This window comes from Muntiacus reevesi, unplaced genomic scaffold, assembly GCF_963930625.1.
Source record: "Muntiacus reevesi unplaced genomic scaffold, mMunRee1.1 SCAFFOLD_148, whole genome shotgun sequence".
Lineage (NCBI taxonomy): Eukaryota > Metazoa > Chordata > Mammalia > Artiodactyla > Cervidae > Muntiacus > Muntiacus reevesi.
In genome coordinates this window covers 6,515-78,603 of record NW_027078038.1, presented here as the reverse complement: position 1 = coordinate 78,603, position 72,089 = coordinate 6,515, and the positions used below count along the sequence as shown (strand labels likewise).

General features: G+C 38.4%; 2 long non-coding RNA genes across 2 annotated transcripts in view; both read left to right on the top strand.

The window, feature by feature from the left end:
• LOC136155432 (uncharacterized) overlaps window positions 1-2,643 on the top strand; it is an 18,362-nt gene extending 15,719 nt beyond the window's left edge. Inside the window, exon 2 of the long non-coding RNA XR_010660818.1 lies at window positions 1-2,643. This exon is cut by the window's left edge and continues 943 nt beyond it. This is a non-coding gene — a long non-coding RNA (uncharacterized lncRNA).
• Window positions 2,644-16,221: 13,578 nt separating this feature from the next.
• Window positions 16,222-47,006, top strand: LOC136155434 (uncharacterized). The gene is made up of 5 exons (XR_010660820.1): window positions 16,222-16,301; window positions 31,915-31,993; window positions 37,760-38,056; window positions 39,901-40,031; window positions 46,911-47,006. It is a non-coding gene; the product is annotated as an uncharacterized lncRNA (long non-coding RNA).
• Window positions 47,007-72,089: the final 25,083 nt, after the last annotated feature.

Below are 72,089 nucleotides of genomic sequence, written 5' to 3'. Positions count from 1 at the left end.
ATCAACAAAACTGTTACCTCCTTCTCTTTTAAAAAAATCCTTCTTGCTACGTGTTTTTTCTGCGCCTTGGCCATTTTACCATCTGGGTTTCTGACCCTCTTCTTCCTGTCTGCTTACTACTCTTATTCCTTATTCATTTATTATTCTCTTCTATTTCTTTTTCCATGCATTTTGAGGTCTCTCTTATTCTTCAAGCTTCTGTGTATTACTGAACTATTGAGCTGCTCCTCTTTTGCCTTTTTATTCACTATCAAAGCAGTTTAGCCTTTTACTCATTTGAACCTTTCTTTCTTTTTCTCTCTCTCTTTCTCTTCTATGCATAAATCTTTTCTACTGTGTTGCCTATTTCTGTGGCAGTAGCAATGACAGATCTCCAAGATACCGATCTCAGATCCTTCATAAAGAAATATTTTTTTCTATAGACTATAAAGAAGCATTTTTTTTTCTCACTGCAAACCATGAAAACAACTGTGAATCAATTACCTACTAGGTTAAAAAAGCGTAGCTTGATATTTTAACACTGATCAGCATAATGTATCTAAAATTATTGTTCATGACACGTGGTTTTAAAAGTTTAAAGATACAAAATTTAAATTCCCCAGCAAGACTAATGGTTTATCTGCTTCAGAAGTATATTTTGTAGAGAATTCTTCCTAGCACACCTATCTGAATGTCTCTTGTGCAGAATTCTGAGTCCCTTTTTCAAGTTTTTTATTTTTATAAACTACTTGAGCAAATTGAAACTTCATTTTGGTGAAACATTTTAACATACCTTTAGATCTATCTCCATGGATGGAAATGCTGAAATGTGGAATGTCTCTCAGAGTAACACTATAAGGCAGATCCTTAAGTTTCTGCAATGGAATACCAGGTTGGCCTCTTAGGAATGAGGTCATGAATATACATCATGAATATTAGTATTTAAGATATGTCTGAATTCAACCATGAATTGATTACTGCTCAGTGAGTGTTTTTACAGACATCCTTGCAAAGCCATCCACATATTTCTTCAGGATTTAGTGTATGGTATCATAGCAGTTATGCCCTTATACTGAAGTTATTTATGTATCTCCTTTCAAGAAACTTTTTGAAAAAAAAGAAGCAGCAGCAGCTTTATAGTACTAACAGAAAACCATGCTCTGTTTATTTTGTCTTAAAATACTGATGTGTGAATGAAGACACTTGGAAACATTGGAACTTACTACATTGGATTAAAGTTAATCCGAAACAATGGTTATTTTTCAAAAAAATAGCTTTTTAGACTTTGTAATACATCATATGATCTTGTATTATGTTTGCTGATCGTTCCTGTGTAATGTGTCCACCCTGTGGATGGCAAGGTGTGTCTCTTTCAACTACATTATTTCAGGATTTCTGAAATTTATACAGTAGTGCCATCTAGTGGCAAAAGAGAATACTGCTTTGTTATTGATTACATGTCATTGATAGTATAAAAATATTCTGTGTGTGTGTGACAGTCAGGGAAATATGTGTACAGCAGTTAAGGAAATGTGAGCATTGACTGTATTTGAGAATATTAAGAAAATGTTTATTTTGTAGTTCTAATGATGGCATTGTGGTTGTGTTTAGGAAGAATCCGTTTTTAAATATACATGTAGAATTTTTTTAGAGAAGAAACAGTATGATGACTGAGATTTGTTTTTCAAATAAATTTGGGTTGAGGGGGAATGGACGAAGTGGTTATAAGCATAGATGAAAGAAGCCCATGAGTTGATAATGTTTGAACTAACATGAGGATACATAGGAGTTCATTACATTATTCTCTACATTTATGGATATACTTGATGCTTCTGTGATTAAAATAAACTGCAGATTTTGTGGGATTTAGAATAAGAATGCAGCAATTATAGCTAAACTTAAGGGAAATTATATAGTATACTTCTTACTCCAGGGCAGGAAGTCAATGTGATTTACTTTAAAATGCTGAGCATCGCAGCATGATAAATATGGTGAAAAATTAAGTTAGTTGCACGGTCGTATCCGACTCTCTGTGACTCCATGGACTGCACCTGTCCCGCTCCTCTGTCCATGGAATTCTTCAGGCAGGAGGACTGGATTGGTTGCCATTTTCTTCTCCAAAATATGGTGAAGTATGAAGCATTTAAATTGAAAGATGGCATGGTGTAGAAAAATATATCTAGGTAAAATATTAACCAACCATTTATATCTCTTGTATTTTAGCAAAATGAAGTATTTATAAATTGTTTTAACTATAAAACCATGTATATGGAGAGTATCTTGTATTTTCAGAGTGTAAGAAAAAAATGAGAAGTAAAAATTCAAATTGGCACAGTTCATAATTTATTTTGAAGATTTAATTACCAAGTATACTTTTATCTAGTAATAAAAAATATCAGTAACTGTGACATAGTGAGGAAAACAGAAGTGGATCAAGTTGAAAACTCCCTTGAAATGACACAGTTACTCATTCATATTTTCTATTCACTTATATGACCACAGTATATTTGTCTGTAATAATTAATTCTCTCATGTTTCTAAAATCTTAACTTTTTAAAAATAATGTTTGATTATATGATTAATTTTTTAAAACCAAACTTCCAGAATTTATAAATACAAATGAATATTCTCTCCTTTAAAATTACATATTTATTTTAAAAACTGTCATTTCTCAAAACATTTTTTGAAATATTTTGTTTGGAATTGCTTTGTAGTTGTGCTGCATCTTTTAAAACCTCTTTGAAATTAAGGACTTCTTTTTAGGCTGTATTCGGTATGCAACCCCAAGCAATTGATCAGCCCTACCGCAGCAATTAGAAAACACTGGATAAAAACAAAAACCATTCTTTTAAAGACATTGGAGAACTGTGAAATCATCAAGAACTATACTAACTAAAATTCCTAAGAGGAAAGAGTCCTTTCTAGATGAGCTGGGATCACCAGTAATTTTCTTCCCCAGGGGTATTTACTGATTCTGTAACACACCGATAATTAATCATTGGCACAGGCATTGAGACTCCACTGGAGGAAGGAAACCGTTGGGCAAAGACGTGGACATGTGCAAAGCATTGACATTTAGCAGGGCTCCAAGTGTATGACTAGTGTCTCACATTCTCTCCAAATGCATGGGGTGTTAGCTGAGTCTTGTTGGGGGGAAGATGCCCGGGAGGACTAGGAAGCAGATCATTAAGAGGCAGTGTCCTGCTAAAGCAGGTCTCAGCCTCAGTGTAAGAGAAGAGATACATTCAGAGAACTCAGCAAACCAAATCAGATGTGAAAGCGAAAGTCGTTCAGTCATGTCCAACCCTTTGCAACCCCATGGACTATCCAGTCCATGGAATTCTCCAGGCCAGAATACTGGAGTGGGTAACCTTTCCCTTCTCCAGGGGATCTTCCCAACCCAGGGATCGAACCCAGGTCTCCCACATTGCAGGCAGATTCTTCACCAACTGAGCTATTAGGGAATCTCATATGAATTTCACTTAAACTGCATCTGCAACCCATTTTCAGTTATTGGTTGAAGGAAATCAGACCCCAGTGGTGGAAAGGGCAAACTCTGTAAGGGAAACTCTAATCTCAAGTCTTTCCTGCTCTTGTATGTATAATGACTGGCATACGGTTAAAAGTTACAAGAAATACAAAGAAATAGGAAAATGACTGATAACCAACAGAACAAATAGTTAATAGAAGCAAATCCCAAGATGATCCACATGTTGTAAGCAAGTAACAGTCAAGGATTTTAACATAATTATTTTAAATGTTTTGATAAAAATGATGGATTAAGTGGATAAAGGGTCAGAAAATCTCAACAGAGAATTGGAACCTATAATTAAGAAGACTCAAACTTAAACCTTGCTGGTAGGAGTATAAAATGGCACAAACACTTTGAAAAACCACTCAGCAGTTTCTTTTAATCACTGTGACTCAGGGTTTAAACCTCCAGATATATATTCAAGAGAAGTGAGTACGTGTGTCCACCTGGAGATAAGTGCAAGAACGTACATAGTAGCATTCTTCACAATAGCCTCCAAACTGGCAACAACCCAAATGCCCATCAAAAGGATAAGGGATGTATCAGTGGAGATCTATTCATACAGTGGACAACTACACAGTATTAAATAACTGATACATACAACAGCATGGATGAGTGTCATAGAGATTTTGATGAGCAAAAACCACGAGACACAAAAGGCTGTATACTGTATAATTTCATTTATATGCAATTCACAAGGAGGCCAACTAACTGATAACAAAAATCAGAGTACTGATTACTTCTGGAGAATGAATACTGATTGATAAGGGGCAAAAGGGAACCTTCTGTGATACTGGAAATGTTTTGTGTCTTCCCTGGGTGGCAATTACATGGATACTTGGATTATATAAGAAATTTAAGATTGGCGTGCTTTTCACATGTATGTTCTGTCTCAGTAAAACAGAAAAGAAATGAGCTTAATTTTTATTATGGAATAGACACAAACTGTTCACAAGAAAATAGTAATGTAGTCATGCTGGGTGGTGTCATCTTGAGACAAAGTAACTGGATCTATAAATTAACTGCGTATTTTTGAGATTCATAACTCAGAATTTACAAGAATAATTTAAGAGAACACATTGGAATAAGTAGCTTTTCCAAGATAGATGCTTTGAAATTTTAATTTTCTAAACTTTATAAATTTCCATAATTTTATTTACTTTATGGTTATTGCTTTTATCAATAGACTTCTAGCCATATGCACAGAAACTTAAAACTTACAAGTTATGTATATTCACTGTCTTTAAAATTTAGGAAATACAGACAGAAAGAGATCAAGCTCACCCATTTAAAAACATTTTTTTAATGTTGGTAACCTTTGATAATGTGTATATTTTTCTCTCTGCATTTTATGCAAGCATGCATTCAATGGGATCATATTTTGCAGCATGCTTTTTAATTTAATATAGCTATCATTTCATGTCATTAAGTATTTTATAGTATTTTCACAGATGTATAATATGCCGTTGTTCGGCTAATGCCATAAATTTATTTAATCCTTTATTGTTGTACATCGCCTTTTCATTTCTGTTGTTGGTGTTATTTTAATTTTTCCTTCTTTTTAATATGTTTTTTAAAAACCAATAATGTGCCATTAATTTTCAAAAATTAAGTATATGTCCTATGACATATATACTATGACATATAATTTTCAAAAATTAAGTATATGTCCTATGACATATACAGGGATTTCTTTTAATTGTTGCTTTTGAATTCTTAAATGCTTGTACTTTTTCTGAAAACAGTATTTGTTTTGATAATATCTGTTGTTTTAAAATGAGGAAACCAAAAACAAAAATTGCTTGTAATCCCAACTTCTATAGAATACTCACTGTTAACACCTTGATGATAGGCTGTAGAGAAGGATCATCTATAAAGAAAGACCTGATCAGAGCTGTGCTTTAAAAGTCTTATTAATCTGTTAGTTCTATGCAAGGTAGGACCATTTAGGAGATTATTTTAGTAGTTTTGGTGGGGTCAATAGTCAGGATAATGACATAAAAATAGAGAAGAGATGGCTAATAAGAGATATTAAGCCTAGAATGCATACCACTGATAGTTCCTTGAGAAAGGTAGCTGTTGAATTGTGAGCCTGCGAATTGTAAGAAATAGGATAAGATTAAAAGATCTTTGAATTACAAGCTGCAGTGGATGGAAGGAGACCCAGGATCCTGAAAACTGCAGGTAGTTTTCAGTGGTAATTCTCAAACTTTGTGGAAGAGAATTGTGTCCTGATGTTTATAGTAATCTACACTCATTCAAGAAAGACATCCCTGTGCAAATTTATTTCCTATCCCACAGTTGTGATACACTGACACAATTTCTGACTATAAATAACAGTCACCTCCACGTTCCCACATCTACTTGTCTAAGCCTTTTAACTTCCAACATGGTCTTTATTTGAAGGTCAGATCATTAAGGTCACAGGCTATTTCTTATTGTTAACATAGGAATTCTTTTCTTAATGCTTCTAATGTCACTATCAAGGTAAACCACTGACATAGTCTTTACTATATTTACTCTTTTTGACAGATTTTCTTTTCAATCTATTTATGGATCCTTTTTCACATAGAGGAACACTGCCCATAGCTATAGGATTGTAACTGTTCAAATACATTGTTTTGCATTTGGAATCCTACTTGGCCAGCAAAGATTTTGCTGTGAACTAGAGTGGGATGCCTCAGAATATGTAAAATGTAAAAATATGTATAAATTATTGTTAAGGAATATACAGAAAAACTAGTAGAAAGTGAAAGTTTTTGACCTCCTCTGACAAAAATTTGTTGAGAGAAGGCTTTAGATGGGAAAGGAAGCAATGGACCAAAAGTCAGGAGACAGCATACAGTCACTTAACTGCTGAGTATAAATCAATGTAGTAGAATGTATATAAATTTAGTATATAACTGCTTGGTATTTATTGGGGTGTTAAATGTGTTAATTTGCTGTCTTTCATGGCCATGTTGGTACAAGCTTAGTTTTTCTGTCTTCAGCAAATCTTTTGAGTCTCAGTTGGTCTGTCTGAAAAATGAGAGTAATCCACCTTGTTATGTTATTTCAGAAGTTACAAATATCTTAACTATTCCGTGTATACTGTATGGAGACTATTTGTAATCACCATCACCACAAAGTATCACTGTTGTTGTTGGGCTGTAATTTATTATTTATAATTAGTAATAGGTAATATATGTAAAGTACTTTGCATTTTATATGTTTTCAGATAGATCTGAAATAACTTTTTTCCCCCAGCAGACCTAAATGCCAAGAAAGTTAAAATCATATCTTCAAAAAGTCATTTAGAATTTCGTCATATTGAGATACTGTGTTCTTTTTTACAGGAAGTACTTAAACAACTACAAGGAAGTATTGAAGATGAAGCAATGGCTTCTTCTGGACAGATTGATTTATTAGAGCGTCTTAAAGGTAAATTTTTAAAAAGTGTTTTAAAGTAATTTTTTTAAGCTCCAGTTGTCAGCTTTAGGTGTGTGTGTCCAAATACAGCTTCTCTTGATTAGAATGTTGGTGTTGGATTTTCTTAGCCTCATGCATTAGGATGTAATTTTTAAAGTACAAATACGTAAAAAGTCTATTTGCTTGTCATTTTTTCAGTTATAACATTTAACTGCCTTTAAATAAACTATTTTAGATACCTTTCTTGACAATTTTCAGCTCTTTCTAAAACGCATTGCTCTTTTGCCAGTCATTAAGTAGGCCTTTATTAAGCTTTATGCTATAGACTGGACCCATTGCTTCATTTGAAGGAGTCAGTGCCCTTCTTTGTTCCATTCAGAATAGAAGTGCTTTATCTTTGCACTTATATACACACAACACTGATTTTAAGCCATTTTAAATAGAATTTTAAAAGAATGTCTTTCTTGTTTTATCACTTAAAAATTCAAATGTCAAATCAGTAAGTTTTAATTGTAATTGAAGATGGGCAGAGAAATTACTTTTGGATCCCCAAATATATTATTACTTAGTAGGAATCTAAGAAAGCACATTCTGTCTAATTTTTCTTTAACATACTTTTTCCCCACCAGACTGACTCAAGCTATCTTGGAGGGAAAGTTTAGCTATTCTGTTCATAAATAATTGTTCATTCACTCATATACATTTGTGGCTTTCTCTGATAGAAATCTATAGTTGCAGGCCTCTAAACCAAAAGGTGAACACTTTTTATTTTTTAATGACCCAATATTTGTGTATATTGCAAGATGGTCACCACCACAAATGTACCCTTTCATAAGTGCTTTGACCTGGTGTTTTTTTTTTTTTTTTTTTTTTTTTTTCAGGACGTTTCTGTTTTAGAACCAGTAGTCAGTGAATTTTTCTGGTCATCAGCATTTGAGATAAGGATTTCTTCTGTCCCTGTATAGATCTGCTGCTCAATAACTGCAATAATTTAGTACTCCTGCATACTTTATGTGATATATATATAATGTATTTCAATTATAAAATGGTTTAAAATTTGAGGGCTAAATGTGAACCTAAGGTTTCATTATTAAAAGATAATATAATACATTAGCAATATTTTAGATCACTTAAAGCAGTTGTTTTATTAAAAACTTGTCTGTATTTTATTTAGAACTTAACTTAGATAGCAGTAATTTCCCTGGAGTGAAACTACGGTCCAAAAATGTCCCTCCATTCTTACGGAAGCCGAGAAGGATCTGTATCTAGTCGCTCAGGAGAGTGCAGTCCCGTTCCTATGGGTTCATTTCCATGAAGAGGGTTTGTAAATGGAAGCAGAGAAAATACCGGTTATTTAGAAGAACTTGAAAAAGAGAGGTAACATTTCTTCATTAAGTAGTAAACTTTTATGCTCCAATTTTTGCTAGATTTTGTCGTTTTGTGGCAATACAGAATAGGAGTTATGAAGCGTGTGTTGGAGGATCACAAGCAGCACTTAGAGAGCATTTTCCATTCATTGTCTCAGAGTGATGAATTACTGGGCGTCCTTACCTTACACCTGAAAACGTGAAGGAGGCAGCTTCTTGGGACTCCAGTGCTCAGATGCTCTGTACAGTGAATAATGTACGAATAGTATGCATAATCACAGTGGCTAAAATATGTAATGCGTTTTGATTGACTTTTTGGTTATCTTTTCAAATGAATTAAATGACTACCAGATTTAGTATAAGGTGACTGGTTTCCATTATTAAAGACCTATTTCAAGGAGTCACAAATGAAGCAATTTATCAGTTTTGGTTTCTTAAAAAAATGTTGCCTGATAGAGAATCAGTTCTCCTTTCTAAGAGCTAGTGTGTTAATTCTTTTCTTCTTGAAGTTAAAATCATCACACTACAAGTATCAGAATATATAGTTACCAAGCACTTGGTCAAGTATTTTTGTACGTCCTATGAGATTATAAATTCCTTTTGCATGATTAATACCATATTATATTGATATTCCTAAAAGTTCTATTAGACTTTCAAGAAATACTCAAATGTATAAATGTTAATTTGCATAAATGTCCAAATGTATAAATTCTCTGGGATCTTGGTCAAGTCTTTAAATTTTTGTGTCATTTCCTTCTGTAAAATAGGAATATCGTTCTACCTTGTGGAGTTATGAACAATGGATATTAACATATGGAAAATACCCAGCATATCTCATTGAGAGGCAAAAGACCTTTTACTACTTTCTCTCTGGTTTTAGATGTGTACATCTCTAAAAATAACAATAATCATGGGCCAGAAATAGTGTTAAGCTTTCTTTAATCTCTTGAGTTTCAGTGAATCTCTGTTTCATATCTTGAACCAGGACTCTTTCTGAGAGTCTAGGAAACAGTGTCCTGAAAAACCAGAAGCTAATTGGAGTGTACATTCTTCCATCGCTTTGTCCCCTTTGAACTCTGTCAAGAGGCATGTGAGCATGCCAGTTTTCCTAAGAACTTACTTTGCTTTATGTGATAAAGGCCTAATTTTATTCACAAAGAGTGTGTGTGTATGTAGTTGTCAATACCCTGTGTCCTCCTGGCTCCCACCGTTGTTTGAAGGTAGATTTAGCCCTTGTTTATGGGACAAAATCTGTGTTTTGCTCTTGTACTTGAATGATAGTTTGGCTAGGTCTAGGCTCAAACTCATTTTCCTTCTTTATAATCAGTGTCACTGATGAGAAATTGCATATCAGTCTTAATTCACGTTCCTTTGCAGGAAGTCATTTTTCTGAAGTTTTTAGAGTACCTTGATATGTGTTTTCTTGATTCATCATACTGGATACTACTCACTGTGCCCTTTTGATCTGGAAATTTATTTTCTTCAACTTTTGAAAATTCTGTTATTTCTTTGATGATTTTACCCCCTCTGTTTTTCTGTTCTTTCTTTCTAGACATCCCTTAAGTCAGAGAACTATCTCTGTATCTTTTTTTCCTTGTTCTCTGTATTACCTATAGATACAGTAAGTTTAAGTGACGTAAGTGTTAGAAAACACTCAAGCCAGAACTCAAGCCCAGATGCATACCCTTTTTTTTTTCTTAATTTATTTTTGTTTTTGACTGTGTTGGGTATTCCTTGCTGCACAGGTGCTTTCTCTAGTTGCAGAGAATGGGGTCTTGTTCTGCCACATGGGCTCTAGGGAGCACAGGCTTCAGTGGTTGTGACGCGTGGGCTTAGTTACCCTCTGGGCATGTGGGATCTTCCAGGACCAGGGGTCAGACCTGAGTCCCTGCGCTGGCAGGAGGATTCTTAACCGCTCTGCAGCCAGGGAAGCTCCATGACCTTTTTGAACCTCAGTTTTCCAGTTAAAAGATGTTGTGAGGATGAAATTAGATATTTTTTAAAAACTCCTTAGTACTTTTGTCTGATACACCCAAATAGTTATTGTCACATTAGCCAGTAATACTTTTTAACAAATATTTAAATGCCTGATACATGTGCCATGTTCTTCTAGATGATCCTGAGTTAGCTAGAGGACTAAGAAGACATGAAATTTATGTCAGATCAGTGTATTTATCTTCCTTGGTTCTTGTCTCATTGCAGCAAAAATTTGGAGCAATGGACCAAAAGGTATAGAACATCAGGCAAGTTACAGCTCAGTTCAGCTCAAGCGGACAGACCTTTTATTAGTAAGATACTCCCAAAGGAGCCCTCCTCATCTTCCCTGTGGATCCCTCTTGGTCCTCTTTTATGTGTCCAGTCTCCTCCTTTTGGACATGCCTGGTGCAGAGTAGGGCTTGTACCCGCCACCAATCAATGAGAGGAATGCAAATGGTCAAACATTCAAGGCCGATTGACAGTTTCAAGTTATATAACAGCAGGCTGTGTTGTTTATGCCTTCCCATGTGTCTTCGCCTAATGCCATCTTATAATTAGATGTAGAATATTCATGAGCCCTTAATGGTCCCCTAACTGCCTAAAGTTACTTGGAGAAGTCCCTATGGTGGTTTTCTGTCCACTGTGTGCCCAGGGCCCATGTGTTGAAAAGTCTCTGTGGTTATTTTGTAGCATCTGTGAGCTCTCATGGGTGTGTCTGGGATGGAGGTCAGAGATCAGTTTGCATCCCTTTCAGCCAGGCCTCCCCTTGTTTATGTCTAACTTCCTAGCTAACATTTACATTTTAAAGAAGACTGTTGACAGTCACTAAATACGCCTTCAATATGCTAAACAACAAAGACCCACCAGCTTCTGAGTCTGTGCCTTGTTTCAGTTTTGAGCCTTAAATACAGTGATTTGAGTTATAAGATCAGTTCCTATCAGTTAGCCACTTGTTACCATGTTGGCTCTTGACTTTGGCTTCCCAAGAGTATTTTGCCAGAGTTCAGTCTTAAAACTTGATAGCAACAACTTGGCCCTATTCTCCTTAACGTTTTTCTCACTCCAGTACCATCACTAAAATTAGCTTATTCATTTGAGCACTTTTAGCACCAGATCTTGATTAATTGATTAAATAGGCCAATTTATTGAAGATTAATCAGAAGAAATAGCATCTCCCTCTGTCCCTTGTTCCCTTGCCTTGGTCCTGGTGGGTCCTGCAGGTGCTCACCAGGGATCATTAAAAAAATAGGATCAGATCTCATGTTTTTGCTAGTGGTAATACCCAGCCTGTGGAAGGGGTTCAGGATTTCTGCACTGCTTTCTCCTGCTCCTGTTGTCAAAAATGGAAGGGAGAGGGCAGCTTCTCATTGGTCAGCACCTCTGCCCCAGGTTGGCACATCGTAACCAGGAGCTGGCTTCTTCCCATGAATTCCCCCACTACTGAGGTTGCCGCAGCAAAAAGTGAAGGCTTATTCTTATTTTTTAAGTTGCTTCTCAGTAAAGAATGGAAAGTTTAGCAAGAGTAGAACCTTCCACATACATGCATACTTATTCATCAAGAAAATACAATCAAATAGAATTTTAAAGTATTAATAACAGAGTCAGAGTGGGGAATGACTCGGTAAGAGTGAAGCCCAGAAGCTGTAATAAAAAATATCCTCATATTCAAGTGATTCACTGAGAAAATATATTTATAGCTGACAGAGTACTATCATTCTTAATACAGAAGAGGTCCTATAAATAAGAAAAAGTCACAGAAAAGGAAATAAAAATGGGTTTTAAACTTGGAAAAATGCTTACACTTACCTATACTAAAAGAAATCAAATTAAAACCATAGTGAAAAAAAAAAAAACAACAACAAACAAACCCATAGTGATAGGGAATTCCCTTTTGGTCCAGTGGTTAGGACTCCGCACTTCTAATGCCATGAGCTGGGGTTCCATCCATGGTCTGGAAACTAAGATCCCACAAGCTGTGCAGTGTGGCTGAAAACAAGGAAGTCCATAATGATATACCATTTTTTAAACCCTAGAAATGTAAAAGAATCTAAAAGGTTTGATGAAGCATTTATATTGTCAAAGGTGGCAGAAGCATAAATTGGTACAATATCTAGTAAGGACAGTAAGTTAAAAGTTTACATATCCTAGGAATTTGTCATCTACACATGCTTGCATATTTGTACAATGAAGTTATATATAAGTATATTCAATGAAGCACTGTTTATAATAGCAAAAGATTAGAAAGACCCTAAATGCCCTCTAACATAGAACCAGTTATTATTTATTCTTTTATGGATTCATAAATATCTTTGCAGCTAGCAAAAAACCACATAGGACCTTTTTATATTCTGGTACAAGAATGATCTCCAAGATAGACTTTTAAGTGGTAAAAAGTTATAAGACAGCACAGATAATAATATGCTATTATTTATGTTTTAAAATGTACATGTACATATGTACACATATATTCTTTCATTTTTATAGAATGTCTCTGGAAATAAATATAAGAGAATAATAGTGGTCGCTTAGGGAAGGAGTCACAAAAAAGGACATAGATCATATATACTTCTTGTACCTACTGATTTTTTCCTCTTAACCCTTTATTTTGCATTTATGTTTATATTGATCAGATACGGAGTATTGATATAGAATATTGATATAGGTTGTTATTGAGGACATCATCGATTGGGTTGTCAGAAATTATGTAACAAGTTCATCTTCAGATTTCAAGCCTAAGAAAATGTCTCTCTCCCTCAGAACAACCTCCTGTTACCACACAGTGATAATATATTTCTTTTTTTTTTTTTTTTTTTTTTTTTTAATATTATTTTATTAGTTGGAGGCCAATCACTTTACAACATTTGATAATATATTTCTTATTTTGACTAATAAGAAGCTGAAAGCTACGTGCAATAGTTCCCTATACTCTAAATTTATTTTTTGCATAATTACTGCTTTTCTTTGCTCCTTTATTATACTTTTTATTCTTATATTTGAGTTTTATTAAATCTATACTTTTAACTGTATACCAACATCAAATTCGCAGACTCTAAATGTGAAGAAAGCATTTGGTTGAAATGTAAATATTCTAGTAAGAATGGTTGCCATCTTATTTAGCTGAAAAAGTTTAAAACTTTTAATATTCAAATTTTAATGACTGTAATCTAAGTCCCACCTTCAGAAATCTAAAATTAGTAAAATTCTCACTTATTTATTATATTACTTTAAATAGAAAACATTACAGTTATAGCTTATGAGAGTTGCTGTTATGTGCTCCATATTAGCATTGTGTAAACTTAACTTTTTTTTGAAAAACAGATCATTGCTTCTTGCTGACCTTGACAAAGAAGAAAAGGAAAAAGACTGGTATTATGCTCAACTTCAGAATCTCACTAAAAGAACAGATAGCCTTCCTTTAACTGAAAATGTAAGTAACTTGACAAAATAACTTATTTTTATATCTGAAAGTGTATATAAGTTTATAACTATATAGTTATTTGTAAACTGTAATATGTTTTATCCAACTTCAACATAAATATATAGTCAATGAATTTTGTATGTAGAGATGATAAAACTAAAAGATTCAGGATTCAACTAGGTGTTTTATTATTTGACGTGTTGAATTACCAAAGATACTCTGTAGAAATGTTTATTACCGTCTGTCTGTTTTTTGAACTATATTACAGGACTTGTGCCAGATGGTTTTTGCAGTGAAGGTATCTTTGAGATAACCTGAGTCCTATTCTAGTTATTGTAAATGACAGTAGCTGTTGGCACAGATGTTAGAGCTTTTTGCAAGCACTAAAAGTTGTTTGTTTTGCTAATATAACTATGTAAAAAATAACTTAATTCCGTCAGCCTCTCCCTCCCCACCCAAGCTCTCCAAGTCAACTGTTCTATTCATGGGGTGACACGTATAAGAACATTTCTGAAATACATTAATAATTTTAAATAAGACTTTATTTTAACTGTTACCCATAAATTTTAAAACAATTTTTTAGAAATAGGCCAGTTAAAATTAATCTTCCACTCTTAGCTTAGATTTTTCATTTTCTAATAGTTTTGAGAGGACATTATAAAAGAAAAAGTAACAATGAAGGAAAAACCTTTTCCAGAACACGCAGTTAATCACATTCCTGCGTGGGTGGGCATTGTCTGGCGGGAGCTAGAACTAGAAACTTCAGTGGTCAGCCTCCTGAGCACAAACTTATCCAGGTTGTGAGAGGGAAAGAATCTCCCTTCCTGACAATGTCGTTAACATCATTTTGGGAGCTAAGGAGACACCACAAGTGAAAGAACAGTTCATAGAGAGTGTGGACGTATGAGGATTAGGAACTCAGTAGGGTTTGGAGGGATCGTTGCTCTTAATATTAAAGCACTGTTTTGCTTAACATTCACTTTGGTAATTAAAATGTACAGTATTTAGAGTCTAGCTGTCTGCATGCAGTTGTGTATGAAACAGTTCAAGAGCAATTGGTTAATACCTGAAACAAAGATCAGTTGTCAGCTCATTCCCATATTAATTTACCATATAGTCAGTCACATTTATTTAAGAGGATATGTAAGACATTATAGACCATTAGGCAACATTAGCAAATGTAAATTGCTTATATTTCATAAATATTTTTAAATTCACAAAATTTTTATTTTATATTGGGAAGGCAGGTTAAGAATGCTTTCATATAGAAATACTTATCAGGTTACCAGGCATTGCTTAAAACATCAAATATAAACCACGTTATTGTAATATAATGTGTCATCTTCAACCTTTTGCGCAAGGGATTTTTGGAAGTGGAGGACAAATAAGTGTAGTTATAACATGACTCACAGCATGGAGACTATTTCAACTGTGTTGCAACACATAATGTGGATATGCCTATAGGAACGCATCCTGCATATGTCGTCTGTATATTGCAAGGGGAAAGGGTGAAAGCTTCTCTAACTTAACCTGACAACACATTTTGGGATTCTTAGGCCTACAGAATGCTATTCTGAGTCAGACATTTCTGATCAGGGATCAGACCTTCACCCTTGACAGTGAGTGTGTGGAGTCCTAACCCCTGGACCTCCAGGGAATTGCCCACATGCAGCTTTTTATTGGACTTACAGAGCATGAAGAATCTACAGCACTTCCTTATTCCCTTCGTGGTCTGTTATAACTGTCACTCATTATTTTGTCCAGCTGTTCTTTTAGCCTTGGAGCATGTCTTTGTAAGTTTCTTTGCCTTCTCCTTTTTTCATTTTTTATACCTAGCAGTTACCACAACATCTGGAATTGTAGTTAAGAGGGCTAATAAAGTTTTGAATGCACTAACACCCACTCCATGAAGAAGTACTTTTTTTGGTTTGTTTCAACTTTGGTTCATATTTATATTTTTACCAAAAAGTTTGTGTTATCTTGCAACTTATTTTTATATAAAAGCTTTTCTTTATTCTGTCTTCTTTATTTTACATGTGGGAAAGTTCTCTCTATTTAGTCTCCATGTACATAAGAATCCTGAAGTGAGGTATAAACTTAAGGATGATGGACCTGATCCTTGATTTTTCTATTTTGTCCACATTAATATTCTAATTTTTAACAGTTCAAAGTAGTGCTTCTTCAGGGCAGAAGAATTGTAAGGTAACTGAAAATAGGCTTACCTTAACTAGATAAATATATATATTTTAAAGAGCTAGTACAATTTAATTAAAACTATTTGTGACTGTGGGGCAGTAAAAGTGTTTCAACTCTTCACTTCACATCAGAAAGCCAGGCTGAGCCTAGCAGTGATCATCAAGTTTTAGGACTTCTTAGAGTAAAAAATAACTTTCTTATGATAACTTATGTATTTGTTTATTCATTTTCTTTATGGATACTTATATGCTTTTTTATTTTTACTGATAAACACAAGATATTAACATTTCCATTTTACTTGTGGTTTTAGTTTTCCTTACAAACAGATATGACCAGAAGGCAGTTGGAATACGAGGCAAGGCAAATCAGAGTTGCAATGGAAGAACAACTAGGTAGTTGCCAGGATATGGAAAAACGAGCACAGGTAACATATTTATTATTAAACTCTGAAACAGTAGTAGCTAGATTTCTATGAAGAATCTAATGAATTACAGCTCTGTTAACTTTGGTCAAGTTTTATTCTTAAAGATTTTTTAAAGTCTATCTTTACTTTGGCACTAGTTCAAAATAAGAATAGTTTACTATGGCTGCTGGGAAGCATAACCAGTATTCACATAATTCTGCCTTCATATTTCAATTCTCGGATACTGTTCTGCTATGCCTTGGAATTATAAGAGGGAAGAAGAATTCAATTCTGGTCATCTTATTAGTTGCTAGCTAACTTCAGTTATCCTTTGAGATTTTTACTTCTGTGTTTGTGTAATGAAAAAAGGAAAGTCTCATTCGAGGAGAGAAACATATAAAAAGAACCTTGGGAAGAGAAACAAATTGAATGGAGAACATTCTCATGTTTCTACCCTCAACTATGTAAAGAAAGAATATTGGCATAAGAAAGGATTTCTTAAGACATTAGACTAATTATAAAGACTGGTAAAATTCTACTATTTTAAAATTAAGAATTTATCTTATATTAGGTACCTTAAAGAAAATGAAAAGGGGAAAAAGCATGTTTGGGAATTCCCTGTCTGTCCATTTGTTTGGACTCAGTGCTGTTACTGCCAGGCCCTGAGTTCAGTCTGTGGTCAGAGAACTAAGATCCCGCAAGCCAAAATGGCACGGCCAAAAGAAGAAAATAAAAAGGTGAAAAGATAAGTTACATATTGGGAGAAGGTATTTATCACCATATAAGTGGTATGGAATCAAGAATATATAATGAATTTCCAAAGATACTTTAAATTATATGATACAATTAATACAGATTTAGTATTTGTAACAGTTGGTGTTTTCATGAAATTATTTTAAAATACCAGGCAGATTTTGTTTGTTGATAGAAAAACTATGAGAAATTTTACTCTGGTTTATATGAATTTACGTTTTTAGAATGTGAATTTATGGAATACTGTATACATGTTTTTCTATATCTGTTAATGTGTTTGCTTTTAGAGGTTCTTAAGAAATGAGATGTTGATATGAAAATGTCTGTATTAATGTATAAATATAAATAAGTATATTCCAGACAGCTTACTCTAGAACAGGTTAACTTGAGTTCTTTCTTGGCCATTTTGTCCAGATATGTGCAGATGTATTCATTTTAATTTTGTTCTGGAATATAGTGTTCTTTTGCTAGTTAATATTCTAAGGAATTTTTAGTCCATATTTTACAAATACAGCAAACATTCATTTATTCTGGAAATATATTAAGCTTAGGGCTAAAGAGATATTGTACACAAAGCAAAAATGGAAGTATTTGCAGTACATATGAGGAGTTACTATCCCTAATATACAGGGAGCACCTACAAATCAATTGAAAACAAGACAACCAAAGAGGAAAATAATCAGAAGGTATGAGTAGTCCCATCACAAAAGTACAAGTGGTTAATAAATCATTGTTAAAATATACTTAAACGTCACTAGTTATCAGGGAAAAGTAACATACAATAATGTTGTTTTTTGTTTGTGGTGGTGGTTTCTTGTTTGGTTGGTTAATTTTCTGCCTATCAGGCTGGCAAAAGCTTTAAAGTTTAGTGTCATGTAATACTGGTGAGATTTTGAGAGATTGTAATATGAAGCATCGTTGTCTGCCTGTTGTAAGAATAAACTGGTACAGTCCTGAAGGACTCTGTAGCACTACCTGTCAAAGTTAAAATGTTTGTACCCTCTGACATAGTAATTCTGTAAGACTCTCAGAATATGTCCTCCAGGAATGTCGAGTTAAAGCAGCAAGAATATAAGTATGGATTTTATGCTATTCATCACAACACTGTAAGACAGAGAGAGAGAGACGATTGCAGTGTCCACCATTTGGGTAGTTATTAAATTATTACATTAGTAGTATGCAACTCTTACAAACACTAATAATTAGGTAATGGGAATAATGAAAATAATTGTCCATAGTAATTCTCTCCCTCATAACTCTGCTTGAGTGACTCAGCACGTAAGACTAGAATGGTCAGCTAACGAACATGAAAGTGAATTCCAAGAAGGCCTGAGGCCATGAGAAAAAAATGTGTTACCTCCTTTGCAAGGAAAAGATGGATAAAAATTCCAAGTAAAATAAAAATAGAGTGAAAGTTTTTTTTAAAAACAATCATGTACCAGAAACAGAAGCCAACATTATATTAGATTGAGAAAATAGAGAAATAATTAGATTATTACCTTTGCAGTCATTAACATGGTTTGCCGCTTGCTCTCATCACTATTACTTAACTTTGTTTGGAGGTTCCACTAATTCAGGTAGAAAGAAAACAAATTGTTTAACTACTGCACTATTTTCCAACTAGAAGGGAAGAGAGCAAATAATTGTCATTTGTAAACTACATTGTTGTCTACCTAGAAAAACCATGGTGAAGAGCCAAAAAGTTTTTCAGCTAATGAGAGAACTCAGTAGGGTGGCTGGAGTTAAGATACATTAGGGTTTCTCTATTAGCAATGACTACCATTTGGAAATGGAAATTGGGTAGAATGATCTCTTCATAATGACAGGAAATTTTAAAATACCAAACACAGACCACATGAAGAAAAATATAAAATTGCTAAAGGACACACTATGGGGCCCTAGAAGTAGAAAAGCCTGTGTGGCTCTCTGCATTGTATTTGTGTTATCTGGTTGCAGCGATGCCAGGGATATCACAGAAGAGGGGCCAACTAAGATTGTAAGGTCCTGCAGGGTATGGAGGAGTGAAGTGAGTAGTCAGACCACTCTTGCTGTCTGTACATCCTGTGAATGCCTGCTTCCCCTGCACCCTGCATACAAGCCTGACCTTCCCACACACTTGCCCCTGGCCCCAGCTATTGTCTGTGCTGATCACTGGGGCAGTGAAGGGCATTCCCCCTCTGTGGCTTTCCCTGGTAACTGATGAGCCAGCCTGACATCACTGTGTAACTGGCACTCTCCCCTTCCACCCAAGAGGGAAGCCTGCTGCGTGTCCTGCCTGCCATCCGTCACACATGGTAGGGTATCACTCCAGGACTTTGTTTCAGGTGTGTAAGATCCCCCTTCCATTAAACCACTGATGTCTCTGTTGCTAAAAATAAATAAGATCCCTGGGTGAGAAGATTTTAATATCCTAATAATGTCTTTCTTTAAAAAGTTGATATAGAAATATAATATGATTCTAGTCATAATCTTAATTTTTTTAGAGCCCGGAAAAATGATTTTTAAGTTTGTAAAGTAAGAATTTCCAAAAGTATTTAAGAAAATTATAGTGAGTGAGGATTTACCTTACCATTTGGTAAAATTTGCTGTAAAGGTGTTGCAGTAATCACAGTATGATATTAATAGCACAGGAATAGACGTAGGCAAATAGAACAGAATAGAGACTAGAAAAAGATGTAAGAAAATCTGGAATCTTTTAATGATAGAAGTTGCAAGTTTGGGGGGGGGGGGGGAATGGTAAATAACTCAGTGAGAACATAGATGATAACTGGGAACCTTTCTGGTGGTGGTTGTTTTTTAGTCACTAAGTCGTGTCCGATTCTTTCGTGACCCTGTGAACTGTAGGCCGTCAGCCTTCTCTGTCCATGGGATTTCTCAGGCAAGAATACTGGAATGGGTCGCCATTTCCTTCTCCAGGGGATCTTCCTGACCCAGGGATTGAACCCACATCTCCTTCATTGGCAGGCAGATTCTTTACCACTGAGCCACCAAGGAAGCCCTATCTAGTAGTAGAGAAATTAAATTAGATCCCTACCTCACATCTTGTACATGAAGAGTTACAGGTGAGTTAAATATCTAAATGTAAAAAATAAAATTAATAGAAGAAAATATAGGACAAGAGAGATCTTAATTAAGAATGGAAACTCAAAAGCAATAGGAGGGGACAGGATTTATTTTGTAAAATTTTAAAGCATTCATCCTGCAGGAAAAAAAAATACGGGAAACTATTTGTGACACATCAAGGGGGAAAGGTTTAATATCCCTGTACTGTAAGAATTCTACAAACTAAGAAGAAAAAGACAACTTTTTATATGGGCAGAGGATGTAATCATTCAGTTTATTGAAAAGAAAATGCAGATGACCAATAAAACACATACAAATGACTGTGGAACAGTTTTGGGGAAATTGAAACAAAATCCACTCTTGCCCATGCCTATTTGAATTAGTCTCTGCCTGTCTCCATTAACAGTTTGGTTATTTATTTATTTGTTTCTTTATTTGTTCAACACAAATTTGGGCTCATAGTATGGTGCTCCCTACTCTCCTCTATGCGTGTAAGAAAAGGTTGGATAAATGTACATCAGCTTATTCATAAGAGCTTTTTCTGGGAGTTGGGGATTGGTAGAACGAAAGTTACTTATCCTTCTGTGCTGCTGTAATGTTTTATAAATACATGGATGACATAGTTCTGTGTAGCTTTACCTGTTTTCTGCTTGACATATATTTAGGTGATTTATAATTTCTCACTGTTGAAACAACTCTGATAAACATACTTATCCATATCCTATAAATGTGCACAAAAGTTTTTCTAGGTCAAGAGTCTTTTTCTTAGAGGGCTGTATGGTAAGTAGCTTAGACTTTGTCAGCCATGTGGTCTGTTGCAACTACTCAACTCTGCCTTTGTAGCAAGAAAGCAACCATAGACAACAGTATATGAGCAAATGAGCATGACTGTGTTTCAGTAAAACATGATTCATAAACAGATGACTGGCAAGCCTTAACTTGCTGACCTCTGCTCTGGTACACATACCTGAAAGCATAATTGCTGGTCCTAAGGTAGGAGTGTTCTGAATAGTGTTGGCCAGATTGCCCTCAAAATGATTTTATCAGTTTGCGTTTCTCCCAGGAGTATATGAGAATTCTGTTTCCTTTGACTCTTGTTTTCTTTTTTTCCTTCAGAAATTGTGAGTCAAACTTTATAATTAACAATCAATGAGCATATGAAACATTATCTTGTCATTTAGTTTATACTTTCATGAGTGCTACTGAAGTTGAATATCTTTTCATATATGTATTAGACTTTTAAGATTTTCTTTTTGCTGTTTTTTTCATATTGTTAGATGTCTTATTCATTTATATTTGAGAGATATTTTAATATACTCTTAATACCCATCTGTTATACATGATGTATTTCACAACTGTTCCCTGCCAAATCTGTTACCTACTTTTGCTTAATGATAACAAAAAATTATTTTTTATTGTAATGCTAAATTAGTTATATTGTCGTATTTGTGCTTTCTTCAACCTATTTTTACATCTTTTCCTATCTTTAAATATACCCTATTTTTTTCTAGTAAGTCTAATGTTTTATTTTTCAATTAGATCGTTAATTCATCTCAGATTTGCTATTATATATGTTTTAGAGGTCAGTAAGTCAGTTCAGTTGCTCAGTGATGTCCGACTCTTTGCGACCCCATGAACCGCAGCACGCCAGGCCTCCCTGTCCATCACCAACTCCCGGAGTCCACCCAAACCCATGTCCATTGAGTCGGTGATGCCATCCAGCCATCTCATCCTCTGTCATCCCCTTCTCCTCCCGCCCTCATCTTTCCCAGCATCAGGGTCATTTCAAATGACTCATTTCTTCACATCAGGTGGCCAAAGTATTGGAGTTTCAGCTTCAATATCAGTCCTTCCAATGAATACACAGGACTGCTCTCCTTTAGGATGGACTGGTTGGATCTCCTTGCAGTCCAAGGGACTCTCAAGAGTCTTCTCCAGGGAGGTGGGAGAGGGGATCGGGATGGGGAATAAAAAAAAAAAAAAAGAGTCTTCTCTTTTGAACACCACAGTTCAAAAGCATCAATTCTTCGGCACTCAACTTTCTTTATAATCCAACAATCCATACATGACCATTGGAAAAACCATAGCCTTGACTAGACGGATGTTTGTTGGCAAAGTAATGTCTCTGCTTTTTAATATGCTGTCTAGGTTGGTCATAACTTTCCTTCTAAGGAGTAAGTGTCTTTTAATTTCATGGCTGCAATCACCATCTGCAGTGATTTTGGAGCCCAAAAAAATAAACTCAGCCACTGTTTCCCCAACTATTTTCCATGAAGTGATGGGACCAGTTGCCATGATCTTAAGTTTTCTGAATGTTAAGCTTTAAGCCAACTTTTTCACTGCCCTCTTTCACTTTCATCAAGAGGCTCTTTAGTTCTTCACTTTCTGCCATAAGGGTGCTGTCATCTGCATATCTGAGGTTATTGATATTTCTCCTGGCAGTCTTGATTCCAGCTTGTGCTTCATCCAGCCCAGCGTTTCTCATGATGTACTCTGCACATTAGTTAATTTTAGCATATGTGCTGCCAAAGCGAGCACTGCACTTTAGTTAAATAAGTAGGGTGACAATATACAGCCTTGACGTACTCCTTTTCCTATTTGGAACCAGTCTGTTGTTCCATGTTCAGTTCTAACTGTTGCTTCCTGACCTGTATACAGGTTTCTCAAGAGGCAGGTCAGGTGGTCTGGTATTCCCATCTCTTTCAGAATTTTCCTCAGTTTGTGGTGATCTACACAGTCAGAGGCTTTGGCATAGTCAATAAAGCAGAAATAGATGTTTTTCTGGAACTCTCTTGCTTTCTCGATGTTCCAGCGGATGTTGGCGATTTGATCTCTGGTTCCTCTGCCTTTTCTAAAACCAGCTTGAACATCTGGAAGTTCACAGTTTATGTAGTGTTGAAGCCTGGCTTGGAGAATTTTGAGCATTACTTTACCAACGTTTGAGATGAGTGCAATTGTGAGGTAGTTTGAGCATTCTTTGGCATTGCCTTTCTTTGGGATTGGAATGAAAACTGACCTTTTCCAGTCCGATGGCCACTGCTGAGTTTTCCAGATTTGCTGACATATTGAGTGCAGCACTTTCATAGCATCATCTTTTAGTTTTAGAGGTAGGAATCTAATTTTATGTATATATATATATAAACACTCATGCATATGATTTTTAAATGTGTGTATATAGTATATGTTATATGCAGTATAATTTCTATTCAATAATTATATAATTAGTGATATATACAGACATACAGATACACACAGATAGATATATATTTATGTTGTTAACAGAATTTTCCATTAACATTTATTGGATGCATCTCTGTTTCCCCATGGATTAGTAATGCTGTTTTTGGCATTTGAGAAGTTGTATTTGCTGAATATTTGTGAACTCTGTTCCATTAGTCTGTTTTAGCTTCTCTGGATACCACACTTGTTTTATTTGCTATAATTTTATTAATCTTAAGTCTTGTAGTATGAGTCCTACTTATTTACGTCTGTAAAAATGTGTTTATATTCTGTTTCATTACTCTTTTATTTGAAATTTAGTATCAGCTTATTTTCTTCAAGGAAAAACCTTATTGACTTTTGATTAGTTATACATTGAATTTATAAATTAATTTCAGGAGAATTTATATCTTTACAGTATGAAGATTGGATCTTGGTTGAAAGATTGGTCTCTGGATTCTAATTCCGTGTCACTTATCAGCACAGTGATCTTGTTTAAACTCTGCCTCAGTTTTCTCATTGGTAAAATGTAGAAAATGATTCCCTGTAAAAAATGTAAGGATTAAATGAGTTAATATGCATAAAACCCTTGGAGTTTAGCAAATTCCAAGTAAATATTAGGTACTGTTACTCGTTTTGTATCTCATTCATTTGGGTCTTATTTTATGCCCTTCAGAAAAGCTTTATAACATTCTTCATAAAACCCTTGTTGTTCAATTGTTAAGTCATGTCCAACTCTTTACAGCCTCATGGTCTACAGCATACCAGACTTCCCTGTCCTTCACTTTCTCCCACAGTTTGCTCAAATTCATGTCCAGTGAGTCTGTGATGCTATCCAAACATCTCATTCTCTGTAGTCCATATTCTTCATGATCCTCTTACACATCTTTTTTTTTTTTCATTTATTCCTAGATATCTTAGTTTTTGTTGCTATTGTGAATGGAATTTTCTCTAGTTTACATTACTAAATTTGATGTATCCAGGACTCTTCCTGAACTCTTTTGTTAGATTGTCTCAGTAGTTTAAGATTTTCTTGGATTTTTTCATTTAGATGTTAAATTGTCTCCAAGTAATGACAGTTTTGTCTTTTCCAGTCCTTTTTTCCCTCTTTGTATTATATAAGAAATGTAATACATCTTTGAATAAAGCAATGATAATTGGTCTTCTTCATCTCACCTTGGCTTTAAAGAGAATTCTGAAATTTCACGATTAAGTATGCTGTTTACTTAAGGTTTTTGATACCATTTATCACGTTAAGGAATTTACCTTCTATTCCTAATTTCTTGAGAGCTGTCCTGAATTCATACTGAACTATTCAGTTCACTTCTGTTCAGTGGCTCAGTTATGTCGGACTCTGCAACCCCATGGACTGCAGCACACCAGGCCTCCCTGTCCATCACCAGCTCCCGGAGTTTACTCAAGCTCATGTCCATTAAGTCAGTGTTGCCATCCAACCATCTCATCCTCTGCCGTCCCCTTCTCCTCCCGCCTTCAGTCTTTCCAGCATCAGGGTCTTTAAATGAGTCAGTTCTTCGCATCAGGTGGCCAAAGTCTTGGAGTTGAATCTTCAGCGTCAGTCCTTCCAATGAATATTCAGGACTGATTTCCTTTAGGATGGACTGGTTGGATCTCCTTGCAGTCCAAGGGACTCTCAAGAGTCTTCTCCAACACCACAGTTCAAAAGCATCTATGCTTCGGCACTCAGCTTTCTTTAAGTCCTACTCTCATATCCATGCATGACTACTGGAAAAGCCATAGCTTTGACTAGACGGGCCTTTGTTGGAAAAGTGATGTTTCTGCTTTTTAATGTGCTGTCTAGGTGGGTCATAAATTTTCTTCCAAGGAGCAAGCGTCTTTCCTTTCACGGCTGCAGTCACCATCTGCAGTGATTTTGGAGTCCCAAAAAATAAAGTCTGTCACTGTTTCCATTGTTTCCCCCATCTATTTGCCATGAAGTGATGGGACCAGATGCCATGATCTTAATTTTGATGTTGAGTTTAGAGCCAACTGTCTCGCTCTCCTCTTTCACTTTTATTAACAGGCTTTTTAGTTCTTCTTCACTTTGTGCCATAAGGGTGGTGTCATCTGCATATCTGAGGTTATTGATATTTCTCCCAGCAGTCTTGATTCCAGCTTGTGCTTCATCCAGCCCAGCATTTCTCATGATGTACACTGCACATTAGTTAAATAAGCAGGGTGACAATATACAGCCTTGACGTACTCCTTTTCCTATTTGGAACCAGTCTGTTGTTCCATGTCCAGTTCTAACTGTTGCTTCCTGACCTGTATACAGATTTCTCAAGAGGCAGATCAGGTGGTCTGGTATTCCCGTCTCTTTCAGAATTTTCCACAGTTTGTTGTGACCCACACAGTCAAAGGCTTTGGCATAGTCAATAAAGCAGAAATAAATGTTTTTTCTGGAACTCTCTTGCTTTTTCGATGAGTCAGCAGGCGTTGGCAATTTGATCTCTGGTTCCTCTGCCTTTTCTAAATCCAGTTTGAACATCTGGAAGTTCATGGTTCACATACTGTTGAAGTCTGGTTTGGAGAATTTTGAGCATTACCTTGCTAGCATGTGAGATGAGTGCAATTGTGTGGTAGTTTGAGCATTCTTCAGCATTGCCTTTCTTTGGGATTGGAATGAAAACTGACCCTTTCCAGTCCTGCAGTCATTGCTGAGTTTTCCAAATTTGCTACCATATTGAGTGCAACACTTGCATAGCATCGTCTTTGAGGATTTGAAATAGCTTAACTGGAATTCCATCACCTCCACTAGCTTTGTTCGTAATGATGCTTCCTAGGGCCCACTTGACTTCGCATTCCAGGATGTCTGCTCTAGGTGAGTGATCATATCATTTTGATCATCTGGTTTGTGAAGATCTTTTTGTACAGTTCTTCTGTGTATTCTTGCCACCTCTTCTTAATACATTCTGCCTCTGTTGGTCCATACCATTTCTGTCCTTTATTGTGCCCATCTTTGCATGAAATATTCCCTTGGTATCTCTAATTTTCTTGACGAAATCTCATCTTTCCCTTTCTGTTGTTTTCCTCTATTTCTTTGCATTGGTCACTAAGGAAGGCTTTCTTATCTCTCCTTGCTATTCATTGGAACTCTGCATTCAAATGAGTGTATCTTTCCTTTTCTCCTTTGCCTTTCACTTCTCTTCACAGCTATTTGTAAGGCCTTCTCAGACAACCATTTTGCCTTTTTGCATTTCTTTTTCTTGGGGATGGTCTTGCTCCCTGTCTCCTGTATAATGTCACGAACCTCCGTCCATAGTTCCTCAGGCAGTCTTGTCTATCAGATCTAATCTCTTGAATCTATTTCTCACTTCCACTGCATCGTCATAAGGGATTTGATTTAGGTCATATCTGATTGGTCTGGTAGTTTTTCCCTACTTACTTCAGTTTAAGTCTGAATTTGGCAATAAGGAGTTCATGATCTAAGCCACAGTCAGCTTCTGGTCTTGTTTTTGCTGACTCTATAGAGCTTCTCCATCTTTGGATGCAAAGAATATAATTAGTCTGATTTCAGTGTGGACCGTCTGGTGAAAACCATGTGTAGAGTCTTCTCTTGTGTTACTGGAAGAGGGTGTTTGCTATGACCAGTGTGTTCTCTTGGCAAAACTCTATTAGCCTTTGCCCTGCTTCATTCTGTACTCCAAGGCCAAGTTTGCCTGTTACTCCAGGTGTTTCTTGACTTCCTACTTTGCATTCTAGTCCCATGTAATGAAAAGGACATCTTTTTTTGGGTGTTAGTTCTAGAAGGTCTTGTAGGTCTTCACAGAACCGTTCAACTTCAGCTTCCTCAGCATTACCGGTCGGGGCACAAGCTTGGATTACCATGATACTGAATGGTTTGCCTTGGAAATGAACAGAGATCATTCTGTCATTTTTGAGACTGCACCCAAGCATTTCGAGTGCTTTTGTTGACTTATGACATTTCTTCTAAGGGATTCTTTCCCACAGTAGTAATAATGGTCATCTGAATTAAATTCACCCATTCCAATCCATTTTAGTTTGCTGATTCCTAAAATATTGACGTTCACTCTTGCCATCTCCTGTTTGACCACTTCCAGTTTGCCTTGATTCATGGACCTAGCATTCCTATGCAGTATTGCTCTATCAGCATTGGACTTTGCTTCCGTCACCATCACATCCACAACTGAATGTTGTTTTTGCTTGGCTCCATCTCGTCAGTCTTTGTGGAGTTATTTCTAGGAGCATAGTGGGCACCTACCAACCCAGGGAGTGCATCTTTCAGTGCCCTGCCTTTTTGCATTTTCATGTTGTTGTTGGGGTTCTCAAGGCAAGAATAGTGAAGTGGTTTGCCTTTCCCTTCTCCAATGGGCCATGTTTTGTCAGAACTCTCCACCATGACCCATCCATCTTGGTTGACCCTACAAGGCATGCTCATAGTTAGATTGAGTTAGACAAGGCTGTGGTCCATGTGATCAGTTTGGTTAGTTTTCTGTGATTGTGGTTTTGAGTCTGTTTGCCCTCTGATGGATCAGGATAAGAGGCTTATGAAGCTTCCTGATGGGAGAGACTGACTGAGGGGGAAACTGGGTCTTGTTCTGTTTGGCGGGGCCATGCTCTGTGAACCTTTAATCCAATCCTCTGTTGAAGGGCAGGGCTATGTTCCCTCCCTGTTATTTATCTGAGGCCAAAGTATGGTGGAGGTAGTGAAGATAATGGCGACCTCGCTCAAAAGGTCACATGCCTGCACTGCTACATCCAGTGCCCCTGACCCTGCAGCAGGCCACCGCCGACCCCTGCCTCTGCCAGAGACTCCTGGACACTCATGGGCAAGTCTGGGTCAGTCTCTTGTGGGGTCACTGCTCCTTTCTCCTGGGTCCTAGTGCACACGAGGTTCTATTTGTGCCCTCCCAGAGTCTGTTTCCCCAGTCCTGTGTGAGTTCTGGCAGCTCTATGTTGGGTTAATGGTGACCTCCTCTGAGACAGCTTATGCCATACTCAGGTCTACTGTACTCAGAGCCCCTGCCTCTGCAGCAGTCCACTGCTGACCCACATGTTCACAGGAGACACCCAAACACAGTTCTGTCTCCGTCTCTGTGGAGTCTCTGGGTCCTGGTGCACATAAAGTTTGTTTGAGCCCTCTGAGTGTCTCTGGCGAGTATGGGGTTTGATTCTACATGGTATTTCAATATATATATCAAATTATATTACTAAATAATTTTTATATCAGTTTTTCAAAAGTCATACCATGTCTATATGCCTGAACAATTAAGCATGTTGCATTTTATTTAATTTCATAAATATTCAAGATTGTCATACAGAGAATGGAAAGAAGTGCTACTGACTTCTTCCATTTTATGTTGAGTAACGAAAGCACAAATGTTATTGTGGAAGCAGTCATCAAGGTGCAGACTTGATTACAGGGTCTAGTGACCTAATAGCAATACAGAAATACAGTTCTGTGAAGAGGAATGTTAGGTATATTTTCCTGTTTTCACCCTCTAAATATTAAAAATTTTGACTTGGGACTTTATTGGTGAGGGGGAGCTGGTTATATAGAGAGAGGAAAACAATGAAATATTATGAAACTAATAAGTGTAGATAGTTTTGTTGTTTCTGTAATGCCAGGATGTATTTGGTGTCTGATGTAGAAGTAATCACTCATCTCTGCAGAATCTTTAGAGAGCTACTAAAAGTATTTCTTCTTCAGCATGTTTTCATGGTGAAAATTGGACATGGTAAAATGTCTTAAATAGAAAATATTATTTACCTTCAGTTCAGTTCAGTCGCTCAGTCATGTCCAACTCTTTGCGACCCCATGAATCACAGATCACCAGGCCTTCCTGTCCATCACCAGCTCCCGGAGTTTACCCACATTCATGTCCAGCGAGTCGGTGATGCCATCCAGCCATCTCATCCTCTGTCATCCCCTTCTCCTCCTGCCCCCAATTCCTCCCAACATCAGGGTCTTTTCCAGTGAGTCAACTCTTCGCATGAGGTGGCAAAAGTATTGGAGTTTCAGCTTCAGCATCAGTCCTTCAATGAATATTCAGGACTGATCTCCTTTAGGATGGACTGGTTGGATCTCCTTGCAGTCCAAGGGACTCTCGAGTCTGCTCCAGTACCACAGTTCAAAAGCATCAATTCTTCGGTGCTCAGCTTTCTTCACAGTTCAACTCTCACATCCATACACGACCACTGGAAAAACCATAAGCTTGACTAGACGGACCTTTGTTGACAAAGTAATGTCTCTGCTTTTTAATATGCTATCTAGGTTGGTCATAACTTTCCTTCCAAGGAGTGAGCGTCTTTTAATTTCATGGCTGCAGTCACCATCTGCAGTGATTTTGGAGCCCAGGAAAATAAAGTCAGCCACTGTTTTCACTGTTTCCCCATCTATTTGCCATGAAATAATGGGACCAGATGCCATGATCTTAGTTTTCTGAATGTTGAGCTTTAAGCCAACTTTTTCACTCTCCTCTTCCACTTTCATCAAGAGGCTCTTTAGTTCTTCACTTTCTGCCATAAGGGTGGTGTCATCTCCGTGTCTGAGGTTATTGATATTTCTCCCAGCAGTCTGGATTCCCGCTTGTGATTCTTCAAGCCCAGCATTTCTCATGATGTACTCTTCATATAAGTTAAATAAGCACAGTGACAATATACAGCCTTGATGTACTCCTTTTCCTATTTGGAGCCAGTCTGTTGTTCCATGTTCAGTTCTAACTGTTGTTTCCTGACCTACATATAGGTTTCTCAAGAGGTGGGTCAGGTGGCCTGGTGTGACCATCTGTTTCAGAATTTTCCACAGTTTTTTGTGATCCACACGGTCAGAGGCTTTGGCATGGTCAATAAAGCAGAAATAGATGTTTTTCTGGAACTCTCTTGCTTTCTCGATGTTCCAGCGGATGTTGGCAGGTTGATCTCTGGTTCCTCTGCCTTTTCTAAAACCAGCTGGAACATCTGGAAGTTCACAGTTTATGTATTACTGAAGCCTGGCTTGGAGAATTTTGAGCATTACTTTACTAGCGTGAGAGAGGAGTGTGATTATTTACCTTAAGTTCACTATTTTCAGAATTGTGATAGAGAATTAGCATAGTTGTAGTGATACAACTGAGGGACTGAGAGAGGAAGGTTTCTTTTTTGGTGAGCACATCTGTTTTGAACTTTTCCAAAAAACAGCAACAATAATGATTCCTACTATGGCAATAAAATCATAAGGACATTGTATTTAAACAAAACTATGTATGATTCAAGGGTAAGTTTTGTATGTAAGCTTTTTAGCTGTATATACTTAAAGCTATTTGTTATAATACTTTAATTATCTATTGAAGTATACATGCTCAAAAATCTTTCATTGATGGGTGCATAATCATAAAAAGTTTGCAAATCACTCCGTCTATTTTCTGACACTTTTTCCTCATTGAAACAATTACTCTTACAATACAGTTTCTTATACCAATGTTACAGTGTCAAGTATGGAATTCTGGCAGTTGATGATAAAATATTGGCAGTACTTATTTTTAAAACATTTCCCACATTTTTCACTTCCACATTGTTTGATCTGTAGTTACTGCTTTGTGTTCACTTGAAGATCTCAGTATATGGGGGAAGCAATAACTCCTACCATCATTGTGATCTTTAGTGTTTGGAGTAATGTTTAGCTGAAGTATTTGGGAAAGCTAACTCTGAAAGGTACTGCTGACCTGTAATAGGAATAACTTTAGGGAAGATTGTTCTTATTGTTTACGTACTGGTGCTTCTTAAAAAAAAGCAGATGCTCTTTCTCTTTACAGGATGCCATACTTTACATAAACTCATTATACTGAACTGACATCTGAATTAATATAAAAGTTTAAATTCAGATGTAATTTTCTTTTTGAAAGTTTTTGAGAACAGCTTTTATATACCAGTGTCACACTGTTATGTATCATGTGTTGTTCAGTTGCTCAGTCATGTCCAGGTCTTTGCTACTCTGTGAACTGCAGCATTGCCAGGCTTTCCTGTCCTTCACTGTCTCCCTGAGTTTGCTCAAACTCATGTCCGTTGAAATCCATGATACCATCTAACCATCTTATCCTCTGTTGTCCCCTTCTCCTTCTGCCTTCAATGTTTCTCAGCATCAAGATCTTTTCCAGTGAGTTGGCTCTTCGCATCAGGTGGCCACAGTATTGGAGCTTCAGTTTCAGCATTAGTCCTTCCAGTGAATATTCAGGACTTTAGGATGGGCTGGTTGGATCTCCTTGCGGTCCACTGGACTCTCAAGAGTCTTCTCCAACACCACAGTTCAGAAGCATCAGTTCTTCAGCCCTCACCTTTCTTTATGGTCCAAGTAGATACATAACTTGCATTTGTACAGTTTTCCTAAATTTAGGGATCTGTTTTATAAAGTTAGATATGTTAAAAAGTTGAACTGATGCACTGATGTCCTCAGTATATGAATATGTATATGTATATGTATCTAATTCTCACATAAGAATGACTTGGCATAGAAAAAAGAATGATTTGATATAATCCTACTTTTAAATGGTAACCATAGAATGGTTAATGTTAAATTAATATTAAAAACTAATGTTTTTTTTTAATAAAAATAGATCTAACTTGGTTACTTATTTTATTTTAGCGAAGAATAACCAGAATTCAACAAATAGAAAAGGACATACTTCGTATACGACAGCTTTTACAGTCCCAAGCAACCGAAGGTTAGTGAATTGTCTCTTTTGTTTGTAGTTATAATGATAGGTGGTTGTTCTAAGAAAAGAAAATATGTATAATTAGCATGGCGTCATTGAAATAGATGCTCTAGAGAATTGAGACACTTGATAAGCTTTTTCATTAAATTAAGTATAGATTTCAAAAATCTATACTAGTATGATTTCTTCATAACTTTTATGCAATTAAAGCTTATAGAGCCATAAATAGATACCTTACTTCAGTTATCTGTTTACATATAATTTGGCTACTAACAGTTTGTAAATAAGCTATCTCCTTGTGTAATCCATAGTAAAAGTTGATCATATACATTTATCTGTGCTTACTTTACAAACTTCATTAAAATGACAGTAAAAGGGTAAAATGAAAAAGCACAAATACCAGGGAAGGTGACAATAAAATTTGGAGAACTGCAAAGCAGATAAACAAACAATTCTTCTAGATTATGGTAGAGAGCTGACCCCAGAGTGAGCAGTAGGAGGTCACAAAGCAACTCATTTTACACTGTGGAGTCCTGAAAGTTTCCAGAGTTGGTTACACTAGGTACTTCTGGAAATGAGGATTAAAAAGGGGGTTAAAACCATATTTGTCAGCTCTTCAGCTGAAATTTGGTTTTGATCACTACACAGAAGGATGGGGTATAAAAAACCATCCCTTCAGCTATCTGTTTATAGCCACTGAATTTGGGCACTTGTCACTTTGTTTATGGGTAAATAAAAAGAAAACCTACATGGAACTTAAATGAACTATTGCTGAATAAGGAAAAATAGCATGTGGGAGGCTCAGAGAAAATAAAGTATTTCTTCTTAAGTCAACTACAGGATGACCTGTCTCTCTGCAATAAGAGCAAAAAGTGTTGAATAAAAGTCCTCATTGAACAATACAGAATTGTTGCTAGGAAAAATTGGCTCAGTATTTGGGGATATACCAATGCAAAGTTTCTAATATGCAGCCAGATTGAGACTCACATTCCAGATCATACAGGAAAAAAGAAGAGAATGCAAAGAATGAAATATCAACCTAGTGCTTTTTTCTAACTATAATTACTAAAAACATGATGAAGTGCTTGTTGATATTTTAAAATGTTTATGAGATACAAAATAGTATGTACACTTTGATCCCATTTTTTAATATGCACAAACAGTCTTTCAGAAATAATATGAAAAGGCAGGTAACCACTGCTAATACCTCCTTGTTTTCTTAGTTTGGCCAGTTTTGTAATGTTTTTATAGTAGCTGCACAGCTTTTAGAGTGAGAGAAAACTTTTGTATGCGAAACAAATCTGACGTGTCCTTTCATCACCAGCATGCTTCCCAAGTAGCTCGATGGTAAAGAATCCGCCTGCCAGCCCAGGAGACGCAGGTTCTATCACTGGGTCGGGAAGATTCCCTGGAGAACGAAATGGCAACCCACCCCAGTAGTCTTCCCTAGTAAATCCAGTAGAAAGAGACACCTGGTGGACTACCGTCCATGGGGTTGCAAAAGAGTCGGACATGACTTGGCAAGTAAACCACAGCAACAGCACTTACTGCCAGCCCTGAGAATCTGACTGGATAATGAACAGTTCTGTTTGGAGGCAGAAACTTAGTGCAAGCCCATTTACACACAGAGAAGACAACTAATTCTAATGTCAAAAAGTATAATTTTGAAAACAGTGTCTTTTAAGACTCTGGTCATGCATGCCTTGCTTTTTAAATCTCTTAGAAGCTTTGGCTTCAGTACATTTGAATTTGAAATATGTAGAAACATGTACTTGCTAAGTAGTCAAGTTCAGTGTAATAGTCATATTGCTAAAAGTAGTTTAATCTGGATGTTTTAAGTCAGTATGAACCAAATATTTGTAATATACAGACTGTGTCCTTTTTGCAATATTAACTCTTCAGTACTGTTTTTTTCTTTCCAAAATAAAACAAAACTATCTCTTTACTCCTTTTTCAATGTCATTGGCATTGCTGTATGTGGCATTCTGGTTATTATGGCCCCTTTGGGTTTCCAGGGTAGTTTATCTGTGGTGTTTTGTTTTTTTTTCCCCTTGATCAAAATTACTATACTCTATTTTTAAAACTGTTTTTAGAGAGGCAACTTTTGTTTTTTATTGAGCAGCACTGCATTTATATTTTCTTTTTATATATATTTTTTCTGCTTTGAGTGTTTGCTGTTGTTTTTCTAGCTTCTTTAGTTATAGTTAGCTTTTATTCACCATCTTTCTTGTATTATGATTTTTACTGTTTGGCTGCATCAACAGGGTTGTTTTTTTTTTAAATTTCTAAATCAATATTTTCACTTATTTTTTCTACTTGATTGACTCTTTCATGTGTGTTAAATAGCCTTCTTTGCTGTTAGTATTGCTGCACGGGGCTTCTTTTGGTCATCATTTGCCTGGTATAATATACTCACTGTCAGTACATTTCCAAACGTTACCAACATTCTGGCCTCTAGAAATTCCTAAGAAAAATTGTCATTTGTTAATAATAGTTCTCATTATCAGTACAATTATAAGTTTATTGCAGGTTGGGGGCTTGTTTGTGTTTTTTTATCTGTTCAAGATTTCATTTATATCATTGGATTTGGGACCAACTGTCTACCACCATAACCTAGTCTATTCTTGTTTCTTTTTGTTATAAAAATGGCCATATTTTTCATAGCCTTAAGTCGTTACATTTATTCAGTGAATATAAACTAAAAGAAGGTATCATGTCTTATTTAAGAAAGAAAGGTTTTTAATTTTACTGTTTGCTGTTTCTTTATTACTATCAGAAGGAGAAGCTAGAAAATGGAGAAAACGGGATCAGATACTCATAAATTAGTTCACATACAGTACTGAGAAGAAAAGATGTCTGCCAAATAATTTCTCCACCATGAAGCATTTTATAACACTATCTTTGCCCTACCTGCTAACAATTCTGGTTTAAGATCTAGATGCAGGATATAACTCAGATGATATAACTATTGCACTTGATTCAAATCTCAGAAGTTCCAAGAGGGTACATGAGGCAACCAGTCCTACCACTTTCTTTTGTATTCTATAGGTTATTTACTGACAAATGTATACCATTTGGGGGGGAGGGGCCCCAAAAGATGGGAGCTATAAGGAAAATTGTGGCATGATTTAATAGTCTCTAGAAAATAGCCAATGAGAAATAGTTTTTAAAATCCCATGCAGAGTACTCTTATAACTCATTAATAAAGAGACAACCCAACTTACAAATGGGCTAAAGATTTGAATACACATTTCACCAGAAAAATTCATAGGAATGGCTAATAAGCACATGAAAATAGGCTCGACATCATTGGATGTTAAGGAAGTCAAGTTAAAACCACAATGCTATATCACTCTATACTCACTAGGATGGCTGTAATCGTGAGGAAAACAATAAGCATTGGCACGGATGTGGATAAATAGAAGCTGTCATATGTTGCTGATGGGAATGTAAAATGGTTCAGCCACTTGGAAAAGTTTGGCAGTTATCTAAAGTATTAAAGGTATAGTTACCATATGACCCAGCAATTCCACTTCTAGCTATCTAAGAGAAATGAGCACATATGTCCACACAGAGACTTTAATTTGAATATTCATGGAAGTATTATTCACAGTAGCCCAAAAGTAGAAAAATGCAAAAGTGTATCAACTGGTAAATCAATAAATAAAATGTATACCGTTACAATGTAATACTACTCGGCAATTAAAAGGAACAAATTGTTGACACACACTATAACTGAGGTGAACCTCAAAAACATTATACTGAGTAAAAGTAGCTAGACATGTAAGTCCGTATATTCCATTTACAATAAACGTACAGAAAAGACGAGTTTACAGAGCAGAGTCATAGTTACTTGGAGCTGTGAGTGGGAATGGGGATTACCTATAAATGAGCATGAAGGATCTTTTTAGAATGATGAAAATGGTCTAAAACTGAAATATAGTGATTCTTGGTAAGTTTATTCAATGTCATTGAGTTGTACACTTAAAGTGGGTGAATTGTCTTAAAGGCATTTTAAATCCAACGTAACCAAAGCACAACTAATGATGGTCTCCTCCTAAGTCCTCCTTGTGACCCCCACATCCTCCAAATCCTCCTTCTCCTTTAGTATTATCTGTCTCCATGAATGGTACCACCATTATTCAGCTGTGTGAGCTAAGAAACAGAAGAGTAGTTTGTGACCCCAGATCTCTTCTTCCACTCACTGTATCCAGTCTGTCGTGCAGTCCTTCAGGTTGACCTCTGTCTCCAAGCATCAGTGCTTCCCTGGGTGTAAAGGACTGTCATCTCCCACTTACTTTAATATTTAGTCTGCAAGTTGATCTCTTGTGTTTCCCATCTTCTTAGACCATTCAAAATTTGAGTTTAAACGATCAGAATACATGCACCTTTTTCCTTTAGAGTATTGGTTATGTGGGGGCATGAGTGCCATCTGAGAATCACACTAAAATTCAACAAAATCATTAAGTTCCTTTTTTTAACCATCTCTCTGTTCTACTCTTCACACTGTAATTCTTTGATATCCTAGAGCAAACCACGTTTCTCCCATCACAGCTCCTTTGCATATGGTCTCTATTTCCCTAAATTTTTGCATGTGGTCTCTGTTTCCTTCATCCTCTGCCATATCCCGTTTCCTAGAACTCCTGTTTATATTTTAGATCTCAGTCCAAACAATACTTCCTAAGAGAGCACTTCCCCCGACTCCCACAATGTCTGATGTCCCTCTGTTATATATCCTTATAAGCAACTTGTGCTCTTTTTTCAGAGTGCTTGTCGAAGTGTTTAACTTTACTGTTGTTTCTTTCATTATTTGATAGCATCCCTGACTAGACTAAATCTGGAAGAGTGCGTTGAACGATGCCTGGGTTTGTCAGTACTGTGTTCTCCAGCCCTATTGCAAGTAACTGACATAGCACATACTCAATAATTACTTTTATATTGACATCTTCAGTGATGTCAGTGTCAAATCTTTGTAGATTTAGTGCTCGTTGATTCATTTTTTCTCTTCACTGACTTTGTATTCTCTGCTTTAGATGATTTTGTTGAATTTTATGGTATCACTTTCCCAAGGTACTGTTTTTTCTTGTTTCTGAATTATTGGGACTACTTCTCTTTTGCCTATGTATAACTTACACTTGTTTATTGATGGAAATAGTATATGTAAATTATTTTAAAGTCACATTTTAAATGGTCTAGGAAAGCTTTATGTTTAAATAAATTCCAGTGGAAGCCATTTTGTAACATAGTTTTCCATTATTATGTCACAATTTTTAATTTTGCCTATAATGTTCCTAGAGGAGGCACACTGGTAATTGTTTCTATAAAAGATACTTGATTATTTTCTTTCTTTGATTCTGTGGTGATAGTTTTCAAAGTGACTGCTTTGTACTAGATATAATCTGTCTTGAAATTACTGCTTTTACTGGATATAATCTTGCCCTTTCACTTTACCTAACAGATGGTGGTTACATTAGAAAAGGGTTTGGTTTTATTCATATTAGAATCTAAGAGCTTATCTGTTGGTTTCATATTACTTTTATTAGCAGATGTATATAAAAATATATGTGTGTGTAAGTATAAATATACTTACATAGAAGGTATTTATAAGCTATAGTAACTGCTATATTTGCAGCTCTATTAAATACCAGAACCATGTGACCTTGCGGAAAAGACAGTTATTTGCTCTAGTTGGGTTATGTCCCCGATAGTGATGTGAGCACAGCTGGTGGAGGATGGTGTTTCTGTGGGTCTCAGAAAACCCTTTGTCTTGTGCAGCCCTAGTGTTCGAGGGACACACTTCACTTTGCTGTGACCGAGACAGGCAGCTGACAGCCCGCTGGAGGCTATGGAGTGCAGCTCCGTGCTTTTGTGAACCTGTGTCATTGAGGCCTTCAGAGCTTTAGAGCAAGAAAGAAGGAAAGCTGTGGGCTGAGAAAGCATGCACCGTTTTTGTATGTATTGATGTTAACTCCATATTAACAGAGGTCATCTCAGAGCAAGCATGAAGCCGAACGGCAGAATGAAGGTCAAGGAGTGGCAGAAATCAACATGGCAACTGTGGGTAGCGGTCAGGTAAATAGATTATTTTATTAATTTCTTTTCTAGTTAACTATTTAAATATTTTAAAAGAAATACTGAGTGAGATGATTCTCACATGACCTGTTTCCTTCCTAAATGGATATCTCCAGAAGAATTCAGTACTAAAATGCTATGTCATTTTTCTTTATTATATTTAACTATGAAGCTTTCAAATTTCCAAGTATATTTTATAGCTCTAAAGTATGTGTCTCTGTTTTAGCCTAAAATGATTAATGTGAGTAGAGTTTCTTTGAAAAATAAATACTAAGCTGCATTTTGGTCATATGTGATTTGACCTAGTTATTACTGCTTGCATTGAATAGATTTGCTCTTTCTCTGTGGCATTCTAAGATATTTTTGTGTTTTTTAAAAAAATCATAAAGAGTTAATATTTTCATCTTCAGTTGTATTCCAGGATTATAGAAACCTAGCATTTAAATAAACAATTCTAATGCCCATTAAAATAAAAGTAAATAAATACCCTAGTCATATTTACTATTATCATCTTTAGCAAAATTATGGAAGACAATTTTTTAAAATGTAGAACATTATCTTGTTGTGCTGCCATCAGTTTTCTATTAGAGTTTGATTGGAATGTATCCTAATGAGTATTTTTCTTTGGAGTGTTCTGTATTCTCCACATTTTTTCAAGCAATATTTTATGTTTTAAATGAATGATTTTTTAAAATACAGTTTCAACTAAGTTGATTTTAAGGAAATTTTCTTACTGTTGATATAAAATATTCCTTTAGTGCCTATAGATTACTTTTAATGATACTATTTATTTGTTCTATTAGTTCATTAAAATTTAAAGCTTAAAATGTCTCATACTTAATTTAAATATTTAAATTTACCACATTTAAACAAAAATATACTTCATTTTAATATTACTGGTCCACATTGTACTGGATAATACTCTACAGATGGTAAATTAGGGCAAAAAAAAATTATATTCCAATAGTACATTTGGGTTCTTTGTCTACTACTTAGGGAGTTCTCTGAGATTATCATGTGTTCCTACACATATGTAGAAAGAAGTTCTGTCTTCTTGACAAAAATCTTTTTTTTTTGCTTTAGGATTAAGACCCACTATTAATACTTTGGGGTCATATTTCAATTATTATATCCTTTAAAGCCTCACCTAGCCAATAAGCTCAATATTTATTTTTTTAATTGAATTCTTATCTCATTTCTTATATCAGAATTTAACTCTGAATATATTAGATTTAATGTCAAAGATGAAAACTTTAAAAAACAGTTTACTTATTTACCTATGTTGTGTCTTAGTCGTGGCATGTGAGATCTTCTTCCCTGCGGCATGCGGGATCTTCTGTTACGCCGTGCAGGCCCAGAAGTCGTGGCCCTCGGACTTAGTTGCCTTGCAGTATGTGGGATCTTAGTTCCCAGACCAGGGGTCAAACTCGCATCCCCTGCATTAGAAGGCAGATTCTTAATCACTGAATCACCAGGGAAGTCCCCCAAATGAAAACTGTTAGAAATATTAAAAGTTAAGGAAATGAGCATAGAGTTTTTATAATCATGAAGTGAGTAGGAAACCATAAAAGAACCATAGGCTTCATTTAAAAATGTAAGACTTTAGTGTGCGATAAAATCATAACAAACTTACAAGACAAAAACCAAAATCACATTAATGACGCTACAGCTACTTCCAGATCTTAATGTAGATAAGAGGTGTGTCTGTGAGACTGTGATCCAGTTATGCCAAAATCCCTTTACCTGTCAGACTCTTGGGGTTTGTTCATTTCTTTTGTTATTTGCTCCAGAGACAAAACAGTTGACACTAACAAAACTGAAAATAATCTCTTTGACTTTCTCAGAATCACAGTAATATGATCCATCAAGCTCCTGCCCTAGTGCCCTTGGGGAAGGAAGTTCATTGTACCTCACCTGGTTTCCTGCCCACAGCCACTCTGCCAGAATGATCTTTCACGAGTAAATCACCCTCTTGGTAAAATCCTTTGTTGGCATCCATTGATTCTCAGAAAAAGACAAGCCTTACTACGACCTGTATAACCTGGCTCCTGCCTAAACTTGCCAGCTGTCTGTCACCCTTTGCTCTCAGCACGCCTGCCACGCTGGCCCTTCAGGACTTCCCCTTGACGGCTTCCTCTGCTGCAGCCTGCACACCATCTGCCCGTTCCCTCTTGTGCCTTCTCATCCCACTTCACTCAGTTAACAGCAGTTTGTGTGTGTCTGAACTTTAGCGTGATTTCTCTCAAGAGGCTTGAACTGTTCACATCCCATTACAGGCTGTCCTCGCTTGTTCTTCTCACCTTGAAGACCACATTTGCAGTTTTATATTTATTTATGTGGTTATTTCTGTTCTCCCTACTAAATTGTAAGCTCCAGAAAGACAAAGATTCTTTCCAGTTTTATTCATTTTTATATCCCCACAGTCCCTGATAAATAAATAGTAGATAATAGCAATGAATATATGTAGGTTGGAAGGGATAACTAACATCCCTTCTAGAAAGAGGGATTTTTGATCTGTGATTAATCTCCCTTGAATGTTAAATGAAAAGAGAAAGCTAGAAATAAATTATATGGGCTAGATCCCTACTTGCTTAGTATATAACTTTATGTGTAATTCATTTATGAATCGATCTCAGCTTTTCCATTTAATGTTTAGAACCAGATCTCTAGTGAGACAACCAGTAAGTAGTGATGAAGTTCAAACAAGACTGGGAAAGAGATGAAATGGTAGGAGAACCTTTTCCACTGCCAATAATATGTTTTTAAGCCTGTTATTATGGAAAATTTCAAATATATACAGAGGCAAACAGAGTAATAGAGTAATCTGCAGGTACCCTATATACTTTGTCCTCTGATTTTATTTTTGGAAAAGATCCCAGACATCATCATTTTTTGCTTAAATATTAAATACTTCACTGTGTATTTACAGAATATAACATTTTTTTAATTGAAATGTAGTTGATTCCTAACATTGTTAGTTTCAGGTATACAGCAAAGTGATTCAGTTATATTGTATTTTTCCAATTCTTTTCCATTTTAGGTTATTACAAGATATTGAATAAAATTCCCTAGGGCTTCCCAGGTGGTGCTAGTGGTAAAGAACTTGCCTGCCAGTGCAGGAGACAAAAGAGCTGCGGGTTTGATCCCTGGGTTGGGTAGATCTCGAGGGCATGGCAACCCACTTCAGTGTTGTTGCCTAGAGAATCCCACGGACAGAGGAGCCTGGCGGGCTATGGTCCATAGGGTCACAAAGAGTTGGATGTGACTGAAGCGACTTAGCATGCACACATGCACATACTATAAAGTAAATCCTTGTTTATTTTATATATATCAAAGTGTATGTATCTGTTAATCCCATACTCCTAATTTATCCCTCCTCCCATTTCCCCTTTAATAACTATAAGTTTGTTTTCTGTGTCTAAGAATACTTTCTTTTAAATTGAAAATACAGTTGATTTACATTATTGTGTTAGTTTTAGCTCTACAGCAAAGTGATTCAGTAACATATACATAGTTTTTGGATTATTTATATCTGTTGATCCCATACCTTTAATTTGTCCTTCTCTGTCATCTGTGGTAACCGTAAGTTTGTTTTCTGTGTCTGTGAGTCTATTTCTGTTTTGTGTGTAGATATATTTGTATTATTTTTTAGACTGTACATATAAGTGATCTCATATAATGTCTGTCTTTGTCTGACTCCCTCACTTAGTATGGCATTCTCTAGCTCCATCCATGGTGCTGCAAGTGGCAGTATTTCATTCTTTTTTGTGACTTCTTAAACCATTGTATCTTCTTAAAACCATCATCTGTTGATGGGTACTTGGGTTCTTTCCAGGTCTTGGTTAATATAAATAGTGTTGCTGTGAACATTTGGGTGCATTTATCTTTTCAGATTAGAGTTTTCATCTTTTTTGGATTTATGCCCAGGAGTGAGATTGCTGGATCATGTGGTAACTCTATTTTTAGTTTTTTAAGAAACCTCCATACCGGTTTTCATTGTGGCTGTACCAATTTATATTCCCACTAACAGTGTAGAAGGATTTCCTTTTCTCCACATGCTCTCCAGACTTTTTGCTTTGATGGTGGCCATTTTTAATTTGAATTTCTCAGTAATCAGTGATGTTGAGCATCTTTTCATGATTTGTTGGCTATCTGTATGCCTTTTGAAGGAATGTCTGTTTAGGTCTTCTGTCCATCCTTTGATTTTTGTTGCTTTTATTTTTTATTTTTATTTTTTTGATACTGAGTTGTATGAGCTGTTTGTACATTTTGGATATTGACTGTCAATCAAATATTTTCTCCCAGTCTGTAGGCTGTGTTTCTGTTTTGTTGATAGTTTTCTTTACTGGAAAAAAATCTTTTAAGTTTGACTAGGTCCCGTTTATTTATTTTTGCTTTTATTTGTTTTCCCTTGGGAGACTGATCTAAGAAAATATTGCTATAATTTGAGACTATGAGACTATTTTGCCTATGTTTTCTTCCAGAAGTTTTATGGTATCATGTCTTATACTTATGTCTTTAAAACAATTTGAGGGATTTTGGGGGCTTGTTTGTTTATGGTGTGAGGGTGTGTGCTGACTTCACTGATTTACATGTAGCTGTCCAGCTTTCCTAGTGTCACTGGCTGAAAAGACCGTCTCTTCTCCGTTGTGTGTTCTTATCTCCTTTGTCAAGGATTAACTGACTGTAGGTATGTGGGTTTACTTCTGGGTTCTCTATCCTGTTCTTTTGGTCTGTGTGTCTATCTGTCATGTTTCTGTACAAATGCCAATCTGTTTTGATTACTGTAGCTTGGTAGTATTGTCTGAAGTCCCAAAGCACTCTGCAGATTTAATGCAATTCCTGTCAAGATGCCTATGACATTTTTCACAGAACTAGAACAAATAATACTAAAATTTCTATGGAACTACAAAAGGCCCAGAATTGCTAAAGCAGTCCTGCAGCCAGAGGACACCTAGAATACATAACTATTATGCCATTATTACACTCCCAAAGAAACTAACAGTAGTTCCTCGGTAGCATCAGATTTCAAATTTGCAGTTGCTTCGTAAATGTCATAATTTTTAAATTTATGTGACACAAGGGCCAGATAAAGTTCATGCACAGAGATTGGTTAGTGTGTCTTTGAAGTTTCTTTTAATCTATAGATTTCTTCTTTGTCTCTTAGATTTTTGCTGTATATTTATTGAATAACCAAAGTTATTTGTCTTCTCAAGTTTTCCATAGTCTGAATTTTGCTAGGAACATCTGCATGGTGAAGTTTGACCTATCTCTCTGTCTTCTGTATTCCCTGTAAATTGGTATTGGGTCTAGCAATGTGATCAGATTTGGTCTCAGGCCCTCATTCTATGCCTGAGACTTTCATAGGTAGCATAGTGGTCTTCCACCAGAAAGCACATAACATCTTTTTGTGATATTCACAGCATTTATACTTAATGTCTACCTTTATTAATTCACTAAGGGTTGTAGAATTAGCTGTAGTACTTTAATAAAGAGAAACTTCTCATCTACTGTTGGGCCACTTCCGTGTACCATCTGTATGAAAAAAGGCAAGGTGAGGAGGGTGCTTGCTTCTTTTGCTTCTTCTCCCTCTTACACAGTTTCACAGAGAGTTGGAGACTGTTGCTACCTTTATGGTGAACTTCTTAGAGTCACTTTGTTTTGTTTTGTTTTGTTTTCTCAGAAAAATACTGTTTTTTGAGTCCCTTCCTAAAGTGAGCAAGTAGATAATAGAAGAGGGATTTGTACCCAGCAAGTGTAGTTGAAATTGACTGTGTCCCAGCTGTACTGATTGAACTGCCAGGCATAGTCCTTCTTGGGCCCCTCGGCACACATTTGAGTGCCTCTGATGGCAGTGGATATTGAAAGGTGGATAAAGGAGGACCAGAAGATAGAGAAGTGCTTGATTCTAATGTGTGTTGAAAAGGAGATGCAGGTCAGAAGCAACAGTTAGAACCAGACATGAAACAACAGACTGGTTAAAAATCTAGAAAGGAGTACATCAAGGCTGTATATTGTCACCCTGCTTATTTAACTTATATGCAGAGTACATCATGAGAAATGCCAGGCTAGGAGACTCACAAGCTGGAATCAGGATTGTTGGAAGGAATATCAGCAACCTCAGATATGCAGATGATACCACTCTAATGGCTGAAAGTGAAGAGGAACTAAAGAACCGCTTGATGAAGGTGAAAGAGGAGAGTGAAAAGGCTGGCTTAATATTCAACATTCAAAGAATGAAGATCATGGCATCCTGTCTTATCATTTCATGGCAAGTCGATGGGAAAAGTGGGAACAGTGGCAGATGTTATTTTCTTGGGTTCCAAAATCACTGCGAATGGTGACTGCAGCCATGAAATTAAAAGACACTTGCTCCTTGGGTGAAAAGCTATGACCAACCTAGACAGCATATTAAAAAGCAGAGGCGTCACTTTGCTGACAAAGGTTCATATAGTCAAAGCTATGGTTTTTCTAGTAGTCATATACGGATGAGAGATTTGGACTGTAAAGAAGGCTGAGCAGTGAAGAATTGATGCTTCACTGTGAAGAATTGAACTGTGGTGTTGGAGAGGACTCTTGAGAGTCCCATGGACTACAGGGAGATCAAACCAGTCAATAGTAAATGAAATCAACCCTGAATATTCATTGGAAGAACTGATCCGGAAGCTCCAATACTTTGGCCACCTGATGCAAAGAGGCAAGTCATTGAAAAAGACCCTGATGCTGGGAAAGATTGAGCACAAGAGGAGAAGGGGGCAAAGGAGGATGAGATTGTTGGATGGCATCACCAACTCAAAGGACATGAGTTTGAGTAAACTCCAGGAGATAGTGAAGGACAGCTTGGCATGCTGCAGTCCATGGGGTCACAGAGAGTCAGACTTGGCTTAGCGACCGAACAACGATAACCATTTCTTACAGGTTACTGCTTCTCTGGTCCCTCTGAAGGATGTTGGTGCAGACTTAATCATAATAAAAAGGCCCAGGAAAGATTCTCAAGACTCAAGTTCTGGCTTATAGGTAGTATGGGTATGGGAATGTTCTCTTGGAATCTCCTTATAATAAATCCATCTAGGTTTCTAGCTAGAGAGTTTGGGAGAGCAGAGTGGAGAGTGTCCCAAAATCAAGAATCTATATAGAAAGATACTAAGTCTGAAGCTTAAAGGTGATTGATGTCTACACTGAAATGAATGTCAGAACATGTTTCATCGTAGACATGGGTTTTTCCTTGCTTTGTAATGTAACCTCTTGTTTCTCTTCTGTTTCAAACAATATGTTAGTTATCTATTGCTGCCTGACAAATTTAGCAGCTTAAATCAGCAACCATTTATTGTCTTTGTAGGTCAGGAATCCTGGTGCAGCTTAGCTGAGTGCCTCTGGTTCAGGGTCTCTCATAGGCTGCAGTCGCCATGTTGGCTGGGGCCACAGTCATTTCAAGATTTGATGAGGGGAGGATCTGCTTCTAAACTCACCATATGACTGTTAGCAGGCCTGAGATGTCCAGGCTGTCGGCCAGTGGTATCATTTCTTGCCACCAAGGCCTCTGCAAAGAGCAGTTCATAGTGTAGTATCTGGCAATCCCTCAGAGAAGAACAAGAGAGGGTGTCCAGGATGGAAGCCACAGTTTTTGTAAACTTATCTTGAAAGTGACTTCTCATCATATCTATAGCAGTCTGTTCGCTAAAAGCCTTACACAAAATCTGGCCTACACTTAACCACAGGAGTAGTTCACAAGGTGGTGAATTCTAGAAGACAAGGCTCCTTACGGGTTGTGTTACATCCTCACTACCAGAAACAGTCAAAGTATTTAGATATCCTTAAAGACAGTATGCTTGCTTCAGCATAAGGAGTCATTCATTTCCTCCTGTAGATCAAAAGCAGCCCTTTGCCAAAATTTCCTTAAAAGTCTCCCACCTGCTCTCTTTATCTTGAGTCTTGGTCCCTCAACTCCATCCTCCTTATTGCAATCAGAAGAAGCTCTTAATCTCCAAGTGAGTCAGTTTCTCTGTGTGTGTGTCTCTCTCTCTCTCTCTCACAGGCACACACACACGTACACATTCTTTGTGACCTGTGCTTAGGGCCTCTGCCTCATCTGAGCTGCTGTGTGGCTGACCCTCCTCTTTTTTAAGGAGACACCTCTCTGTCGTTCACAGTCAGACAGCCCTTTACTCTACAATCCCGAGCTGAGTGCCCGCCACTCCTGTCTGCACACCTGCGCTCGTCACGGCACTGTGTGTTTACATGTTGAGCAACCTGTCCAGGCTCCATATGCAGCGAGGGTGGGGGTGTCTTACTCACTTACATTCCTACAGACTAGCATTGCACCAAGAAAGGACAGAAATGGTATGGACATAACAAGCAGAAGATGCTAAGAAGAGGTGGCAAGAATACACAGAAGAAGTGCACAAAAAAGACCTTCATGACCCAGATGACCACGATGGTGTGGTCACTCACCTAGAGCCAGACATCCTGGAGTGTGAAGTCTAGTGGGCCTTGGGAAGCATTTCATCACTCAATGGGGCTTTCTTCCAGCCAGTGTATATTTAGCTGAATATGGTTTCATGCCTTTTGATTTGGGAAAGAATATTACTCTTAGAATGTCTTCAGTGTTTGGTTTCTTCTACATTGTACTTTGTCTTTTACAACAGTTTTTTTTTTTCCTCCTTCAGTCTTTCTCTAAATTCTACTCAAGTTTATAGATAAAAATACTCATTTTGAGCAGTTATAAATGTTCACACTTTAATGGTATATTTAGCTATTTACCCTAAAGACAGTTCATTTGGAGTATCTTAGCATGAAGCTAGCTATATTTATCTATAATCTAAATTATACTGTCTATAATTTGCTTAATTTCTAGGGGTCAAGTACACGAATAGATCATGAAACAGCCAGTGTTTTGAGCTCTAGTAGCACACATTAAGCTCCTTGAAGGCTGACCAGTCATCTGGGAACCAAGGTAACGGATTATAGAGTCTTGTCGCTAGAACTCTGAGTGCTCTACTAAAACATTCTTCATGCTTCTTTTAATTTTGGCTTAAGTATTCTTTTGTTTCCATCATCGCAGTCTCTTAAAGAAATGACAGCCAGGTCTCTGCAAGCATCCTGAGGTGCAGCCCACAGCTGGCTCGCCCCCCTGAGCTCTCCCCTCCCCGTGACTTTCTGCCTGGCTGCCCTGGCTGCAGTGGTGCAGCCCTCCACTTCCCACCCTGCTGCACAGTGACCCTCAGGGTCCTCGCCAGCCTGCAGAGCTCTTCTTGGGCTTTCCTTCTTTACAGAGCGTTTTCTGACCCAGGGCCCTCGCGCCTGCCCAGGCAGTCTGTGTCTGCCTCCTTTGAAGCACTACATTTGGAGCACGGGGACTATTTTTTAAACAGTATATTTTCCATTACATCTAAATACTTCCTTGTTTTCATAGCATATTCTACATACTCTTTCTTTACTTTAGTAATATAATGGCTCTGAGGAAAAGCATTACATAACTAATGTCGATATAAGAAATGAATTTTAGAGTAGCAGTGATATTATTAATATAAAACTTAATCCTTTTAGTAACTCACAATAGTTACTACTTGGGATCACTAATATGCCAGTAACTGCTAAGACTTGTACGTAAACTATCTCTGATCTTTTCCAAAACCCTTTGAATGTATTATTCTTGCCCCTCTTTTAAGTGAGAATACTAAAGCCAAAAAGATGGTAATTAAATTAGAATTCCACCCCAGTCTGTCCAACACGAGTAGTTTTTACTGTAAAGAAAACCTTTAATATATAAGAGTACTATTGCTTGAAAACTGGCAGCTTGAATACCATTTCCTTTTGGAGTGATTTTTGCATGATAATATTAAGACCTTACTACATTTTTGAATGCCAGCTACTGTCCTGTATACATGTGTGACTTTAGTTAATCTTCACAAAGAAAACCCTATTAGGTAAATTACTCCGTTTGGCAGCTGAGACAGCTGGACCTCAGAGAACTCTGGTAACCTGCTTGTGTCACACAGCTCACTTGCAAATAGTAGGACATTACCAGAAGAGTCTCAAGGTGGCTAAAGTTGCCCCTGGTTTGGAACCACTAATTTATAGATATGATGCATTTCTATAATAGCCTCAACTTTCACACAGTAGCTCTTGCTTTTAAAAAATGCGGTTGATCACAGGACAGGATGACTGGGTGCTATTTCCTATTTCTGATCTGCTTCTGAGTAAATTCTTGGAATTTACAGGAAGGGAGTAATGATGCTTACCAGCTGCTTAAAAAAAATTAAATAAGAATATTGACTTTGTATCTCTATATGATCAGGGATCATCCCTATATGATCCCTTTATGAGAAAATACTTTTACATGTATAAGGGAGATATCATAATTTTAACAATATTATAATCTGGTGACGGTTAGCAATTGCTTAGAACCAGTACTTAGTAAATAGTAATTGCTAAAAAACATTTTCTCTTTACTGATTATGGTTGTAGATTTTAAAAAGTAAAATTTTTAATTGTGTAAAGAATTTTAGATAAACCACATTTCTTGCTCTGTATGTGTTGGTAGGTGTGTGTGTGTGTGGTGGGTGGGGGAGATGTGAGAAAGAGAAAAATCAGTTGATTGTCTTTCATTATGATAACAGATTTTCACCCACTGATCCAGATAATAGCAGTTTAGGTATGCAAGAACCTACTGTCTCCTTATGACTATATACTACCACTACTAATATTTACTCATAAAGAAGATGGTGATAATGATTATAGCAATATGGATTTTGAAATAACGCTCATTACTTCATCCTGGAAAGAGATTTTTGTTTTTGTTTCTGTTTTTGTTTGAGTTACAGCTAATATCCCATTCATCACTTCATTGGTGTTGGCTTTTGGCTATTAAAGTCATAATTTTGTTTCTAAACTCATTTGGCCCACAGGTGGAAATGGTGTATTCATTGTTGTCAATGCTTGGTACTCATGATAAGGATGATATGTCGTGAACTTTGCTAGCTATGTCTAGCTCCCAAGACAGCTGTATATCCATGCGACAGTCTGGATGTCTTCCTCTCCTCATCCAGCTTTTACATGGCAATGACAAAGACTCTGTGTTGTTGAGCAATTCCTGGGGCGGTAAAGAGGCTCTGGCCAGGGCCAGTGCAGCACTCCACAACATCATTCACTCACAGCCTGATGACAAGAGAGGCAGGCGTGAAATCCGAGTCCTTCATCTTTTGGAACAGATACGAGCTTACTGTGAAACCTGTTGGGAGTGGCAAGAAGCCCATGAACAAGGCATGGACCAGGACAAAAATCCAAGTATGTTCCATATGGTGCATGTGACAAAGCAAATGTAAAAGTTTTTGAAATGAAAAGTTTTTTAATTAGGACGGTGTCTTTATGAATCAGAGTGGGAAATTCATATTAGCCACCTGCACCGCTCACATAGTTTAAAGCTTAATTTCTCTATTTCCCTAGGAAAAAAAGTTAGCAAAGGGAAATGTTGTGTGCACTACAGTACAACCAGAAAATAACAGAAAATCAAAGTAGACTTAAACAGTCATAGCATAGTTGATCTAGAAAGAACTTGAGCGATTATGTTCTCCTTCTCTTGAGATTAAGCTCAGGAAAGTGACTTTACGTAAGTTCCTTCAGCTGTGAGTGACCAAGCCGTTCTCTTATATTTGCATATCGCTTTACTCAGTGGATGCAGAGCTGTGTTATATCTGTTATTTGATCCTTAGAACAGCCTTGTGAAGTAGGAAGAGAAGATATTATCATCTTCATTTTACAGATGAAGAGACTGAGGTTCAGAGAGGCCAAAAGACTTGCCTGTGGCTTCACAGGTAGTGGGTGGGGGATCCAGGGCCAGAGGCCAGACCCCCTGACCCTCAGCCCAGTGTCCTTCCCACTTCACTGCCTGTCTTCAGGCCTTGGGGCCCCAGCTGCTGGGGTGATCAGCCACCCAGCTCTTTTCTCAGGGAGAAACCCTCTCCCCCAGGAGCAGGGATCATGGGAGTTGGGACCCTTGAGGAGATAAGTTACTTCATTCCTGTAGGAAGAACCAAAAGCAGTAAGTATATAAGGTAAGACCTCCTTTCACCTGGTAAGAACCCACACATAGACATACACACAGCAAAGGACTATCGAGTCAGTATCTTGATTGGGGGAGCAGGAGAAAGACTGATGATGAGAACTTGATCTATAAAGATTTAGTAGATTTCTCTTAGGGTTAGGTATAAAGGTGAATTTATTTAAAATTAAAAAATTTTCAACAGTAAGAATATAGCAGAAATGTCCTTTCTGTTTGTCCTAGGGCTAGGGAGAATTAATAAGTTGCTTTACTGGGAGAACATTATCTTTCTGGATTGTTTTCTTTGGCTGTCCACAATTATGTAATGACTTGTATTGTGTGCTCTTAATACCTGTTCTCAGACAAGTTAAATAGAATAAATACTATTACTTCTGAAAAATAGACTTGGTTTTTCAATTTTTATTTCAAGTAACAGTTTTGAAACTTTATGTATAGCACTAAATGTGTAAGTACATTTTCTTAGACACTTTTCCTTTAAATTTTTATTTACTATCTGGTGTCTATATAATAAACTTTCTCTACTAGAGTTGCACTAGGTTTCTCTATACATTTCTATACAGCCATGTGCCTTTCAGCTTTGAAAATATAAATTATAAATAAATAGTTTTATACCAAAATGTTTTTATTATTTCAAATAACCAGTATAATTTTTAAGTTATTAGTTGAATTATAGCATAAACCTACATGGGAGTTAGTCCAGCAGACTTGGTGAAAGGCTGGTGAGGGGTAAACATTTTTACAGAACCAAGGAAAGCCCTTTACCTGTATTTTCCTTTCCATGTGTATAGTAGTTATTCATCTCTTCAGCAAATACTTGTTGATTCACTAAGCTACCATGCATGAGAAGTATATCTGCAAACTCAGTATTTTTTAGGTATAATAAACATCACTACTTTGAGAAAACAAAGCATTATGGTTTATGTCAACTTTATTTTTCAGTGCCAGCTCCTGTTGAACATCAGATCTGTCCTGCTGTGTGTGTTCTAATGAAACTTTCATTTGATGAAGAGCATAGACATGCAATGAATGAACTCGGTAAGATAAAAATGTTTCTTAATGCCATAGAAGAATCCTGAAGATTTTTTGTCATTGTTGAATTAGGATATAAGGTCACTAACTTCTATTACCATCTGTTTCTTCCTTGTAGCAAGTGACTGGTTTCAAGAGAAGACAATGTCCTAAGTGACAGAAACTGCTACCCTTTTATAGCCTAACTTGGGTTTTTAAAATCTTAGCCAGAGATGGGCGAAAATAAATAAATAAATGGGCCACTCCTGCCAATATTGTCAAGGTAGACTCTGGGTGACAGTTGGTGGGAGGGTAATTTGAATCGTTTTGAGATGTGATGATGTGGAGCTTTGTAATTATTTTTGAACTCAGTCACCTCTGATGGACACAGGAATGAATTATTATTAAGATTCTCATTTATCTTCATGGTCATCCGTACTTTACTGGATTTTCATGATAAGCAGTGTGTTTGGTATCTCTGAAACTCGTCAATAATGGAAAAAGCATTATTCTCTAATTTATGTTAGAAAGCATTCCATTAATTTTGGAAGGATTACTCTCGGTATGTATTCTCACATACTCTGAACCTTACAGAACCTGCCTCTGTGGCCCGCATTTTTCATGTGATGGTTTCTCTTTGGTTTCTAGGTTCATTTTGCACATGTGGTATTTGTAAGTTGCATCATGCTGAGCCATCTCATGTGAACCTGGATAGCTGTAGTCATGCCACAAGCAAGAAGCACGCACTGAGTCTCCATCTTGGTGTAGCTGTGCCCTTGCTTTCTGTGCTGTTTATGTTACCTTTCATTCCAGGCCCCGCTTTGCATCTCTGCCACCCTTACCATTTTCATTCATCATTTATCTTAAAAGTGACAAAGTTGTGAGTTTCTTAAGACGCAGAGAACCTGAACAGCTGAGAATGAGTGCTGTCCCCTTGAGACCGTCATTTTGGGAGGCTGTGTGTACTTGGTCTCCGCCGGCCCCCAGCTGCACGTTTCTCCCCACAGGCCCTAGCCCACTTGATTCTCTTCCCTTACTCCCCAGGTTCCTGTGAAATTGAGTATGCACTTGTGAGTTCTCCCCTCCTCAATACAATCCAGCATTGGTGAAATTTCAAGTTTGGGTGGTTTTTTTGGTTTTTTTTAACACTCATAATAATGAGAAAAATAATGAACAAACAGGAAAACTAATCCAGTTTTAAGCTCCCACAAATGTTTTCTCTAAATGTCCCTGTGTTCCAATGAACTGTAGACTAGGACTGACCCACATTAATCATCTGAATTTCCAAGTGAAATCTAGACTCAGTATTTGTTCCTCTTCCTTCTTCAGGTAGGAAGGCTACCCGGGGCATTTCATCCCAGGAGCTATGGCAGGGGCTTTCAGGTGAGGAGCAGGATGGGGCCTATGGGGGTGTTACTGTGGGGATGTAGCCACAGGGGATTACCTTCTCACTCCTAGCCTCTGACTTTGCGTTGGAGCCAAAGAAGAAACTAGGTGTGTAGACTGTGGATAGATGCAGTCAGGTAGCACAAGGGATCTGACAGTGAGGGATAGGAGGAAAGAAGTCCCAAGTAGATGAAGAAAAATTCCTAAGCCCAGTCAGCTAGGACTGTCTTTTGTAGATGCAAGAAAATTCTACAACCATTAGGGTCATTTAAGTTTGCAACTATTAGTGTTGCAAGTTTTAGACTATAATACCAGGAATGTACACATTTATTAATTTCCAACTCTGTCCTAGAAACTGTGCTAGGCACTAGATAACAAAATGAAATCCAGTAAGTGGCCCAGGTGATTCTTATGGGACTAAAAATGCCAAAGCTTCTTTCTTTCTGGCCTCTTAAAAAATACAAAGTCTTTTACACTAAATTTCATTCTGCTCAACAAAATAAATTATATGCTCTTATTCAAGTTATTTGCTTATATCCTTACCCGATTAATAAAGTCTCTGGTGCTAAATATTCAGTTTTTGTTTTACTAGATACAGAAACCTCCACCATAAACTCCTAGTTCTATTAAAACAGACACTGGCCCTGCCTATATTTCTAGATACTTTAAACAATTTTTACAATCTTTTTCTATTAAACATATTATAAGTGTTCCTTATAATCCACAGACACGAGACATAGTCGAACGAGCACCTCACACACTAAAGTTACAAATAAAAAGAACTTAAAGAAAGGGGAATACACAGGAACACTGCTGTCTTCCTTATCCAGAGCAGACTTTACTAGATTCCAACATAAGATATTTTCTCAACCCATCACTATTGTTAATACAGCTTTATTCATTTTAAAGTTTTTAAACCTGCCACAGGGAAATATTTTAACCAGGGCAGAAAGGCATTTCGAGGAACTGAAGGACACGTCTCTTCCCCTGCCCATTTGGTACCAAGACGGGTTAATGAAACAATGGAAATCTGGGAAACTAATCTTACAGGGAAAAGGATATGCTTGTATTTCCCCAGGTGGATCCAACAAACTTTTTCCTCGGAAAATTCGACCCAAGGGGGCCCCCGACATTCAAAATGGAAACAACAAAAGCCCTAAGAGGAAGACGTTCCAATACAGGCCATGGCTGCGCTAAAGATCTCCAGAAAGCACCACCCTCAGTGACATCTGTAAGGCATAGTTCCGGCCAGGCAGAAAAGGAGAGCCGACCTCAACAGAAGTAGGTTGCCTTTGTTCAGGCAAGGAGGGGCGACAGTCGGCCTAACGACAAGGCTGAGCACCGAGAGGGATCAGGGAGGCTTCATACTTATAGGGAGGTTTGTGGAAGCAATAAGGGAAACGTCAATCAGGCGGGATATTTTAAGTATTCTTTTGTTGAAATGACACTCTATAGTTGGGCAGACGGTGATAAGTCTTCTGGGCGGGTGTAGGGGGTGGTAGGTTTCCGGACAGGGGGTGATAAGTCCCAGATAGATGCAACTGGCCTGGAGCATCAGGATGGAACTAAAATTATGCTTTGTTTTCTCCAAAGTTAGATGATTCAGCAAGGGGCCTTTGAGACTGTTGCTCTCTTTTCTAGGCCCAAAAGACTCCTTCATTCCAGACCCTGAAATCATAAAAAAAAAAGGGGGGGGGGGAGAAGGGCGCCTTATCTCTCTGGCTACTTCCTGCCGGATGGTGCGACGGTTTTGGGTCTGGAATGGAGGATCGTCCTAGGGCCCACAGTCTCCTTTTTTTCTGAGCTTGAGGTGAGGCTCTCGAGAAGAAGAAAACAGTCTTGACCTGATCTCAAGAGATGGCCCGAATCCGTTCTTGGAGAAACCTTTGAAAGAGATTAAAGAGACAGGGTCCAGATAAGAGGAATAGAATGATAAATACTAATGGCCCCAGAAAGGGAGCAGCCAAGGGAGGATCTGTGGGAACAGGTTTTGGGGAATGTAAAGGTTTTCTAACTCTTTCTGCGGCATTCAATTCTGTCTCTAAGTTCTCTGACTCGACCCTGGACTATCCCCGTTTCATTAGCAAAATAGCAGCAGTCCTCTCCTAGGAAAAGGCAGGTCCCTCCCTTTTCTGCAGTGAGAAGGTCCAGGGCTCGCCTATTTTGTAGGGCCACAGAAGCTAATGAGTTAATTTGTTTTGGGATTGAAACGAAGGACTCTACTACCTGCTCCATGTCTTCATTAAGTTCTTGGGACAGCTTGTAATAGAAATGGGCAGAGGTCGAGATGCCTCCCATCCCGGTGCCTTAGGGCTGCTGCTATCTATGCCAGTCCCAACCAGGAGGGGGGGGGGGGGCGATGACAGCTCATCTTTTTCTGTGGGAAAGTTCCCCTTGGGGGGTAAACTCTTTGTTCTAGCTCTCCCTCTTCGAGGAATGTTAGGCCTGGGGTCAGGAAGACCAAGATGCAGGGTCCACGGGGGTCTAAGGAGAGGCATGAATATGCATAGGTCCCACAGAGAATGAAGATTCCTGGATTGGTGCAATTATTTGTGCTGTTCCAGAGAACCCAAGTGGAACAGAAGGAGGGAGTGGAGTTTGTAAGACCAGTGCAGTTGGGACTAGAGTAGTCAATACAGGTTAGGTTTGAAGAGGCTGAGAGTAAGGACATTGTCAGAGACTGGCCCAATGAGTTGTGTAGTTTTCTGTTGGGAAGGGGAAGTACAGTTGCCCTGTGACAGCCAGGTTGAGGGTAAGGGAATGGCTCTGTGTGGTGAGGGAGAGAGTGACATGCATATCCAACACTGGGATGTGTGTGGTGTGTACTGGAAGAATTGAAAGGAAGAGTTGAGAAGGCGGGGAAGGTGTTGGTTGCCAGAGGTAGGTTTTAGGAGAGGCCATAATTGGGAAAGGAGGTCTAGGTGTTTGTAAGGCTCAGGGGTCAACTGTAACCGGGAAATTATGTTCTTTGTAACTTGTTTCTTTTCCCGATTTTGATCTAGTACCCCACCCCCGTCTGAGTACCCCCAGTGGGTAATGGGATAGAAACATATGTTTCTTCCATTTGGCTTATGGCAGGTACTCATGAAACTCCCTCTCTTTTGTACTTTGACAGTGAGTAGGGATTTGGACTTCCCGCCCCTGAGGTTCATGTCATGGTGCATGGTTTTGGAGCTGTATTGTAACATGAGGAATGTACGTAGGAATAAATGTCTGAGCAGGGGCAGGGAGTAGCCAGGAGGCTGGGGAGTGCAGCAAGGATAAGGAGCAGGGGAGTCATGGGGCTGTTAGTTAGACAGTACAGAGGAAATAGCACCCTAGGAGTAGAACCCAGCTAGCAATGTAGGCGATACCCACGGAAAGATGAAGAATAGGTGGCCAGTCCTGAGGGGAGACAGTTACTAGGCCTACAGCAAGGATTAAGATTAGGAGTGCAGCTATAGTTAGAGAGACAGGGAGAGGTCAGTCAGGGTGAGGGGCAGAAGGCCCCAAGTTGGTGGTGATTTGAATCTGAGGAGGAACAGTGCTCATTAGGATGTAGAATGATGTAGAGAATGAGAGTAAAGAAATCAATTTCGTCTGGAGTCAGGTTGTAGAAGGTTCCCTGGAGCCACAGTTGAGACACCAGTGCAGTCAGGTCTTTGAAGGAAGTTCCTGTTGGGGCGCTGATCCAGAGGTCTTGTAGTAGTTGGGTCAGGAGCAGTTGTAGGTTGAAGAGAGTCCAGGTCATTCAGTGTCCTCTCCGATAGTTGGCAGGGGTTGTCGCTGGGTGAATTTTAAGGAGGTGGGTGCTGTGCGGGAGACCTGATAGGTGTCATTTAAGGAGGGCAGCGCAGGATTGGAGGTGACCCATTTTAGACGAGAGAGGTGTACCCAGGAGGCGACCTTTTTGAGTTTAGCTGCAGTTGGGGCAAGGAGGATGACTTTGAATGGTCCCTGCCACTGTGGGGTTAGGTCACCCTGGGGATGATCAGACAGATAGGCCGTGTCCCCAATTTGTAAAGGGGGCAGGGAGGCTTGGGGGTCAGGGGCAGGCAGATTGTGACTGATGTATTTCCAGAGGGCATTGCGGAGTTGCGTCAGCAGAGGGGGGAGTGTAGGAAGCTTGGTATGGGAGGAGGCTCAGGGGGGAGTCCAGGAGGGAGCATGGGCCTTCCATACATCACCTCAAAGGGGCTCAGCCCCAGGGGCTTTCTGGGCAAAGCCTGTATTCTGAGGAAAACAATTGGTAAAAGTTTACTCCAATTCAGATGTACCTCGAGGGTTAGTTTGGTAAGGGTTTTTTTGATTGTTCTACTCATCCTTTCTACCTTTCCTGAGGACCGGGGAGGGTATGGAATGTGAAATTTCCAGGGTGTCTGTAAGAATTGAGGAAGTTGTTGGGTGCCCTTGGATGTAAATTCTGGGCCATTATCAGACTGTAGGGATGAAGGCAGGCCAAACCTGGGGATAATTTCTGTGAGGAGGATTTGGGCCACTGTGTGGGCTCTTTTGTCTGTAGTGGGAAATGCTTCTACCCATCCCGAAAAGGTGTCCCGCAGGAGGCTCCGAGGACCGCGGCCCCGGGCCAAAGCGACACACCTCCGGAGCCACGTGAACCCTGAGTAGCAAACGGGATGGTGGGGGGCGGTGGGGGGGGGAGCGGTGCGGCGCCGCTCGCTGCCCCACCCAGCTCCCGCAGGCTCGCAAGGCCGCTCAGGTTCCCAGAAGCGCCCCGGGCCGGGCCAGGCGGGTGCTGGCTGGGGGTGGCGGTGTGCGGGGCTGGGGCGGTGTCGGCTGCTCTCCGAGCTGCAGGGCCTGGCCGGCCGGAGTCCAGTCACGGGTCGTGCGGCTGGCTCAAGTGCAGCGCGCGCCCCCCGTGGAGAGCTGCGGTTCAAGGCCCGACCAGCAGGTCAGAACAAAAAGGGAGGTGCAATGCAGAGCTCTTAGGGCGCCTGGCAGCTGCCTCGGTCTAAGGACATACCACCCTGAACGTGCCCTGTCTCCTCTGATCTGGGAAGCTGAGCAGGTTCGGGCCTGGTTAGTACTTGGATGGGAGACCGCCTAGTAGTTAGACAGTTTTTTTATTTTTCTGAATGCTTACTTCAGAAAGTTAGAATTGGATGACTGTAAACAATAAAACGAATAATATTTTCATAATGTTAAGAATACAGAGTTGGATATTCTTTTTCCTGTTCTACCACAGCTAACTGGAAGTCAGTTGTAGTAAGTGTGTATATATATATGTATAATTTTTCTTCTTCTCTATATGAATTTGCAAAGAGGTTTCTCTTAAAATACTGTGTTAATGTGCTATACATTTACCCCAGACTCTGTCTTCAAGTTGGTTCTGCCTAAGACTCATATTCAGACTTGACAAACTGGTATGTTTACTCATGCAAATGTTCTCTTAAGTTATGTGAATGAAAGTGTATTTGCTAGAAAACCTGCCTTTCTTCAAGATTCATGTCAATCATTTTGTGGCCGGAGACAACTCACCCGGTGCTTAGGTTTTCGCAGAGTACATGTTGTAGGTGAGGGGCCTGGTGCTATTCTCTTCAGTTTTGAGACATTTCCTTTCTCTAATTAACAGACTGCTGGTAGTTATATGACATCTGGCCAAAGACTAGCAGGGGGACACTCTTTCCGCCCCCTTCTGATGCCTATGTCAGAGGCTTTCTCTATCTCCTTTATACTTTAATAAAACCTTATTACGAATAAGTCTCGATTTGAGAACACATTACCAACATATACTGGTTTCCAAATAACTTTTCTAAAATACTGTAGAAAAATTTCATATCATGATCCTTCTGGTAAGCTGTGAAATTTCTTCAAAAACACTAGATTTATTATTTCTCGCATTATCAACTCACAGCCTATACCACAAGCTGAGGTTTTTTTATATAAATGGGACTAAAAAACGCCGAAGCTTCTTTCTGGTCTGTTGAAAAATACAAGTCTTTTACACTAAATTTCATTCTGCTCAATGAAATAAATTATATGCTCTTATTCAAGTTATTTGCCTATATCCTTACCCCATTAATATAGTCTCTGATTCTAAATATTGAGTTTTTGTATTCCTAGATACAGAAACCTCCACCATAAACTCCTAGTTCTGTTAAAACAGACACTGGCCCTGCCTATATTTCTAGATACTTTAAACAATTTTTGCAGTATTTTTCTATTAAGAAAAAACGCCTCAGGGTGGTCCTCTCTCAGGGTCCTTGCCCCTGAGCCTGGGGGCCAGCGAGGGGCTCCACACTCCCAGGCCAAGGCAGAACCACATGCACACGTCTGTTCCTGCCCCCTGCACCGTCAGAGAGCTCGGGTGAGCCAGAGTCTGTCAGGCAGCTCCTGGGCAAGCCCAGCAGCACCGCCTGTTGCCGGGAGCCAACACATGAGACCCTACCCCTAAAAAGGCCATAGGGGAGAAATCCTGACAGGCAAGGCGAATCAGGTTTTCAGGGGTTTCGAAAAAGTCAGCTCACGAAACCCTACCCCTAACAAGGCCATGAGGGAGAAAACCTGATGGGCAAGACGAATCAGGTTTTCAGGGGTTTTCGAAAAGGCTAGTTCACAAGATCCCACCCATGACAAGGTCACGAGGAGAAAGCCTGACAGGCAAGGCAGATCAGGTTTTCAGGGATTTTGAAAAGCTGCCCCCGGCTCTAACCTTAAAGATGATATCTGTCTTTCTGATGCCTGCCTCAATGGACTACTCCCTAATTTCTCTGACACAGACAGGAAGGCCTTCCCCGATCTCTTCCCAAATAAGAATCAATTTAGAACTTTAATCAATAAGTTTCCCAGGTGGTAGTTTTTTATGAGATTATTCAGGGTGAAAGGAGTGTTTTAATTCAAACACCTCTGCTGGTAGTTTTGTTAGCCAAATGCATTTATGCGCTTGGTACTAATATGCATGATTGCTTATAATATCCTAATCATAAAATAGCATGACGAACCTGATTATATAAAAGCCCTAATAGACATAGAGCCCTTTTAAGGGGTAAAGGAGTCCTATTAGAAAACATAAGAAAATTATTCTATAGGTGGTTATTGGGTTGTGATTTGCTTGCTGTGTTTTGCTTGCTGTATTTTTGCCTTTAATGTGCTAAGGTTGTGTTATAAAAACCATTGTTAATATAGTTAAAGATCTAGACAAATAAGAACTTAGCCCTAGTGTGGTACCAATGAGACGGTTGTTAATTGTTAGCCAGGAATACTAGGCAGAAGTTGCCTCACTGAAGCCGCAGAGTCTGTATGGGGTAAACTTCTTAGATAAACGCAACTGACAACTTTTGCAGTAAGATTAATTTTTGTATTAACAAGAATATAATTCTACTCTGTACTGTTTCCCTATGACCCTGTTACCTTTCAGTTAAGGTCACCATAAAATCGGAAAATAGGTTTACAATCACTTGACCTGCATAAAATGTTAATAGCCTCAAGGCCAGAAGATCATGTGCTAAAAATTACTATAGAATTAGAAAGCAAAAAAATCCTGCTTTTCCTAAAATTCAAAATGATGTAATGCTAATCCTGTGAAATCATGAGTAAACATCTTGTACCTTAAAAACATTCTGTGAAAGGGTATAAAACCGGTTGTCAGAAAGTAAAACACAGACTTGGGCCTATCAAGGCTAGTCTCACGTCTCTCTCTCTCTCTCGCCGACGCCGTTCATCCTGAGGGTACCCCCTGGATCATGTCGAGGCTGGATCCCGGCAAGTGGCACCACGAACAGGGAACCCGAAGGTAAGCCCCCCCCCCCCATTGTTCAGTTTTCAGGACGGCTAGGACCCCACTAGGGTGCTGCAGGGCCCCCTGCATAAGATAGGTAGGGTGAGGAAAGTGGGTAGGCTTTAGGTTTCTTCTTTACAACCCTACTAGGGCGCTACAGGCCCCCCTACATAAGAAAGGTAGGGTAAGAAAAGTGGGTACGTTTCAGTTTCCTTCTCTAAATTAAGCCTCTTCCTTTTTTCTCTTTTTTTCTTCTTCTAATTAGCAACAAAAATGGGTAACAGTGAGTTAAAAGAAAGACAACTTTTTATTGGAATCATAATGCAACTTCTTAACTACAGAGGAATTAAAGTTAAAAAGACCAGTGTTCAGTCCTTTTCCCCCTTTGTCCAAGAGCAATGTCCTTGTTTTCCAGAAGACAGCAGTTCTCCTGGGTTCCCTTACCCTCCTGCCCTCCACCCCGGTGCTCTTTCCAATGAGATCTCTTGCTTTCTCAGCACATGTGTCTCCTCCGACAATTCATTTATAAGAGCTCAGTTACGGGCCCTAGAAGGGGTCCCCCTTCCTGCAACTGGTGGGAACTCTTCTTCCCTGAGACTGACATCCTGACCACTCAGGGTACTCAGAGGCCAGCTTGCCTGCCAATGGACCAGACCCAGCGGCCGCAACTGGGACCCTTTTGTCCCTGGTCTCCTCCTGACACAGACAACTGGCCAGAGTGCCCCGACTAGTAAGGAACAAGAGACTTTATTGACCTCTTTCCCCTTCCCTCTCTCTGTCCTCTCCTTAGCCCTTCCTATCCCTCCCGTTTTTCTAATCCCCCAGTAATTTGGTCGAAGGGCCTCAGCTTGAGCTGAGGATTGGAGACTGATCACCTCCTCTTGGCAGAGAACTCGAATTCCGGTAGGGCCGAGTTCCAGTCCTCCCTTCTCTGGATGCCTGGGTACCTGCAGGTGGCAGGAGACGTCTGTAAGGCCACCCTTTTTGCCCCCCCCTTTCCCGCCTCCTCCTCCTTCTCCTTTTCCTTTCCTCCTTAAAATCTTTGAAGACATCTGAAGTTCTGTGTCTATCTAGAAGGTTTTCTGAGAGACTGTATTCTTGTATTTAAGGGAGTGTCTGATGAGGACTGCCAGGTTTATATGTGTGTGTTTTAACTCTGTGTTCTGTGTTGTGATTTTTGATGGCTATTTTGCTTTTTGTTAGAACTTGATTTTCTTTCCCTGTGCCTTGAGACCAGGGAACACTTATCTAGACCATCTCTAACTCCTGAGACTGAGAGAAAAAGGGGAAAAGCCTTTAAAAATTTTTATTTATTTCAACTTTTTTATAAACTAGTAAATTTTATATTATAATATCTAATTCATCACCAAACTTAAAATATGAAGCTAGATCTCGCACTGTGTCTGTCTAAATATGTCTTGGTATATCTTTGTCTTTGGGTAGTATTTTTTAGGTTAATTTGTAAAAGAGCTCTATTTAATTGGCTTAAAAAAAAAAAGGTAAGTGCTTACAAATCAAATAATTCTAAATTAAACAATAAATTCCAGGTTCAGGTAAACTAAAAAATATTCAATATTAAATACCTGATATTAATGTTTGTTTGTTGACCTATCTAATATAGACATGTCTTAGAGTAATTAACATCTAGTAAAATATTTTCATTATGCCTAGGTTTATTATAAGTTAAATGTTGTTATACTGTAATATCTGTTACAAGTTTGTCAGCAAGGAAAGTACCTCAAGTAAGAAACTTAAAAAAAAAGAAGGTAAGTGAGATATGAGCTTTTAAACTTTATTAAGATTAAAAATATCTGTCTAAAACAGTTTCTCTAGGTTTTGGTAACCTAAATTTCTAAAGTTGTGCTAAACTAATAGCAGAAGTTTATTAAATAGCTTGGTCATTTCCAAATAAAATAAGATTCTGAAACATTCATTACTGAATACTAACTTACAGAGAAACGAAAGATTTTAGACTATTAATAAATAATGTTTGATGCCATCCTGAGATGTTCATTAGAAATTTTTTAGAAATTATCACTGGTATTTATGTTCACCAATCTATAGAGTGCTAATATAAAGGTAAATTCTTGGTTGCTTAAAGAAAGTAGGATGTGTGTGTTCAGTAAAAAAGGTATAAAAAATAAAGTTACATTTTACGAAGGGAAAAGAAAGTAAGTCTGACTTACAGGTGGCTGTTTCAGGATGGGAGAACAAAGTAATGGGTACAAAAAGTGTTAAGAAGGCTTGATGGAAAGTACACTCCAAGGGAAGAGTTTTGTGCATAAATACAAGTTTTCTTGAGACGTTGAACTGCCTTTGATAATGGATTTTAAGTTTCTTTACCTCTAAAGTGGTCTGTTCTATGTTTACCTTTAAAATCTTTTTTACTTTGGCTAAGTAAATATATTATTTCACAGTGATCTATATGATTCTACCTGACAGAGTACTATAAACCCTTTTGATATTTATTGACAAAACTGCCTAAATAACTTGACTTCTAGCTGACTTTGGGATGCTTCAGAGGGCCCCTGAGACATCCCAAAGAGCTATTAAACTACCTGAGTTCATTTGACCTGTTAAATTGCATGGGAATTACTGTTGGAGGAGTGATAAATCTTCAGGTTATATTGTATGGTTGATGTTACTTATATAGATATCCTAGAAATTATGTGAAATTCATGAAAATCTGATATGTCCTGGTAAAATATTGTCAGTTATAATTTTAGCTATCACGTTAAAGTGTTAGAAGTCACAGCAATGACCAGGCTACAATTTAATTAGATTTTAAACATGCCTTGTATGGTTTCACTCTCATGCCTTTTAAAAAAATACTGCTAGTTCTTCGAGATTTATAAAAAGACTTTTCTAAGATTAACTAAAAAAATTTGTTTGTTTGCTATCCAGTAAATTGGTAACAGACTGGAATTTAGTCTACTCTCTATGTTAAGAGAAAAAAGTTTTCTTAGAATGAATCTTTCAATAAATAAGTGTTATTTAAGATTATGGTACATATAAAAGCTCATTCTGCTTCTACCAAAAATAACCCCTCACTGTTAGACTTGTGCTATCTTAATGTCTTAAAACTGACAACGCCCCTGCTTACACTTCTAAACCTTTTCAGGCTTGAATATTGGGGCAACGACATTAAACCCATTCATACCCTTCGTCCCGTCACAGAACTCATCAGAGCAACCCCAAGCAGTGCAGGACTGGACCTCTGTTCCACCGTCACAACAATACTAACACCTGACTCCACCGCTGTGAAAGTTCCCACTGGTGTTCATGGCCCTTTGCCTAGAGAAACGATGGGACTATTAATAGGCAGGAGCCCCACATCCTTACATGGGATCACAGTGATTCCAGAAGTCATAGACTCAGACTATACTGGTGAAATTCAAATAATGGTGTCTCCCCCCACTAAGACTATTCAAATCTATAAAGGACAGAAAATAGCTCAGTTGCTGATGCTACCTTGTCATGCTGACACAAGAAAAGCAGCTTCAGCTGCCAAGTGTTGGGACAGGGGGTCTGATTCAAGTGATTATGCCTTTTGGGTTACACAAGTTACTCAAAAAAGACCTATGAAGACAATTCTAGTTAATGGTAAAAAGGTGACTGGCCTGCTAGACACGGGAGCAGACATTTCCTGTATTGCGGGCAGTGACTGGCCCAGTGCTTGGCCAACTCAAACCACAGCTAATGAGTTGGTTGGCATTGGTAGAGCACCTTCAGTGACAAAGAGCTCACAAATTTTACTTTGGTATGTAGATAAAGACTGCCAGGGACATTTTCAACCTTATGTAATTCCTTCATTGGGAGAGATATTTTTGCTCAGATGGGAGTTTTGCTGTATTGCCCAGATGAAAAGGTGGCTGCACAGATGTCGCAGATAAGTTATAATCCTTTTATGGGTCTGAGTAAAGATCAAGAGAGACAAATTGAGCCAGTTGTCCCAAAAATAAGAAGAGAGAGACAAGGCTTAAGATATCCAAATTTATAAGAGAGGCCATTGTTCTCGCTGCTGACCCCATAGTCTGGAAATCTCCTGATCCGGTGTGGGTGGAACAATGGCCTTTAAATTCAGAAAAACTTTCAGCAGCACGACAGTTAGTGAGAGAACAATTAAAGGCTGGACATATAGAGTCTTCAAATAGTCCATGGAACATGCCAGTTTTTGTAATAAAAAAAAAATCGGGGAAATGGAGACTCTTGCAAGATCTAAGAGCAATAAATGCCACTATGTAAGATATGGGAGCCTTACAGCCTGGCCTTCCCTCCCCTGTGGCTGTTCCCCAAGGCTACAATGTTATAGTGATTGATCTTCAAGATTGCTTCTTTACTATTCCCTTAGACCCTCAAGAGAAAAAGAGATTTGCCTTTAGTCTTCCCTCAGAAAATTTTAGACAACCTCATCAGAGATTTCAATGGAAGGTTCTTCCCCAGGGTATGAAAAATAGTCCCACATTGTGTCAAAAGTTTGTGGACGCTGCCCTACAAGGTATCAGGGAGAAACATCGGGATGTCTATCTAGTCCACTATATGGATGATATATTGCTAGCACACCCGGATAGGGTTTATTTACAGTAAGTTTTGATTAAATTGCAAGAGACTTTGAATCGCTGGGGCCTAAAGGTGGCCCCTGAAAAAATCCAAGTGAATATGCCTATAACATATGTGAGAAGAATCCTAAATAATGAAACAGTTACTCATGTACCTTTGCAGCTTAGAAAAGATAATTTGGTTACTTTAGATGATTATCAAAAGTTGTTAGGGGATATAAATTGGATTCGGCCCTTTTTAAAGTTGACTACTTCTGATCTTAAGCCTTTCTTTGACATTCTTCAAGGGGATCCAGACCCCACCTCTGCTAGAATGCTGACACCTGCAGCCAGGGAAGCCTTAATGAAGGTAGAAGAAGCTTTAGATAAAAATTATATTAAGAGACTTGATTATAGTATGGCATGGCAATTTATAGTGTTGCCCACAGCTGTGGCCCCTACAGGGGTGCTTTGGCAAGAGGGTCCCCTAGAATGGTTGCATTTACCTGTCACGGCCAAAAAGGTTGTGGCCTGTTATCCAGGACTAGTGACTACTTTAATAATTAAAGGGAGACATAGAAGCATTGAAATGTTTGGAAAAGAACCATCTGAAATCATAGTGCCTTATAATAAAGAGCAACTAAATGCCCTTCTATCATTAAATGAAGACTGGCCGATTGTCATTGGTAATTATCCAGGACAAATTTTACACCATTTACTTGCTAGTCCTTTATTAAATTTCCTCTCACGACATCCGGTGATATTTCAAGAAAGGTGTCAAGTTTCCCCTATCGAGGGGGCAATGTTGGTGTTTACAGATGGGTCTTCTAATGGAAAGGCTGCTATTGTCACCCAGACTTCAAAAAGGGTTTTAAATACTGGGGAAACATCAGCCCAGAAAGCAGAATTAACAGCCGTGATAGAGGCGTTCAAAGAGTTTTTAGACCAGGCTTTTAATTTATTTTCTGACTCACAGTATGTAGTTAGGTTGTTCCCTCAAATTGAAACGGCTGTTTTACCAGAAAATAAAACCACAATTTTTATATTGTTATCTACCCTTCAACAGCAAATTTGGAAAAGGTCAAAACAATTCTATGTTGGACATATAAGAGCTCATTCTAATTTACCTGGACCCCTCCATACGTTTAACCAAGAGGCAGATTTGCTAACCCGAACCATAGTGGCCAGTGATTTTGAAGATGCTAAAGCCTCACATGCTATGCATCATCAAAATGCAACTGCCCTTCAATACCAGTTCCACATTCCTAGGGAATCTGCACTCGAGATTGTTAGAACATGTCAACTTTGCCCTACTTCAGTTCCCGCTTTGCTTTTTGGGGTAAATCCCCGTGGCTTACTACCTAATGTGCTTTGGCAGATGGATGTAACACATGTTCCTTCTTTTGGAAAACTATCCTTTGTGTATGTTACTGTAGATACCTTCTCCCATGTCATTGTGGCTACTGCCAGAATGGGAGAAGCCTATAAAGATGTAGTTCAACATCTTTTTGCCTGTTTTTCCTATTTAGGAATGCCAAAATCAATTAAGACAGACAATGCTCCAGTTTATACATCTAAGTCCCTTAAAAATTTCTGTGCCCAATTTGGTATATCCCACTCTACAGGAATTCCTTACAATCCCCAGGGACAAGCAATTGTAGAAAGGGCACATCAGACACTTAAAACACAAATTTCTAAATTACAAGAAGGGCAGTTCAAATACAGTTCTCCACACCACGTTTTGCAGCACGCCCTCTTTGTGCTCAATAACCTTAACGCTGATCAAGCCGGTTTAACAGCTATGTTCCGTCACTGGAACCCAGAACAAAAAGATATGAAACCTTTAGTAAAGTGGAAAGACCTCCTTTCCGGACTATGGAAGGGACCTGATCCCTTGCTAACCAGTGGGCGAGGGTATGCTTGTATTTTCCCACAGGGTGCTGACTCGCCAATTTAGATCCCAGACAGACTGATTTGCCATGTCGAAGTCCCCCAGACCTCCGGTTCCCTCGCAGCCTCAGCCACAAAAGAGGAAGAGCACTCCTCTGCCCTCGCCTCGGTCACTCACCCGGGAAGTCCAGCAGACTTGGAAATGACCGGCAACAGAGATCCCGGAGGAACCAACGGCGGATCCACCCACTAAACAGATGTCATGGCTTTGCATGAAAGATGGCGCCCAACCTCCTACTCCTTCACGTCGCAGAAGACCACCAGGACGTCCTGCGCGGACAACTCAACAAGCCTCCATACCCACATGGGGACAAATTAAGTCACTCTGTCATCAAGCACAGGGAATAGCTTCCCTGCAGGGATCTTCAGCCTCTCCCGAAAGGGTTTTTATTGCTATGCTTGCTTTACTGTCTTGTCAGGCAAGTGCTACCTCCTCTACTTCAGAAAAATACTGGGCATATTTCCCTGGTCCCCTGACCTTCCAAGTAGTTACTTGGAACAGCGACCCTATACGGGTCAACACAGACCAGCCTCATCTCTTGGGAGGATCCTATAGTTCTTATGATAAAGATCATTATCCCATCAATTTTAACTATACTTTTAGGGGATTAACAGATGACCTTCCCCTTTGCTTTAACTTCCCCCATAGTCATACAAGTGATCTCATCACTCCCTCTAAGGAGGGACGTGTTGGAGCCTCCAAAACAATTCTGACAGATTCTCCAGCATCAAAATTTTCAGACAATACAGGAGATCGGCTGGTTTGGATATTACAGGCTCATATGCCTGGGGTCCTTGACCCCTATAAATCTTTGTTCCTTAATGCTCCACCAAAATATCCAAATTGTATTGATGTTGCTCCGTCAGATGTCATATGGAAAACTATAGACAACCGCCTGGGATACCCAGTATGGAAATCTTGTACTTATAATTCAAACATAGATTATAGAATACCGGGAGGTGGAAATTATTCGGTACAAGACTGGAGCAATCCAAATCCAAGTCAGAATCTAGGAGCTGTCAGTAGGCTTAGCAATTAAAATAATGATTCCCTCCCTTGGCCATTGGTGCCCAGCAGATGGCATTATAATCAATTTGTTCCCCCCATGTTGTCCTATACAACTAAGGGTAAAATTTTTGACAGCCAGAAATTTGGAGAGCCCTTGCTGCCACCTCCATTGTTACTTTAACTCGACCAGAAAACAATTCCACCTATTCTGTGCTGGCTTGTTTACCCTCCCCTTAGGTTTTTTTGTTTACTAATGATTCAAAAAGACTTCATATACAAATGAATCATTCAGGTGGACCAAATATAGTCTACTGTGAACAATGCATGCTTTCATCCTGTTTAACCCCTCAATGTAATATTTGTTCTTTTGTGGTACTGCAACGTCCACCTTATCTTATAGGTGTCCACATCACCTAGTCTTTCTGTCCTTTATGTGCTGGTCTCACTCCCACCTCAAGAATGAGAGGTTTGCTGCATTTGCTGTTCTTCTGTCTAGAACGCTCTGCCTGGATGATTCTCATAGCTTCTGGCCCCAGTGGTCAGTAAGGCCTCAGATCAAGTGTCATCTCTGGAGAGAGATCGCTAATTACCACCCCTCACCCAACATTAACTTTTGGTGGTTTTTTCCTCTTCCCATCCCTCACCACTATGAAACGTTATTTCGTTGATTGTTTGAAGTTTGTTTTTTTTGTTTGTTTGTTTTATACTCTCCCCTAAAATAGAAGTCCCATGAGTTTATATTTCTTATTGCTATAACCTAGACACATATCTAGAATAAAAATGAAACTCAAATAGTACTTGTTGAATTTACAATGAATGAAATAAAGCTTAAAGAGGTAAGGCGAGGTATTAGAAAAGAACTAACCAAATTGTGTGAGAGTAAGGACTTCCTGGAAGAGGTATGTTTTCAGTTATTAAAATCAAAGGGGCAAGAGAGCGAAGCTGGCGTGCAGGTAACAAACAAGAATTGTGGAAATCACTCGTTCATCCCCGTCCTTTTTCACTAGATTAGGAACACCTTTAGCACTGGACGGAGAAGGTGATGGCACCCCACTCCAATACTCTCATCTGGAAAATCCCATGGACGGAGGAACCTGGTGGGCTGCAGTCCATGGGGTAGCAAAGATTCGGACATGACTGAGCAACTGAATTGAACTGAACTGAGTGCTTCCTGGGTGGCTCAGATGGTAAAGAATCCGCCTGTAATGCAAGAGACCTGGGTTTGATTTCTGGGTTGAAAGATCCCTTGGAGGAGGTCATTGCAACCCACTCCAGTAATGCATCACTAGCTGCATATCAGCGCCACAGGCTTAAATGATATTTTGCATGCATGTGTGCCTGCTAAATCATCATTTAGCAGACATCTCAGACTCTTTGGTACCCCCATGGGCTATTGCCCATCACGTTCCCTTGCCCATGGGGTTTTGCCAGAAAGAATACTGGAGTGGGCAGCCCATCCCCATCTCTTTCCTCTTCTTCAAGCCCTGACAGTCTCTTTTCTTTACTTCACGTCCTCACACACAAACACACACACACACACACACACACACACACATACACACACACACACACACACATACACACACACACACACACACACACACACTAGGAGAGAGTGGGGTGTATTAGATTTTAAGGCCGCTGTAACAAATTGCCATGAACTGGGTAGCTTAAAACAATGGGTGTTTATTGTCTCACAGTTTTGGAGCCTCTACATCTGATATCAAGTTTTTGACACGACTGTGTTTCCCCTGAAATCTGTAGAGCAATCCTCACTTGCCTCTTCCTCAATTTTGGTGGCTAGCCAGCAGTCTTTGGTGTTCCTTGGCTGCAGGTGAACGACACCAATCTTTGCCTTTGCCATCAAACAGCCTTCTCCCCGTGTGTCTCTTCCTCCATTTGGCTGACTTCTTAGAAGGACACTAGTTATTGGATTAGGGGTCCACCTACTCCAGTATGGCCTCATTTGAACTTAATTACATCGGCAATGATCCTATTGGGAAAAAGTTCATATTGTTGAGTACTTTTTGTTAGGAATTCAACATATCTTTTGAGGAGTGCGAGAATATTCAACCAACAACAGATGGTAACCATGAGGAGAGCATCCCACAGAAACCAAAGACATTGCCTTGATTCCAGAATTTATTTCAAGAAGGAGGCCTACTACAGTGGGGGTAGAAGATCGAAGAATCTTGTTAAGTATGTATTCCCACCTACTATTTGGTTTCCTTATGGACTAACTGGGTTTGATTGACAGGTGTATGCTATCATGAGTTAATGATATTAAAAAAACTGAATGCCTTCATATAAAGGCTGAATGGCCCTGGATACAGGATAGCGGCCCTATCCTTTCTCGTAGTTTCCCCCTGCTATCCCGTTTGGAGAGAAATGTTGGTGTATAATTTTGATGAGCAAATGGGATAAGTGATTGTTGTGATGAGGCTGTCACTCTTTGCCAGAGAACTGTCTTTGATGTCTAAAGGATTACTTGGGACCTAGATGAAAGAGTCATAAAATAACAAGCCTTACCAAGGGGATGCAGCTAGCATTTAGGAAATGCACACATTTTTCTGTATCTCCTCTTTTCCTTTGATCAAATGTGTACACATTATTAATAAAAAGAAATACAAATTTTAAAAAGACATGAAGAGGGAATGGTCAAATGAACCCTGCCATAGTGCATAAGAGAAAAAAAAATCTCAGCAATTTCACATCAGGCCCTTTGTTGAGATCCTATACAAGAACAGCAGGATGATTGGGATTCTTAAATGACAGTGGCTGAAATGGCTAATAAAAGCCTGCTAATGACACAGAATCAAATCACCAAACAAACCCATCTCAAAATCCAGTTTCTCTCGAAGGGAAGGGCATGAACTTTATGGTTGGCACTGTCTCTTAATGTAGGACCTTAGGCAAGTTACTTAATCTCTCTCAAGTTTGCTATGTATAAAACTAAGGATAACTACCTAGCAAGGCTGTAGTGACCATTAAGCCAAACGCAGGACACATGTAACAGGTGCTTCACTAAATCGAAGCCTTCCACCTCCCAGCCCTGCAAATATATGCAAAATACAATCTTTGCACACTACCCCTCACCTACTCTTCATCTCATTCTCTTCCTCTCTCTCTCTGCCAAAGTTCTTATTTATAGTCTAGCAGAGGGTATATAAACAGGAAATGACTTGCATTTATTTTTAAAAACCAGTGTAAAACAATGGAGTATACCCCTGGCTACTTAAGTGCTGACAAACTCGACATTCCTAAAAACAGCAAACACATATTGAGTGATCATTCATGCCAGGCATGGTGCTAGGCATGGAGTATTCACTAGTAAGTGAAACATCTTCCCTCCCTGATGGAGTTCAGTTTAGTGAACTGAATGGTGAAGAAGCAATGAATATATAATTGAAAAATATGTTCAGTGCCCATAAAGAAATGATCAGGTGCAATGATGGAGACTAATGAAAGGGCAGGTGGGATACTTAGTTTAGGAAGGATGGCCTTTCTGAGGTGACATTTAAACTGAAACCTGAAAGATGAGAAGCTAGATGTGTAAAGAACAAGAGCAAGTGTCTTCAAGACAGTGGAATCAGCATGTCCAGCGAGGCAGTCAGGAGCTAGAAGTGTTTGAGGAGGAGTTCTGGCAGTGTCAGCAAGATGGAGGGGCTGCCATCGGGTAAAAATCCAGTTTCTTACCATGGCCTCAATGTTCCACCTAAACTGCCCCGGTCCCCCGCCCCGCCCCCCCACATATCCTCCCCAGGTGTCCACATCACCTAGTCTTTCTGTCCTTTATGTGCTGGTCTCACTCCCACCTCAAGAATGAGAGGTGTGCTGCATTTGCTGTTCTTCTGTCTAGAACGCTCTGCCTGGATGATTCTCATAGCTTCTGGCCCCAGTGGTCAGTCAGGCCTCAGATCAAGTGTCATCTCTGGAGAGAGATTGCTAATTACCACCCCTCACCCAACATTAACTTTGGTGGTATTTTCCTCTTCCCATCCCTCACCACTATGAAATGTTATTTCGTTGATTTTTTGAAGTTTGTTTTTTTTGTTTGTTTGTTTTATACTCTCCCCTAAAATAGAAGTCCCATGAGTTTATATTTCTTATTGCTATAACCTAGAACCATATCTAGACTACAAATGAAACTCAAATAGTACTTGTTGAATTTACAATGAATGAAATAAAGCTTAAAGAGGTAAGGCGAGGTATTAGAAAAGAACTAACCAAATTGTGTGAGAGTAAGGACTTCCTGGAAGAGGTATGTTTTCAGTTATTAAAATCAAAGGGGCAAGAGAGCGAAGCTGGCGTGCAGGTAACAAACAAGAATTGTGGAAATCACTCGTTCATCCCCGTCCTTTTTC